The 72,089-nt window shown below is 32.6% G+C and overlaps 2 protein-coding genes across 4 annotated transcripts; one reads left to right on the forward strand and one right to left on the reverse strand.

Annotated features, from left to right (window-relative positions):
* Nucleotides 1-41,635: 41,635 nt before the first annotated feature.
* WRKY32 (WRKY transcription factor 32) lies at nt 41,636-49,624 on the forward strand. Of its 3 annotated transcripts, XR_005887065.1 has the most exons (5): nt 41,636-42,231; nt 43,861-44,004; nt 44,581-44,995; nt 48,709-48,903; nt 49,341-49,624. XR_005887065.1 is itself a non-coding variant. In XM_006573077.4 (4 exons), exons 1-3 carry the CDS (start codon nt 41,882-41,884, stop codon nt 44,978-44,980), a joined length of 894 nt encoding a protein of 297 aa, XP_006573140.1. In that variant the 5' UTR covers nt 41,636-41,881; the 3' UTR covers nt 44,981-44,995; nt 45,104-46,329. The 3 variants fall into 3 exon arrangements, 2 of the variants coding, with proteins under 2 accessions (XP_006573140.1, NP_001237777.2); XM_006573077.4 differs by lacking the exons at nt 48,709-48,903; nt 49,341-49,624 and adding an exon at nt 45,104-46,329; NM_001250848.2 differs by lacking the exon at nt 49,341-49,624 and having other exon boundaries at nt 41,701-42,231; nt 48,709-48,977.
* A 7,034-nt stretch (nt 49,625-56,658) lies between these two features.
* Nucleotides 56,659-59,629, reverse strand: LOC100805520 (uncharacterized). Its single transcript, XM_003517778.5, has 2 exons — nt 58,607-59,629; nt 56,659-58,495 (listed from the first exon to the last, which is right to left on the reverse strand). Exons 1-2 carry the CDS (start codon nt 58,642-58,644, stop codon nt 56,965-56,967), a joined length of 1,569 nt encoding a protein of 522 aa, XP_003517826.2. The 5' UTR covers nt 58,645-59,629; the 3' UTR covers nt 56,659-56,964.
* Between the last annotated feature and the right edge of the window lie 12,460 nt (nt 59,630-72,089).

Genomic DNA, 72,089 nt, shown 5'->3' on the forward strand with positions numbered 1-72,089 from the left:
CTGATTGTTTAGCAAATTATGAGCTTGAAAACTTTAAATTTTTGTTAGGCATGACTATTTGGTATGGCATTTTATTTGCAGTTAACTTAGTTAGTAAGAATTTACAATCAAAAGATATGTGCATTGATGAAACTATTGAACAATTAAAAGGTCTTCTTTCATTTTTTTTTAAAAGTATAAGGAAAATGGATTTGAAAATGCATTGATTTCTACCAAGGAAATTGCTTTTGAAATGGATATAGAGCCTAAGTTTCATGAAAAACGTATTAGTTGTAGAAAGAAACAATTTGATGAAAATGTTGAGGATGAAATTATAAAATCTCTTCAAGAATCATTTAGAATTGATTGCTTTTTGTACATAGTAGATAAAACAATTATCACACTTCAAAGTAGATTTGAACAATTTAAAATATATCAAGATATTTTTGGTTTTTTATTTAGTGTTAAAAAATTAAAGTTACTAGATTGTACACTTTTGAAAGAGAAATGCCTAAACCTTGAAAAATCTTTGAAACATGATAATTTGTTGGATGTTGATGGATTAGATTTATTTTCAGAATTAAATATCTTAAAGGAAATTATAGGATTGGAAAATGATAAACCAATTGACATTCTTAATTATATAAAAAGAATAAATTCTTTTTCAAATGCGTATATAGCTTATAGAATAATGTTAACGATACCAGTATCAGTATCATTTGCTTCAGCTGAAAGGAGTTTTTCAAAGCTAAAAATAATAAAAACTTATTTAAGATCAACAATGTCTCAACAAGGATTGAACGAAGTGGTGTTATTGTTTATTGAAAAAGAAATGTTAAATGAAATTAATTACAATAATTTAATTGATAATTTTGCATCACAAAAAGTCCATAAAATTAATTTTAAATAAAACAATGATAATTTTAATAAACTATTTTATGAGTAAATAAAAGGTCTCATTTTTAAATTTGTTTTAGATCTTTCAAATTCTTGAGCCACCCTGCATTAAAGCAATAATATATATATATATATATATATATATATATATATATATATATATATATATATATATATATATATATATATATTCTTTTTTATAAACAAAAAAGTTCCATAAAAATAAAGAGTACCGGGGGTACGTACTTAAAAAGACAATGTCTTGTGTACTATTTACACCAATTAGTTTGATAAAATTAAAGAAACATAAATCCACACGCATCACACGGATAAATTTACTGTAGTCCATGTCTAATGACAACAGCAAATAAAAATAACATGAGCTAAAGACATCCTTGGCTGCATGAAACAAAAACACCAAAAATGTGACACACCATGACACCACGCTGCAAAACCAATCAACCCTGTACAGATATTGGAGATTCCTTTCAAGTAATTCAAAGGAGTGATATTCCCTTAATTAATCGAAAAGGAGTGATCTGCCTCCAATCATACTCATCACCAGTATACAGCATAACCTAGCAAATTATTGGAATACTTATTCAATAACATTCCATCAAGAAAATCCTAAACATACCCTGCAGAATTTGTTCCATTCAGCGCCCTTTATTTTTCATGCACAAAGCCACAAACCATCATCTGCATTTACTAAATCAACAATTTCTATAACATCCACTTGCTGAGTAATTTATTTGTTGCTGTAAAAATTAAATTGACAATATTATTTAAAATTTCAAAACATTAACAATGTTTTAAATAATATATATATATATCAGAACTCATTCTTCAAAATTGGTAGAAATGACAATAACAATGTTAGTATGAGAAATGTTTAAAAAGTCAGTCCATGATTAAGATATTAATTCATTAGTTTAATTCTGATTGAATCATAGTCTATTTTTTTAATATTATATATGTTATGCAATAAATTAATTTAAAAAAATATGAAATTAGGTAGATATTTAAACAGGCAGAACAAGACCATATTAAATATCTTATGAAATTAAAAATCAATAATAAAAATTATCATAATAATATATGTTGACTTTTATACTTATCAAATTAAATAGATTTTTGAATAAATAAAAAATAAAAAATTTAAAAGACTGAGTTAAACCATTTATATATTTTTTAAAATTTTCCCGTGATTTTCTAAAAAACAATAAAATTCATTGATAATTTCTCACGGAAAAATCCATCAATAATTTCCCTCAGAATAACTTTGTCACATTTGTTATGTTTGAATTAAAGCCCTTCAGTATGGATAAAATTGAATCAACTTTGAAATTCTTTAAGCTTTCTTATTAATATGCCAACATTCTTGATTTAGGGAACTTGCTTTATGAGCAATTAATTCAACTTACTAAGAAAGTAAACCAACTTTCTAATCACTTATTAACATTCAAAGCGTCAACTTAGTCTAGATCATTTCTGATTGCAACTTTCTTGTATAGAGATATTTGATCCTTGGTCACTCACAGGAAATTTGTTCTTATCACAATCTCAAAAAGATTCATTGATAACATTCATTTAGGATTTGGTTCAAAAAAATTTCTAAAATTAAAACTATAGGGTTCTGAACCTAATAGAAATTTCCAATAATCTTATCTCTTTACTTCGATAGTTAGAGAGCTAAGTGAAGGATTCAAGGGGGCAAGCGGAGGTCTTGATTCCCCTCCCTGACACTTTGTGTATTAGAAAAAAATTAAAGTTAAAAAATATATAAGAAAAATAGGTTTTTGAGTTGATATTTACTTAAAAATTTTATAATAATAAATTATACTTCTAGTTTCATCCATAAAATTAATAATAAATAATTTTTTATTATTTATTAAATAATTATATATTAAAAATAAATATTTAAATAATTATGTAAAAAAAATTGATCCCTTAGATACACTTTTGGATCCATCCCTGAGAGAGCTACTTAAATATTATAGAGTTTTTGTAAATTAATACACCTATTGCATTAATCACAACAAAGAAGGAACTCTTATTCATGAGGTATGTTATATTGAACAACTTTATATCCAAAAGTGTTTAGTAAACTAATACTTTTAGGGTATGCGTGGAAGTAAAGTTTTGGAAGGAAAAATGAGTGGTGAAATTTTTATTTCTAACAAATATTTTCTAATTTAATTTTCTTTAAAAATAAAATAAACACAAATTTTTATTTATTTTTATAAATATTACATAAATATCTTAATTTTAAAATACAAAAAAAGGAAGTATGTCTCAGTTTTTTCTTCTGCTCTTGCAAAGTAGACATCTTAATTAAAGTACTTATAGCTGCTGAAAAGTTTCGTTAAGAACAAGTATTTTGCTTTGTTGAAGGCTATGAGTGATAATTGATGGAACCCACACCATTACCAATCAATAGACAATTCAAAAGCCATGTCTACCCCTTAAGGCTTTTGTAGGTTGCCCGTGACGTTCCTTTCACAGGTTATATCAACTATATACATAATTAATTATGATTGCGACAAGGTTTTGGTTTAAATTGATGTGCATTTATGATAAATAAATATCCAAACACTACAAAACTATTTAATATAATATAACTAATCAAGGACAAATAATGGAGGGAAAGACGTGAAACGGGCTCCACAGTCAATAAAACCGCATTCAGCAACCCCGGCCCTTTGAATGATAGTATCCATTCGATTTGAAGAAGGTTATACCACTGCTTTCTCAAAGAAATAAAGTAAAGATTACAACATTGAATGTTTATATCTGTTAGCAATAAGATATGAATCCTATTCTTCTTTTAGTTGTCGATTAATTTGCGAAACAAATTTATTTATTTCTTTTTAGATAAGGTAGGGAGGAAACACATTTTTATAAATATATTTTCTTTTATTAGTTAAAATTTATTAAAAATTATAAATTTTTGTGTGTCACGCATCTTATTTAATAATTTTCTTTCTTATTTTATAATTTTTAATAAATTTTAATCAATAAAAAGATATATATTTATAGAAGTGTATTAAAAGAGTACTATAAGACTAGCACATCTCGAGGTAGGAAATCTTCACCCTAGACAACAAGTGAGAATTGAGATCCAACTTAATTTTAGAAAGAAATAATATATTTAGTAGTTAGGTTTCAAAAAAAATTTAAATATGTTTTTGGTTCTTGTAAAATAGTATTTTTTATTTTGGTTCTTATAAGTTTATTTTTTAATTTTAGTTTATAAAATTTTGCACTTTTTTAATTTTTATTTCTATAAGATATTTTTTTTCAACTTTAGTTCTTGTAAGATTTTGTTTTTAGTCTTTGTAAGATTTTAATTTTTTCATTTATAATTCTCATAAGTTTGCTATTACAAGAACCAAAACTGAAAAATTATAAGGATTAAAAATGCACAAAATGTACCAATATTAAAAAAAATGTAAACTTACAAGAATTAATATTAAAAAACATTAATTTACAAGAACTAAAAAAAATGCTAATGAAACCAAAAACATATTTAAGGGAAAATAACACAATTTCTTTTGTTTTTAATTTCATATTTTTTTAAAATAAAATAAATACAATAGCTTACTTATATAAAATTAATATATTATTTATTTAAGGTTTAATACCGCTATGCCCCTAATTATTTGAGATTTTTTATTATGTCTTTGAACTAAATTGGATCTTTATTTTTTTTCAATTTTTGCAACTGAGTCTCTTGTTTCTAGAGTTGGTAAAACCGTTACAAATTATTATTTTTATAGCGGTTTCAAGCCATCATAAACTAACTCTAAGAACATAGTTTAAAAATTTGTGTAGAAGATCAGGAATTCCATTACATTTTTTTTTTAATTTAGAGACTTAATTAAAAAACTGAAACTTTAAGGACCTACTAATGTATTACACTTTTATTTTAATATTATATAACTTTTTTTCTTTAAAAATTAAAAAATCACATCCTCCTTTCCTTTTTTTAAAAAAATTTCAAAACCCTACTCTTAAACCTTAAAGAGAAAATATGCATAACTAGACTTTATAAAGGAAACAAATTAAAACTTGTAGATTTGTTTGGGTATACCAATTACAAGTATCACTTTAGTCAATAATTAAAAATTAACTTTTTCAAGATGAAAGAATAAGTCATGTGAACTTTATTTCTCTTAACATGTTTTCTATTCACACAATCATGAATTGAATCCATGTTTAAGGGATTCAACTGTGATATAACAATGTGAAGTTTTTGTTGGTAAATTTATTCGTATAAGTTGATTCAACTAATAAGATCTATCATAATTGAGTTGTAAAAAAAAATACATAATCTTAATTGTTGAAAACATTCTTACTCATATTATTACCTTATTATATATATGTCCGAACTTGAAATGGAAAAGACCCTACATTTCCTTTAACAGAGAAAAAGGAAATTCTAATAGGTTTTGGATATTGTATTTAGCCAACTCACCTTCAAAAAATAATGAATTGTTACATCCAAAATATTAATCTTTAAAAATATCATATCATAGAGTGTACTGTACATGATTGATGGATAATAAGCACTAATCAACTGACTACTACTACTTACATATTGTCCTTAGTGGACGTCATGGATAGTTACCAATTCATTTATTGTCCTCACTTATAAGACCAGAAGAATAATAGGAAAAAATAAGTCATATTCTATTCACTATATACATCTTAGATAAATATTTACTTCTCCATTGGAGTCCTTTTTTAGGTACTTCACCCCTTATCGGAGAATGAGTTCGGCAAAAGGAAAAGGAAGCAATTTCACGGATCAATACAGGAAGATTCTGGTAATTAAGAACATTTGGTGCCACCATAAGGCCTAAATGAAATTTTCTTTGGTCACAAAAGTATATGGTAACAACCAAGAGTTCAGCATTAAGGTCAATTGCCATGGAAGAGAGTTCGATGATGCAAGGATTTAGAGAGCAATTGAAGGCTCTATAGAAGAAGAATGCAAAAAATATGACTGCATTACAACAAAAGCAAGAAGCAAACATGCAAGCATTGCGCCAGGAAAATGAAGTTATTTGAGCTCAGTTACAACAATCACAAGAAAACACCCAACATATGGGTCCAACCCACCATGTAGCATTAGAGGGAGAACACTCTTCACATGACACCAACCAACCAACAAACATAGTCGAATGATCCCAACAAAGATCTCAAAGTCAACCATTTGAGTTACATCGTCAACATCCCTTTGTCGATGATATTCTTAATGCTCCCCTTCCTTTGGGATGGAAGCCTTTGAATATAGATTGATATGATGGAACTACAAACCCAGATGAACACCTCAAAGCGTATATTACATAAGTAAACTTATACACCAACAACGGTGTTATTCTATGCAAGGTCTTTCCAAGTTCTTTGAAAGGACCCACACTAACACGATGTCATTAACTCATTCCTTAAATGATCGACTTGTTTGACACATTTGTTGAACATTTTGGTGCTCAATTTGCCATATGTTGACCTTACTATGCAATGTCAATAGCATCGATCAACTTGTAGCAAGCCGATAACAAGTCATTATGTGATTTCACGGGCCAATTTTCACAAATTGCAATTAGAATCCAAGAACTCAAACCTGGAGTATCCCTTCATGCCATGATGGTAGCACTCAAGCCAGGAGCATTTGCAGATAGTCTATGTAAGAAGAGGTCGACCATCATGGATAACTTGAGATGTTGTGCAATCAATTTTACTCAGGTGAAGGAGTTGTTGGAGTTCCGTGACAAAGTTAGAAGAGACCAAAAGAAGCCTGATTTTCATTAAGAAAAACTAAAGTTTGTCAAAGAGAAATATTTCAAAAGGCAACCACAGTAATTGAAGTATACAACATATACTCCTCTTACTAAAAGCCGAGCACGTATCCTAAGGGAGGCATTCAACACTTAAATACTTGTGTTACCCCCACTAGCAGATTCCCACAACTGAGATAACCACACCAAGCAATGTAGATATTGTTGGAACTATGGTAATTCTACAGAGAAATGCATAGTCCTAAAAGATAAGTTGACGAATTAGTCCAGAAGGGATGTTTGAATGATTTTGTTAGAGGAAACAATTATAATCGTGATAGTTACAGAGGACGAGGAAGAGGTGGTTGTAGGGGCAATTTTAGAGGAGGATATGGTAGTGGATGATACATAAGAGCAACTTTAGTGGTAGATCCTAAATTGGGATCTTAGACCACTTTTTGGTGGATCCTATAATGTCACATAGGATTGAAGATCTCTTAAGATCAGTTTCATTTTTTTCTTTAGTGCTAGATCTCATTTTGGGATCTTAGACAATTTTTTGTAGGTCCCACATGGACCCAACTTTTAAATATTTTATTTGATTATTTATTAAATTAAATATAATTAATTAAGTAATTAATTTTAATGAAACATTGAAGAAATTTTTTTTATAAATATTAAGAAACAGGAAAATGAGCATAAATTTAATTTTTATTTATGACTAAATGTTAAAGAAATGAAAAATACATAAATTAGATAATAAAAAAATTGAAAAACATTCATGTCAAAGAAAAATTAAATTTCCTTATTGTTGTAACTGCAACATTCCCATATATGTTCCATTAAGTCTGCTTGAAGTTGTTGATGGATTCCTTTTGTATGCATAATGCATCTTGTTTGTAAGTATGTAGCAAAATTAGGAGGAGTATCACGAGATACTTCAACATTTGAAATGTCATATTCTATGTGATCATAATCAACATTGACATTACCATTGAATGTATCTTGTTCGTTTTTTACAATCATGTGTTATGCAATATAATGCATGCCAACATTGTATCTATGTTCCAGACACGCGATGAACCACAAATAATTGCAAATCGAGATTTGAGCACACCAAATGCGCGTTCCACATCCTTTCTTTATGCTTCTAGACATTTTGCAAATAATTTTTTTCTGGGCCCTTGTGGCATTGGTATGGTCTTCACAAATGTGGTCCATCTAGATAAATACCATTTTCAAGATAGTACCCCATATTATATGGAGTTCTATTAATTGTAAATTGTATTGGAGGAGTTCAACTTTACAAAACGTCATCAAATACAGGCGATTGGTTTAACATATTAATGTCATTGTTTGAACTTGCAACTCCAAAAAATGCATGCCAAACCCATAAGTCTTTTGAAGCGAAGGCTTCAAGTATTATTGTGGGTTTGCAATGATCACCTCTACGATATTGGTCCTGTCATGCAATTGGATAATTTTTCCACTCCCAATGCATGCAATCAATAGAACCTACATACCTGGAAACCCTCGTGCATCTCCAATTTGTAGTAAGTGATTGATATCATTCTTGTTGGGTCTTCTCAAGTACTCTTGTCCAAATATCTTATTGGCCCATTTACAAATTTTTTTAAGCATTGAGTTGTAATGCATTCGTTAATTCTAACGTATTCATCCACACAATCAACAAGTAATTTGTATGCAAGTATATGAATAGTTGCAGTGCACTTTTGCAATGGCGAGAGACCCATTCTACCAACAACATCAAATCTCCTTTGGAAATACTCATCATGATTACTAAGAGCATTGACAATTCAAATGAACAATTGTCACCGCATTCGAAACCTATGTCGAAATTGAGTCTCAGTGTATATTGAATTTTCTAAGAAGTAGTCATTCATCAATCATAGATGTTTCACGATTGTGATTAATGACTCTTCTAGGCCTTCTGTGTTGATTGTTGTTCCCTTCTTGTTGTTGCATCACACATAAGTAGCTCATGATTTGTTCATCACTATCATCGTCAAGTGTTTCATAAACAATTTGTTTCCAAATTCTATCGAAGTCATTATTTCGACCCATTGTATGAATGATTGATTGCACAAACAAGTGAAAGAAGAATATTGTTTGAAGGATATGTACAACAATGAATGAGAATTGAACAATTAAATAGCAAATTGTACAATGGCTATTTTTATAACGTTTAGTTTTGTAACGACTAGTTTTATAACGGCTAGTTTTATAATGGCTAGTTTTGTAACGGCTAGTTTCACAAAGTAAAAAAAATTGAACAAATTAAAATACGGTTAAAAAAAGCAAGTCAAACATGATTCCTAAAAATACAAATTAAAAGACAGTTACAAGAAATTAAAACTACCTAACAAATTAATACTAGATTCCTAGTTTATGCCTAATTATTTTACAAAAGGCTTGATGGTCTTTGAGTTGAGTTTCAGAAATTGTAAATGTGTCCTTCATTAGAATGTCGTAATACTTATTTTCCAATTCTTTCTCCCATAAGGCTGCTAGTTTGGCATTAAGAACTTTTCTTTCTCTCATTGCTTCCTCCAGACCAGTCAGGTCTACAGGATTGGTAGATGTTCCTAATCATTTCCCCTTCCTCTTCCTTTTGGCTGCCTTTTACACCATTGGATGGACAATTGGAGACGATGTGTCAGCTTCAGCATCTTCGATTGGTGTTTCTGGATTAGATGATGAAGAATATGCCCTAAATGCTGAAATCTTCGTGCTTTTAGAGCAATTTTTTGTAAACTGCTCTAATCATTTCAGTTGATCTTTCAAAAGTTTCCAAGCATGTTCCAAACCAAAATTAGTTTCTTTGTCTTCCTTCCAAATAGCATATGTATTAAGCATGACATCATTATCCGTGCAACCACTTTCCTTCAATGGCACTGCTTGCTTGTAACGACCCTTGAATTTTTGCATGCCCTGATTAATTTTTTGCCATTGTGATTTCAATTGATTAACTGCTCTTTCGCAGAGTTCACCTCGAAATTTGTTGTAGTTTTCCATGACTCTCAACCAAAACACTTCTTTTCCTTGACCAACAATTGGATCGGTTGAGATGTTGAGCCATGAACTAATGAGGTGTGTATCTTCTTCAATTGCAAAGGCAACTCGATGCTTTCTTTTTGTCGAAGACCCTCCTATTTCCTCAATGGCAATTTCGTATTGCCTAATTTGAGTAGAAAATTATGGAAATTGCGAACCAACATCATCATTTGAAACCATCGTAAGACTGTTTGCTAGGATTGAAGGAAATGTTTGTGAGTTTTGAGAATTAACGGTAAAGGGGTTTGAGTCTTTGACATAAAATAATTTGGTGGTGGTGGTGATAAAAAAAGAGGCGGAAAAAGGAGGATGATTTTGTGAATTTTGGGTCGAAAGAGGCATGTTGTAATTTTGTAAGAAAATTATATAACTTTGCTAATCAAATTGATTTGGATCCATTTGAAAAAAAAATTAACTGAGCTTGAATTTGGAAAATAGAGGTTCACAAATGAAAAATAAGAATGGCAATTGGGTGTACAAATTGATACTGTTTGAACAATTTTTTCCGTACATATTTTCTTCTGGCCGTTCTATTGTGCTAAATGCTTTTTTCCGACTGTTTGCGTTTCCTTCATCCAATTTTTCCAACGTTATTGTGTACACAGTAATGGTCACTGCATACACAGTAATAGTCACTACGTACATAGTAATGGTAATTGTGTATACAGTGACCACTTTCATTGTTCTTTTCTCCTTTCCCAACCTCAACTTTCTCCTTCCCCCAACGTCCATTTTCTCTGTTCTTCTTTTTTTTTTCAATTTTTTCTCCTCTCTCTCTCCTAACTCTTCTTCTTCTTTCTTTTGCCCCTTCCCTTCTCCCTTCTTCCTCCCTCCCCTTCCCCCTTCTTCTTCCTTTCGTCCCTCCCCTTCCTTCCTCCCTCCCCCTCCCCCTCCCCCCTTCCTCTTCCTTCGGCCCCTCCCCGGCCTCCCTCCCCCTTTGCATAGTTCTTTGGGTAGAAAATAGCTTATGTTGGGTTGATTTTATCTTTTTTGGAAATATTTATTTTAATTGCGAGAAAAGAGTCATTAAGGCGTTGGACCTTGAAACGACATTGAATTTTAAGTAAATAGCAAAGAGAATTGCTTAAGGCATTGGACCTTGAAGCAATCTCAAGTAATGTGTAATTTTTGTGGAGAAAAAAAAGGAGAATTAAGTGTTCATTTGTTCGAGTATTTTTACATTTTTTAGAAAAGATTTTAGTTTTGTAGTAAACTTTGTGAAGTCAAGCAAGTTAGAGACCTAGCATGACATTCATAAAATTTTACTCATACGTTATGGAAACACCACCAAGCAAGTCGAAGATTTTGGGTTCACAGTAAACTTTGTAAAGTCAAGAAAGTCAGAGACCCAACATGCAATTCACAAAATTGATCCACACGTTATTGAAACACCACTGATAACTGCGTAATATGAGCTAATTTGATAGTCAATTTTGGCTAATAATGATAATAATTTATTCACTGTATTATTGATTTTAATGAAATAATGAAAATATTGACATCTTTACAATTTTTATTAGCAGAAGTCAAAAGAAGAAGATTTCAAGCACTTTAAAGGGAATTGATGAAAAATCTTGAAGAAAAAGCATTGAAGAAGGATTGGACAGCTCGCTCAACACGCAATCCAGGCCCAACATGAGAAGGCTCACGAGGATGCCTAGAGTGCGCTTAGTGCGAAAGCCCGCACTAAGCGCGAGGTCAATGTGAAGAGTAAGCTACCTTAGGCCTATAAAAAGAGCAGGAAGCAGAAGGAAAGACACATGAAGTCTCAGAGCTATCCAAAGCCTGGGCCTATCCCTTAGGGGAAACCCTCTGTCTTTTAGTCATTCCCCTTTTTCTTGTTATTAGTCATCCAACCCTTTCTTCCATTAGCTCCTGAAGTGTAAAGGCACTCATGGCTATAAGAGGCTAAACCCTTTTTGTTAGGAGCCTGGAGGCCAAACTCTTGTAATGTAATTCTTCCCTATTATCTATTTAAGGCAATTTTGTTTCTATTATTCTTCTATGTACTTTTCTGTTATTATGGCATGATCACCCATATAATGTTTAGAGGGTAATGCATTGAAAAATTGTTATTTTCTAAAGAACTAGGGAAGGGTATCTGAATAAATTCATTGCTAGAAATAGATTGACATTTATTTTGTCCAAGAATTTTTGCATCTTTTATCTTAATGCGGTTTGTTATTTTATCTCTGCAAAGAAATTTGGGGGAAAAGGATAAATAAACTAGGCCCTTCGTGCGGGAAACCAAAGATAGGATAATTCAATAGATACGGGTGGAAACAAGGATTTCATTAATTAGAGAAAATCTACTATAATACATTATAAGTAGTTTTAGCATACTAGGTTCCGACATCATAACATTCTGATTTCATCTTTTTGCATTAAATTGTTGTTTACTTTTCTTGTTATCTTTTTGCCATACTCTAAATTTCACACTTACAATTCTTTATCTCTTTCTTCTCATTATTCAATAATTGAGTTTGCATCACTTAAGTACAACCAAAGTCCATGTAGATTCGACACATGGACTTCGATTTTAATTTTTACTACTTGTGATAAAATTGGTACACTTGTCAATCTGGCATGTCGGAATCCAGCATGGAGTGCACGAAACATAAGCGCGTACTAAATAATACTAAAGCATAATTGCAAAATAAATAAATAATTGACGTAGCATTACAAAATTAATTAAATGGACGAGATATGCACAAATAAATTGAATGCGAATAGAAAGCGATAAAATAAAAGCGAGAAATACACTTAGTAATTAAGGGTGCAAGGTTAAAACATGGGAAAAAAATAAATAAGTGATAGAATATTTACAACACATTACTAACAAACTAGGCAATGATAAATCAAATTGGAGAATAAAATAAATAATAGAGCCAACTCAAAAAAAAAAAAGAATAAAAGGTGGTATAAATAACAATTTTTACTTTATTTGGGCTATGCCTAAAAGGAGTTGGGGTGTGCGAGTAAATAGGGGGTGTAACTAGTAGTATTTATTTTATGTAGGAATTTATTGAAAATGGGTCAGGTCAAAAATGAAAAAAAAAAGTATATATGTAAAAAGGTACTATAAATAGCAATATTTATTTTGTTTCAGGCTTAGAAACTAGGCATGTTTCAACTCTTTCTTTCCTTTTTTTAATTCTTTTATCTTATGTTTGCAAAAAATGCCAACAAACATTAACAGAAAAATTCTAAGAATTTGACCGGCGCCCAAGGAGTTCACCTGGAGATCCTTTTTCCTTCTCTAGGGATTCGTGTCTCATAGGAATTCATGCCTATTCTTATTTTTTGTGTATTCTTTGCGTTTTTCTCTGTGTAATTTTTTTCTTTTGTGTGTAATTTGATGTTTAAACCTTCTCCTTTTACAATATTCCTTCTTCTTCTATCCTTTATAATTATTTTCCTTTTTATTATTATTTTTTTTATTTTATTGTTCTTTCTTTCCTTTTTTTCGTTCTTTTCTTGGTTTCTGTTTCCTCTTTTTTCCCTTTTTTTTCTTTATTTTTCTTTATTTTCTTTTTGTGCTCTTTCTTTTTTTTTTCTTTTTTCTGATTTTTCGTTTTGTTCTTACTTTCCTTTTTCTTCTTTCTTTCCTTCTTCTTTTTTTGTCTCTTTTTTTTTCTTTTTCTTTTGTTTTCTTTCTTTCCTTTTTTCTTTTTTTTATTTTCTTTTTCTGTTCTTTCTTTGGTATTTTTTTCATTTTCTATTTTGTTCTTTCTTTCTTTCTTTTTTTTTTTTTTTATTTTCTTCTTTTTTTCTTTTTTTAAAAAAACTTGTCGGGATAGAATTAGGGTCTGACAAACTCAAATGCTAAAAGTGAAAACCATTGATTTTGTTTGATTGAGATGTGTAATGAGTTTGACATGAAAAATTGAAAACAAATAAAGCAACTTGTAGACCTAGCCCAATGAGTAAGTGATCCTTATGATGATACAAATATATATTGAGAAACATTCTTATTTCAATCACAGTAGCCTTTGACTGAATATCTTGTAGATTGATTTCAATTGTATGCATTGAAATGATCAAGGCCATGTTTGCATGTTTAGCCAATAGGCAAAAAGCCTAACCAATATTGTTTATCCCTTGCACCTTACTTTGAGCATAATTAATGTATTCTTTTCTAATTCCCTAACCTTGAAATTGATATGTTTATATATTTGGTACTACCCTTAACTTAAAGGATAAGAGAGCATAGGTCTAGGAATTCGAAAAAGTTTTAAGTTTGGGAGTGACAATGCATCACTCAAAGGGAACAAAATAAAGGGTAGCAATAAGCTATCACATGAACAAAGGTTGAAAGTAATATCCTTATTTTCTCTTGTAAAGTATTTAAAAAGGAAAAAACATCTAAAAAACAGAAAATAAAGAAAACAAGAGAGAAGCAAAGTACATAAAAAAAATCAAAAATTAACTTGAGATGAAAATCAAAGTTGAACTGTGGTGTCTTAAGTTATAAATTGAGTAAAAAACTTACCCAAAGCTAAGTCAAAAGCTTAAGAGTGAAACACTTATTGTGAGGACAATTTGCTATGTCACTAAATTTTATTGTCATTCTTGTTGCACATTTCTAACCTTGCATTTGATTTGAATGAGCTAGAAAGTTAAATCTAGGCATCATACTTAGTTGACTAAAGCACATGGACAAAAAAATTGTTGAGTAAAGGGGAATGAAAGAAGAGTGTGTATGTAACTTGGCATTGTGTACCCTCGGTCTTAATTTTTTGTTTTTAAGTCTTAGCTTATTTTTATTTTTTAGTCCTTACTTTTCTTAAGTAGTTTTTACTGTTTTAGTAGTTTTAGTTAGTTTTTCTTGAGGACAAAGGGTAGTGTCAAAAAAATATTTTGTTCTTGATTCTCTAGCTTTTATCTTGTTCAAATAAATGTCACAAAAGGTAGTGTCATAAAGATGCTTACCCTTTGCCTAGCATTGACAGACTAGTCAATAAGGCATGAGTGTTCAAATTGTTCAACTTCTTGGATGCTTATTTAGACTATAATCAGATCAAGATGTATCCACCTTACCAAGAAAAGACAACCTTTATCACTAATGGAGCCAATTTCTGCTACAAAGTAATGCCCTTTAGTGTAAATAATGCAGGTGTCACATATCAAAGGCTCATGGAAAAAGTTTTCAAGGGCACAGACTGAAAGAATATAAAAGTGTACATAGATGACATGGTTGTGAAGTCACTCTCTATTTATTAGTATGCTCGAGATGTGGCTGAAATATTTGCACAACTCAGAAGAGACTAAACCTTGAAAAGGGCACTTTTAGGGTTGGTGGAGGTAAATTTTTAGGTTTTAGGTTAACCTATAGAGGAATAGAAGCAACTCTAGACAAGTGTGAAACTGTCATAACAATAAGGTGTCCAGAAAATATGAACGAAGTCTAAAAACTAACAGGAAAGCTAGCCTCTCTCTCTCTCTTTCTCTTGATTCTTACCCAAGATAACACAAAAGGCAAGACCATTCTTCAAGTTGTTGAAGAAATCACATAATGACTTTGTTTTGGATGAAGAATGTGAGAAAATGTTTTTAGAATTAAAAAATTTCTTGGCAAATCCTCCGATTCTAACTTGACCTGCATCAAGTGTTGAACTCCTACTTTAATTATCTGCTTCTAATACAACTTATAGTTCAATATTGATGTAGGAAGACGACAAAAGACAAATGCCAATCTATTTCACTAGTAGATTTTTACAAGGAGCTTAGCAAAAATACTAGACAATAAAAAAACTAGTGTTATCACTAGTAAACTCAAACAGGGAGATTATGCTCATATTTCCAAAGCCATCGTATCAAAATCAAGATTGATCATAGAATTACTTGAGTTCGGGTTGAAATTCATGCCCCGAGTACCCATCAAAGTCCAATGCTTGCTTGACTTCATTGTAGAACTTCCCCCCAAGCTAAGTAGCAGTAATGGCGAAGATTGGTGGATGCTCTATGTTGATGGAACATACAATCCTAAGGGTAGTGGAGCAAGAATCACCCTTGAAGGACTAGGAGACATCTCACTCGAGCAGTCGTTAAGGTTTAATTTCAAAACCTCTAACGATTAAGTTGAATGTAAAGCTTGGATTGCATGGCTTAAACTAGCAAAAGAAGTCGAAGTGAAGAATGTCAAATGCAAAAGTGACTCCAAACTTGTCATCGACCAAGTGAATGAAGATTTCCAAGCCAAAGACACACAAATGCAAAGATATTACCATTCAACAATGTGCCTACTCAGTTGCTTTAATGAATATGAGCTCATTCACATGTCGAGGGAAGACAACGACAGAGTATATGACTTGTCAAAACTGGAAAGTTCCAAGAAACCAGAACAACATAGAACATTCATACAAGAGACCCTTATTACACCGAGCATAGATGGTTAGGTATCTGTGCCAATCAGATCGGTGAAGCTTCTTAGATAAGTTCAAAATGGAACTATTTGGTAAGTGAACAACTACCAAATGATGAAAATGAAGCAAAAAAAAAGTGAAGTTGAAATCGACCCATTACATGATAATCGATGGAGAGGTCCTCAGACAAGGAATTTCTGCTCCATCATTGAAGTGTTTGGAAAATAATGAGGCCGAGTATGTCATGAATGAAATACACAAAGGCATTTGTAGTATGTTTTCCGAAGGAAGGAGTATGGCATCTAAAGTATTCCAAGCTGGTTATTATTGGCCAACAATGCATGCTAACTGTGCAAAATATTCAAAAAGATGTAAAGAATGCTAGGAATTTCGCAACCTTCACCATGCACCACCAGAGAAGTTACACAATATTCACTCACCTTGGCCATTTGCATTTTTGGGTATGGATATTCTTAGTCCTTTTCCTATTACAAAAAGCCAAGTGAAGTTCTTACTAGTGGCCATTGGCTACTTCACCAAATGAACTGAGGAAAAACCACTTGCCAAAATCACTACTCAAAAGGTTCAAAAATTCACATGGAGATTACTGATCTATAGACATGGCCTCCCTTTTGCCATAGTTACAGACAGTGGCATGTAATTCAAAGAGAAAGGATATGAACTATTCTTACAACAACTCGACATCAAACAGTTGGTGTCTTCTAAAGAGCATCCTCAAACCAATGGGCAAGTAGAAGCAACAAACAAGGTAATCCTGACAAAAATGAAGAAGGGGATGGGCAAAGAGAAAGGTCTTTAGGCTGAGGAGTTAAGTAGTATACTATGGGCATATCATTGTACTCCATAATCCAAAATAAAGGAAAATCCTTTCAGATTAACTTATAGCACTAATGTTATGATCCTATTTAAGACGGCTAAACCCTCAGTAAGAAAAGCTCATTTTGAGGAAGCACTTAATGATGAAAGCCTAGCTTTTGAGCTAGATATGATGAATGAGGTGAGAGATCACACTCAAATTCAAAAGGAAGCTTCTAAGAGAAGAACAACTTGAAAACATGAGGCAAGATTGAAAAGAAGAGAATTCTAATTTGGCAATCTTGTATGGAAAATGAAATGAGAAGCAAGGAAGGATCATGCTAAAGGAAAACTTACTTTGAACTAAGAAGGACCCTTCAAAATCATTGCAACACTAAAAAATGGTGCATACCGACTTGAAGAGCTTGTGGAAAGGTCATTCCAACAACCTAGGATGCAACACATTTGAAGTCATACTTCAACTAGAAAATCAAGTGTCATACTCTTTTTCCTACTCTAGTCTTTTTTCCCAAGTAAAAAATAATAATGAGTTTTGGCTTAAAAGGTTTTAATGAGGCGCACTTAGGTCACATTGTAAAATGAATGTACTATCATTATGATCACTTAATGAAATCCTTTTACACGGATCATCCTATTCCTTTCATCTTTGATTTCTTATATTTTCTAGTGGATGTTTCTTCTTTACTTGAATTAGTGGGAAATGTCGTACACAAAATTGTGTACTAACCTATTCATGTCTTGCACAAAATTGTATATTGATTTATTTATGTCTTACACAAAACTTTGTACTGGCCAATTTGTCTTGTACAAATAGTACATTAACTTTATGTCTTTGCATAAATGCATCATGACCTTTAAAATCAAGTAGGATCAATACATCAGCACAAAAGTAGAAATGTGGAGAATAGAGGAAATTACAATAATTGAAGAAGTTGTCCTTTCCTTTACAACTCGGTTTGTTTATTTTATTTCTAATATGCTTGAGAAACCATGAGATTAGGTTTACTTTTACTACTCTATTGTTGATAGATATCTCAAAGTACTATTAAACTTAACTTAACACTTAGAAATTTGGGAGTTTATGCAAACACTAATTTCATTAAATATCAAACTTAGTACATTACGCTTTATACTTTAATATCTTAATACATAATAACTTTAAGAACAAAATAAAAGCCTTAAATGACTTAGATAAACTATGTTGTTGGATGATTTGAAGTCGGAGTAGAGTTTGGAGTTGCCTCAGTATCACCTACCTTGGAGATTGTTTCACTATCAAAAGCCTTTTAAGAACCCTTCATCTGAGACTTTCTTACCAACTCCTCATTCTTTACATCTTCAGCACATCGAATTTCTTCAAATCGATTTCATGGCCGAACGAAGTGAGTTGATGAAGAAATTTTTTAAAACCATCTTCATGACCCATCATGAAGGCTTGTTTCAATTGTAGCACATGCTCACCACTTGTTTTTATGTTGCTTTCTTCCGATTTGCAAGTTGCTCTTGTAACTTGGAAGATTCCCGTTCGACTATGTTTTTATCTTTTAGTTGATTATCATTTTCTAACTCATGAGTTTTTCTTCTTCTTTTCTTCAGTAGTCAGTTGATTGTTCAATGCATTGACATTATTATTAGTCTTTAGCAAGTCCTTGATTGAAATGTTGAATTTCATGTTAAGACTTTCAATGGCCTTAACAAGCTTTTCATTTTCAACAACGTTTATGGAAACCATCTTTTCTTGATCAATAATTTTTGTTGAAGACCATCAATGACCTCAATTTTCTTGATCATTAACGAGTTTTTCTCATTGAGAGCTTTGACTAAGTTCCTCCTTTCTTCTAAACTAGCCTTGAACTTTATCTCCAACTTAGTATACCTTGTTCTCCAATGGCGAATAGTAGCAGCAGGCCCATAGAGTTAAACCTCAGTAGAATCCAAACTATTGTTGGACCCAACATAGTCCATCATCTCTTAGTCAACCTTCGTAAGCAAGTTATCTATGGTAATAAACTCAAACCCCTTGATATCAACATTCAGTAGCGAGGAAGATCATGAGTAACAATCACATGATCAACCTGACATAGAGGACTTGGATGATATTGGATCACCATACCTCCACTTCGCTTTTAGACAAAGTATTTTGAGGAACACTCTCTTCACCTAAAACATAATTCTGTTTAAAAAACATGCAATGCATAAAATCATCATATATGTATTCAAAGTAATATTATTAAAAACTTAAGTACCTTGGTCTTGGATTGGAGGAGTTGGAGAAAATGAGGAAGTGGTCGGCTTCTCCATATTCTTATTAGCAGCATCAGAGTTAGTAGTAAGCTCATCAATATTATGTGGCTGTATCACATCAACATCTCTACTCTTAGTAGTAGGCTTTTCCACATTAATAATCCTTGGGATCTCCTTCTCAGGAACCTCTTTTTCATTTTCTTTCTCTTTTTCAAAAGAAATATGCTTATTCATTCCAACTTAGTAGTTTTGGATTAAGGTTAATCAGTTTATCTGCCAAATCGATTGATCTCCTTAGCAACTCTCTTACTCTTCTTTGGTTTCACCAAGTCGACAAGGGCTGGGGGTATATTGTGTTTGTTAGCCTCTGACGTTTGAGCCCATAACTTTATGAAGTTAAAACCTTGCATGATGTCTAAATATACAAATACAAAAGTTAGAAATAAAAATATTTCATTAAATATAATTTTCAGATTTTAAGAGAAAACAATACTCACTCTAAAGAACTATCAATGTCGCTAGAATAAAGCAATTGAAGAACTTCCTTAATATTAATTCTTCTAGGAAAATCCATAATTATATCAACATCTCACCTATCCTCGGGAGATAACAATTGGTTAACTCGAGATTTCAATCTTTGAGGAAACTCTTGCCAATAAAAAGGAAATCTCCAAGTCTTTCCATCAGAATTGTAGAAAAAATTGTATAGTAGGGTTAAACTAGGTTTGATCTAATCTTAAAAAAATGAGTGTTGAATTTTTTCCAAGTTGAATTGAAAAAGGTAAATAAAGACCCTTGCACAACAGTCATAGATACCTAATCGATCTTACCATCCTTACCCACTTTAACCTAAAAAAGGTAAAAAAAAATAAAAGTGATATTTAAATAGTAACAAAGGGTTGAGAATGCCTTCATAAATGCCCATTTATTTGGATGAAGTTGTGTAGGAGCAACATTCATCTTGGTCAACACCTCACATTCGAAGTCGAAAAAAGGTCAAATTATGTTCAAATCCTTAAACATATCTTCACATACATACCTAAGGTTCACCTTGTCTTTCAGGTCTATAATGGACTTTTTGTTTTGAAAAACGGAGAAATAAATTCTAACCTCACCAGTGACCCAAAGTATACCTAGGAAAAGTAATAGGAGGATATTCTTTTTTCTTTGTGACTTCTTAGGACTAGAAACCTTAGTCACTTTGGTCCTTTTGCTTTTCTTACTCTTTTGTTTTTTTATGTGAAGATCCTACGATATATACCCCCCTCATTACCACCAACAACAACCTCATCCATTTTTCTAAATTGATCAAAAGCATTAACTTTAGAACCCTTTCTAGCGAAATCAACCAAAAGGGTGTTAATGTCATCACCGATGATGACATTAACACTAGAGAAAATTTATGGTCCTTTCATCAAGGTCTAGAAATTTTCCTCATCGAAAAGTGGAAGAAAATTAGTAGAGTCAGAGAACAATTCTAACTCATTCCCTCTCTTTCTCTAGCATGGATTTTCGGCGAATAATCGGAGACTCATCCATACCAGAACCAGAATAAGACATTTTAAGAGTAGAAGATAATGAATGAGAAAATACTCGAAGCAAGGGACAAGCACCAGAGCATACCTGATGAAGATGAAGACACAAAAACACAATAGGAGGATGGAGAAGATGATGCAGAGATGACAAAACACTTTGGACTTCTAAAAACCCATAAATGCTCTCAAGCTCAAAAGTCTTGTGCAAATATGAAATGGCTACAAAATGAAGAAGTGATGGTGGAAGTGGAAAAGTCAAGTATTTATAAAACCTAGATGTTGGATCGAGTGGCCTCAGAATAATTAAGAAGGGGGGGTTGAATTAATTATTCCTAAACCTTTACTAATTAAAAAATTAATCTTCTAAGGCTTTTACTAAATTGTTAAGAGAATGAGGAGTATAAGGAAAACTTAACAGAAAGTAAAAGCGAAAATTAAAATGCACAGCGGAAAGTAAAAGAGTAGGGAAGAAGAAGACAAACACACAAGAGTTTTTATACTGGTTCGGCAACAACCCGTGCCTACATCCAGTCCCCAAGCGACCTACGGTCCTTGAGATTTCTTTCAACCTTGTAAAAATCATTTTACAAGCAAAGATCCACTAGGGATGTATCCTCCCTTGTTCTCTTTGAACCTAGTGGATGTACCCTCAACTAGAACTGATCCATAAGAGATGTACTCTCTCTTGTTCTCAGTCAACAACCCAAGTAGATGTACCCTCTACTTGTACCACAAAGGATGTACCCTCCAATGTGTTAAGACAAAGATCTCAGGCTGTTAAACCTTTGATACTTTGTGAATGAGGATACAAAAGAATTCTCAGGTGGTTAGTCCTTTGAACACTTTTGTATAAGGGAAAGGGAAGAATCAAAAGAATTCTCAGACTGTGTCGTTTTGAATTCTTTGACAAGGGAGAAGGGAGACACAAAAGAATTCAGGCGGTTAGTCCTTCGTTCTTTTGGAAAAGGGAGAAAAGAGACACAAAATGAATTCAGGCGATTAAGCCTTGGCGAATTCTTTTTGGCAATGGGAGAAGGGAATGAAAAGAATGAATAGCACAAGTTTTCAAGGTTTAGAAAACCAGAAAACTTTGGAAAGCTTTTGGCACAAAGAAGAAGAAGAAGAAGTTCAAAGAGACTCAAAGATTGTAAAGGATTGTATTGTAAAGGTTGTTCAAGATAATTGAAATGCAAAACAAAGCCTTGCTTTTATAAACTCTTCATGTCTGGTCAAGAGGACCATTTAGAAGAGTTATAACTTTTAGAAAAACTTAAAACCAATTTGAAAAAGTTAAAAACCATTTGAAGAATTACATCTTTTGATTTATTCAGAAACAATCACTGGTAATCGATTACCAAATTAGTGTAATCGATTACACAAAGCTTTTATGTGAAAGGATGTGACTCTTCACATTTGAATTTGAATTTCAACGTTCAAAGGCATCGGCAATCGATTACCAAAACATTGTAATCGATTACAGCTTTTTGAAATTAATTGGAACGTTGTAAATTCAATTTGAAAACTTTTTCAAAAACATTTTGCTACTGGTAATCGATTACAGAAATCTGGTATTCGATTACCAGAGAGTAAAAACTCTTTAGTAAACATGTTTTGTGAAAAATCATGTGCTACTCAATTTTTGAGAAAAAATTTTCATACTTATCTTGATTAAGCCTTCTCTTGATTCTTTAATCTTGAGTCTTGAATCTTGAGATCTTGAACCTTGAATCTTGATTCTTGACTCTTAACTTTCCTCTTGAGTCTTGAATTCTTCTTGATTCTATCTTGAACTCTTGAATTGTTCTTGATTCACTTGAGTTGTTCTTTGATTGATCTTTGAGCTTTTTGTCATCACCTTTGTCATCATATTTTGTTATAATTATTGTTATCATCAAAACACCTTTGAATCACCTTTGATTCACCATGAAGCTTTGCTTCTACACTAGAAACCCCCCTCTAGAACCCTTCAGACTTATCACCACTAATGACAACCTTGAGAGTTACAAACTCATAATGGAGGTGCAAAAATTGAAGCATCAACTTCATCAAGGGTTTTAACTCTCCACAACACCATCGTTTAGGGTTTTATGCCTCATACAAAGAGGCATGTATGTTTTAAGACCACAAATGAAGCGCCACGTCTCACAATCAAAAGGTGTCTAGATTGTTGTGTCTTTAAATGAAAGGCCATGATTTTTATTGTCTAGAAAGTCACTTTCTTGTCTAAATACATATATCACATCATTTGATTGAGGTCATAACAATTGACTACACGTCACATTATTTAAGTGAGGTCACAACGATTGAATATTTTTTTTTAAAAAAAAAACCCCCTTCATATATTAAGATGTGTGCATCTCAAAAACAGGTTGACAATAATCATTTCTATAACAACACATCGACCAAATAATACAAATCGGTCATTCTTGAATCTATACCCCTAACACATTCTTCATCATTGTCAAACTCTTTCATCTTCTTTAGACTCAAAGCTTAGGGGGACTTGTGTACCGTACGAGACCCACTAGTAATCAACACTAGTTAACCGACTACCATGACTTACACGTCATCCTTAGTGGACATTAAGGACAGTTACCAACTTAATTATTGTCCTCACTTATAAGACGAGAAGAATAATGGGAAAAGGTAAGTCACATTTTATTCACCATATACAAATACTTTACCATCGGATTGTCCCCTCATTGGAAAAAGAGGTCGGTAGAAGAAGAAAAAAACTATTTCACGTACGATATAGGAAGATTCTAGTAAGAATAATAACTAAATTCAAAATTATGGGTCAACCAAAGTTTACAAATGCCTATCCACATAAAGTTATATTTATTAGAACCAAATATTTTTTAACACAAAAGCATTAATGTATATTAATTTATCAAAATTTGTGATTTTATTGATAATAACATTAGAAATTTTACATTATCTAGATAAAAACATTAGAATTTTGAATATGTAATAATTTTAGTGAATATTTATTTAAAATCCTATTTTAATATGATACATACATCACACCTAATTGAATAAATTGTCATTTTTTTTCCTGTAAGATACACACATCGACAATTTAATTTCTAAAAAACAATCCTTGAAAGTTTTCTCCATTGCCACATTAATTTTTGTCAATCTCATTCAATTGTATCGACAAATTAGTCTTAGACAATAATATATATAAAAATAATTCAGTTCCTAAAAGAATCATGCATTTAACTAAATTAATCTTTCAAAGTTATGTATCAATGATAACTTATCCAACAGAGTAAACTTTCAAGAACTATTTTATCTCTCAAAAAATCCAAGAAAGAAATTGTAAGTACTTTTACTTGTAATAAGTATGGTAAAAGTTTATTAACAATAATTAACAAACTAACATTTGCAAGTTAAAAAAAAAAAGAAGAGAGATTTGCGCGTTGAAATCCAAAAAATCTAGTGACACGTTGTAGTGGGGCCTCTCCATCGAGACGACACGTGCGGTTTAAAAGAAAATTTGTCTGTGTATACCGCGAAGTAGGAGATTGTGTTCTTTTTGACGGTGTAGTAATGCTTATTAGTGTTTGAAAACGACGTTGTTTAATATATAACTATTTTTCATCTTTTGCTTAGATGAAAATGACGCGGTTGCTTAAGAATCAAGTTAGCTAATTCACACTAGAGAATGGAATCACACCACGCGCTCGCACATCGCTATATAATCTTCTCCATTACTTTTGTTTTCATATAGTTGCCGACTACTTCTCAACATTCTCCGGGTCTTCATTGTTTTATCGGTGAAAGAAAATTATTGGTGAAAGAAAATTGGTGAAAATTATTTTTCTTCTTCATGATTTCGTCTCCATTCATGATTTTACATTAAATTATCCACTTAAAAAACATTTGAATTTATCAAAACTCTTTGTATATTTATATATCTTTTAAAAAATTAGAGTCTGAATGATATTAAATATTTCTTCTGTCCTAATTGTAAGATCTTTTTCCAAAAAATTGTTTATTTTTTTATAAAAAATATTTTCTAATTTCTAGATATATTTAATAATTTTTCCCTTACATATCCTTAATTATTCTCTCTTCAAATATTAATGAGAAACAATTAAGTAGATAAAAAAAATAAGAAAATAGTAATTCGGAAATGATAATACAAATAATTGACATATTTAATTAAATTAATTATTTTTCTTAAGTTACATGAATTAATTAAAAGAATCTTATAATTAGTGACAAAAGAAGTAGTCATTTTTAATTACCTAAAAAAAACACTAATCATTTTCAAAGAATTATACAAATTGTGCATCAATACTATAGCACAAAAACCTACTTTGTATTAATAGTGAACCAAATTTTTAGTAGTTTGTATGACCCACTAATAATAATAATAATAATAATATAGTTCTTTTTTTTTGGGTATGATACACACATGGAACTAAAGATCATGGTGGTGATGATAATTATGATAGTAGCAGGGATAACAACAACAACAATAAAATAAAGGAAATAATCATGGTGGTGACGATTACAGTGATCATGACGATAGTGGTGAGACAATTATGATGGTGGTGGGACGACGATGATCATGGTAGTGGGAACGATGACAATCATGCTGATGGTGGTATTGATAATGGGTTAACCAATGACATGATAAATAAGATATTTTAAGATGTGAAAATTTAGATCTTTTAAAGATTTTATTTTGTTAGGTGAATCTTTTAGTGATTTAGGCTATGTTTGTTAGGTAAGACATTTCAACTAACTTCTCGCTTCTTTTACAAAGTGAAAAACTTGTTTTATTGTTTGATAAACAAGCTTTTCCTTAATAGCTTCTAGCATTTTTGAAACGCTACCTGAAGTAACATTTTTTAAAACGCTAGCTTCAACTTTTGAATTTTTATATTTTCTTTTTTTTATCCTCAATAAATATATTCAATTTTCTAGTTACTATTTTTAAATGAATCGTGATTTTATTATTTTTTGTCATTTTACACGTTTAAGCTGCTTCAGTAACTAGTTTACCGAATACTTATAATGTAAAAAACTAATTTTTCAGCTTCAAGCTACTAGCTAGCTTTTTAGATAGCTTTGTCAAACATAATAAGCCAATTGAAACTTGAAAAACTAGCTGACAGCTAAAAGTTGAAAAGTTAATTTTTAAAATTATAAGTATTTGATAAAACTAGTTATTGAAGTGGTTGAAAATTATAAAGTGATAGAAAAATAATAAAATCATAATTTATTTTAAAAATGATAATCAGAAAATTAGATAAATATATCGAGGATAAAAATGAAAGAAAATATAAAACTCTAGAAGCTAGTATTTTAAAAAATATTACTTGGAAAAAATTATTTCAAGTATCGTTTCAAAAAATACTACTCTCTTCGTCCCTAATTATAAGACCATTTCAACTAATTCACACTCCTTAAGGAAAGTAGTTAATTTAGTTAATCACATTAAACATGTCAATATACTATCATTCCAAAATTATTTTTTTCTTATCTCTCTATCCACTTAATCATTTCTCATTAATGTTTAGAGAAAATAATTAAGTAAGGATATGTAGGAAAAAATATTTAATATATGGATCTAGAAATTAGAAAAAGATTTTATAAAAAGGAACAAACAAATTTTTTAAAAGGGTCTTATAATTAGGGAAGAGAGAGAGTAGAAGTTACTAAAAGAAATTTATTTACCGAACAATCAAACAACTTTTCAGTTAGTAAAAAAACTAAAAATTTGTTAAAATATCTTGTCCAACATAGCCTTAATAATTCCATGAAATTTTAATTTGAATTCTTAAATATTTAAATCTAACCCTTCAATATTATATATAAGCAACAAATGATATTTTCCTATGATCCTAATTATAAGTAACAATGATCAATTTTCAAACTTATTCAGAATTAGATGTCTTATATATCTTTAATTTATTACTAACTCTATTGACTAGACACTCACTCATTGAGTGAAATATTAACATTAAATGAAATAATCACTTACAACGTTTAAACTTAAGGATACTTTTATAATAAAACTTAAATTTATGATAATATTAAATGTGATCATTACTTTTCTTGATCTTAATAATTTATACTTTATATATAAGACAAAAAGTAATAATATATAAATTAAAATTAATTATTCTAATTCTCACATACCATATATACATTCTCATCATAATCGTTGTCAATATATCTATCAATTAAATATTACTTGTATTAATCAAATATTTGATGTTATATCTATCCATCATGCAACTCACGGGTCGGGAAACCATAAGTCCATAACTGAAGCTAAAATTTTATGAAGATCGGTATTAAAATCTAAAATATTAACAGAGCCCGTCCAAGGACAAACCGATAGAGTTTCAAACCATATAAGAGGAACAAACACTTCTTTTTTCCCGCACCAAAAAACCTGCCCCTGTAGAGATGGAATACGTTTGGACCAAATTCAATGAGTTTATAGTTCTTAAATTCTCTTAACTACCGTGGATGTGTAATGCATGTGTATGTTTTACATCAGGCATATATATATATATATATATATGGAGTATTAAATTACATCATTATAACTTTAATAATTATTACATTATTTTTATAACTTGATATAAAATGTAATTTTTATTTATTCGATAATTAAATTATAATTATATATTATCACGATTGTCTGTGTTAAATTTTGTTAAAATTGAATAATAATAACAAGATAATAAAATGATTCATATTTTAATATATTGTGAAATATTTATATTACGTCGATTTTACTTTATATGAACGAAGTAACAAATGATTTTGGATTAATGTAAAATTTTACATAGGTTATTTATGTGAAAGAAACTTTCAATTCAATCAGTAAGTCTTAACAAAACATTATCTAATTGAAAGTTATAGAATAGTGTAATAGTTACACCAACATAATTTGATCCCTCCTCTCTTTATATATATATATATATATATATATATATAGACACACATATATATATAGAGAGAGATTAGATTATACCGATGTAACTTAAACAACTATTACACTATTTAATAACTTGATATAGAATGTGATTTTTATCAATCCAACCATTAAATTATATCTATATATGATCAATATTGTCTATATAAATTTTTATCAAGATTGAACAACAATTAAATGGAGATCAAATGATTCATATTTATTATATTTTGAAAATTCTATATTACATCGATTCTAATCTATATAGATGAGGTAGCAAATAATTTTGGATTTATATGAAATTTTATATATATAATCTATACTTTCAATCCAATGATGAATTTTAAACAAATATTATCCAATTGAAAGATGTAAGTTGCTCAAAATTATACCGGTATAATTTGATATCTCCTATACTTTCAAATTAAAACTGATTTACAAAAATTAAAACTAATTATTGTCACAATCCTAATTTCGTAGAATTTTTTATGTTATATTATTAAAGATATTATATATAAATATGTAGATTAATTTTTGAAGTTAATATCTTAGTTTGTGACAAAGTACATACTTTTATATACTTTTATATATATATATATATATATATATATATTAATTTTGTCTAATAATTTTAAATTTATAAAAATTGAAACTGAACTTGAACGTACATCAGAAGATTTAATGAATATAGTTCAATTGGTAACATATACTGAATTTATCAAAAATAATATAAATAATAATATAAATTTGATTCTCATATGATATATTTTTTAAGAGAACGAAAAATTTTAATTAATTTTATAGCCAAGGTAAAGACTTTAAACTTGTGAGATTATATTTCGAAGACTCATGAAGAAACCTAATTAATATATATATATATATATATATATATATATATATATATATATATTAAAATTATTTTTTAGAATATATTTTTCTTTTAATTCTTATATAGATCAACAAAATTTTGTTAACTTTTTTTTACCAGAGAGTAAAAGTATAGTTTTAAAAAAAAAACAAATGAATATGGTTTTAATAAAATAAAATATTATATTATTAGAAATTCTAAATATGTTTATGTTTATCAAATTAACATAATATTGAAATAAAAATAAGTTATACATTAAAATCTAAATATTAACATGAATGTCATAAAATATTATATTTAAATTTAATTATCACCTCATGTCTCGCTTATATACATACAGTGGTAGTAGCATCAGATTGATTTGATGCAGGGTTGTCCAACAGAAAAACTCAAAAAAATCCGAAAAATAATTAAATTAAATATTAAATTTATTTAAAAAAGAAACATTACATATAAAATAAAGAATACTTGAAATAAATTGGGGGTCATGACCCCTCAATTTAAACTAGCCAGCTCTCCGGCTTGGTTATATTAATATAAAAAAATGTTGACAGAATTATCTAAAATAATTAGGAAATGAAATAGTAAATTATTTACTCTTAATTTCATTTTTTTAATTTAAATTTTTTTATTTAATTTATATTTTAATATAATATTAATTTTTATCCTTTAATTTAACTATATATTTATCTCTAATTAATTATTTAATATTTTATATATAAAATTTGCTAGCATGCACTATCTTATTTTTTTTAGAAAGAGTATATTAACGAACAAGCTACACTTTGAATGTATTTTAAGAAAATTGTAATTACATCTATAACATACTTTGGGTATGTTTATCTCACCGTTGCAAACAGATGTTTGTAGTAAAATGAGATTAGCAAAAATATCTATATCCTTCTTTTTACATTTAGTTTTTTTGTTGGATTTTGTCTGGAAATTCGTGCACAATAATTTGGACGATAAATCAAAACATGCATGCACTTATTCTAAAAAGAGAAGCGATACCTTTGCAAGCTCCACAACTATTTAAAGACATACTCTCGTTTCAAAAGAGGAATACATGCATTAACAAGCTATATCTTATGTGTATTTCAAAATAATCTTAATTATAACTTGTTAATATATTATTTCTAAAAAAGTAGTAAGTGTAAGTTAACAACTTTTTAATATATTTATCATAAATAAAAGAAAAATAATAAAGTAGAAAAAAGTAAAACTTTTAAATGTTAACAAAAATATTAATTATATATTTATTTTGTATGTTAATTTTTCAAAATCAATAAAATAAAAGGGTTAAAGAAACAAAAATGTACGAATTTACATGCATAGTGCAGTACCAGTGGATATACTAGTAATTATTTAAGCAATGCTTTAGGATTAAAGTCTTGTCTATGCACCCAACGACATTGCATTAAAGCAATTATATTGGTGCATTGCACCAGAGGCGTATTTTTGTGTACTTGTGAATTTTCAGGTGTTCAAATAGCCAAATCCAAAACACTGTTTGTGTTATAATCAAAATTAGTAGCTGTAATGGTGGGCCAAACACTGAAAATCAATTTCGTGTTGAAAAGTTCCACTCATCAAATGATGTTATGGATATTAACTCAAACAAAGCATGCATTATTCCAACCACTTACTTTTTTTAAGTAGGTGCTATAAAGGGTTCTATTATTCCTTTCGCTTCTTGTTTATGACCAAGCAAGGTGCCTTTGCTAAAACAGCAAAATGTTTTGCTAGCAAGAAATCATGATATATATTTAAACTTTCTTTTTATCTTTTAAATCTGTATTATTTTTGGTTTTACTTGATTTTTGTTTAATTAGTAGGAATGATCACCACCAAGTGCATGGATTAACAGGTACAAAATTATCCTAATTTAATTAATAATCTTAAATTCATATCCTAAACATATAGTTGTGCTAAATATTCAAAAAGAGATTTTTGTCACCAATAATAGTCTTACATGACTTAAACAACATTAGTTGCCTCTCATGATACATATAATTTCTTAAAAAAAAATATTAGTACGTATATCTTTCCTTTTTTAGGGAACATGTTTACTTCATTTAATACTTTTTTCTTGTAAATTTTAAACGTATAATCCATGCTCAATAAATAATATAAAATCCATAAACAAAATATATAAAATTGTATACAAATTATTTCTCAATAAAAAAATAATGAAGTCAGATTTTCCTTTGTAGTGTATTCTTTAATTTGGATTAGCGCATGCCCTAGTCAACTAATGAATGAGTTTGTATGCTATATAACTCTTCAGAATATTCATGTAAATCAGTTTGAATTAGCATGCACACATACACACACACGAAAAAAAAAACACACTTTTCAGTTTGAAAAGGGTGTATACCTACTAAGTATATCCAGTAAGATGTTAGTTAACAGGACTTGAATGACGAAAAAGCCTACCCGGGAATGAAATACAATGTATACAATCCCTATCTCCACGGGATATGTTATTTTCACAAATCATATCAATAATAAGTTGTTTAATAAATATGAAGTCTTATATTGTTGATGGTGATTTAAATTAAGTTCCAAATCTGATCGATATAAATGTATAGACATAACATCTTTTTAGATAAATAGTCATTTCCGTCTTCGAATGTGTACAATTCTGATCAATTTGTCCTCGACAAACGAAAATTTAAATTTTAGTTCCTAAGAATGAAAAAAGTGCGATAATTCTATTCATCTATTAACTTCCGTCCGTTACCGTTAATAAAAGAACCTACGCGACACATTTAAAGACGAATTTGTCAACACTCTACACATTTAGGGATGAAAATAGCTCTTTACCCAAAATATAATTTAATCTTCATCTTTCTCCCCTTTTAATCATTGCAAGCATAACATTACAATAAACACTTTAAAAAGTAGGAAAACAATCATAAGTTAGAACAAACATAATAATAAACAATATTGATTAATAAACATAATTTGTCTATTATCCTGAAATTTCTATTGTGACAACATTAGGTAGTAACAAAATTAATATTATGCTCATTTTTTTTTGTAAGGATTAACTTAGTGATTGTGCATTTTTGTTTGAATCTTATATTTTAGGTAAGGTATTGTCACATTAGAAATTTCATATCAATAGACAAATTATGCTTATTAATCAATATTATGTTTGTTTTAACTTATGTTTGCTTTCCTATTTTTTAAGTGTTTATTATAATGTTATACTTGCAATGATTAAAAGGGGAGAAAGATGAATATTAAATTATATTTTGGGTAAATAACTATTTTTATCCTTAAATGTGTAGAGCGTTGACAAATTCGTCTCTAAATGTATCATGTAGGCTCTTTCATTAATGGTAATGGACGAAAGTTAATGGATGGATAGATTTGTCGCACTTTTTTCACTTTCGGGAACTAAAATTTAAATTTTCATTTGTCGAGGACAAATTTATCAATGCTCTACACATTCGAGGGGGAAAGATGACGATTAAATTATATTTTGGATAAATAGTCATTTTCGTCCCTAAATGTGTAGGGTGCTGACAAATTCGTCCCTAAATGTGTCACGTAGGCTCTTTCATTAACGATAATGGATGGAAGTTAACAGATGGATGGATTTGTTGCACTTTTATCATTTTCGAGGACTAAAATTTGAATATTCATCTTTCGATGACGAATTTATCAGTGCCCTATATATTCAGGGATGAAAATGACTATTTATCTTTTTTTTCTTATTGATGAATATTCATATTCATCGTCATGGTTTTACTAATGTGACTTTGGAGATAGTATTCTTTGGACACTATCCCAACACATTATTTTTATATACAACAAATTATAATACGACATGTGTAATAAAAGATTTTAAAATTAAAAATACAAATTTTATTTTCTCATTTCTTATGTATGCATGTTTCTCTCTCCATCACAAAACAACATCAACTATGGGAAATCAAGGGAGCCCAAACGGTGGTCTGCATCATTGATAGAAGAGGGGTGTGATGGAGCTTCCACCATATTCACCGCCGACTGCGACGGATGGACGTGGACAACGGTGACTACCCAGAGCAAGACAATGCGGTTTCAATGGTGAATTTGGGTGCTTCTTCTTGTTCCTTCAACTAGATCACACCATAGCATCTATAATAGAGATTAATGGTGGTGGGATACCGAATAAGCCGCAGAGTCGGTGACCTTCGCGCTCTTGGTATCAATGTTTTTTGGCCATTGTTTGTGTATGGATCTATGCTTTAGTTCTTCTCTTTCTTGTTCAAGGAATCAAAAATGAGCGACAGAATTGGAAAACTATCTAAACTTGCCGAAATTTCAAGAAGAAAGAGAGAGACAAAAAGTAAAGAGAGAAATATGATTATGATTCTAAATCTAAAAAAGGTTTGATTTCATGAAATGGTTTAGTAATATTTTCATAGTGGGTATAGAGGAAGGGTGTCTGTGCTGGTCTCCTTAGAGGTTTAATGATTTCAATACAATTTTCAAGCTACAAGTCCATGAAGCTAGCGAAAAGAGAGACCAAGAGAGGAAGGATTGTCGTCATTTGAAAACCAAATAATAGTATTTATTTTTTCATTTTATCCTTACATTTGTAATGTTATTATTGGTTGTGTCTAAATATTAGTGTTGAGGTAGTGTCTACAAAAGACTTTCTATATGAGTTTGTCCACTTTAAAATGATAGAAATTTAAGGATTAAAGATACACAACCATCATGAGAAAAATATTATTATCACTTAAGAGGTTGTGCATTTGACGAACCATAAGAAGGATAAGGTTGGTTTGATGGCCATTAAAATCGACCATGAAAAGGCGTACGATCACCTTCTTTGGGAGTTTGTTAAGGATTCTTTGGAGGATGTTGGGTTTCCCAACCATCTAACCCAAGTTATTTGGAGTTGCATTTCTTCGACTTCCATGAAAGCTCTTTGGAATGGGGAGGCCTTGGAGTCTTTCTCTCCAACTCGTAGGTTGCTGCAAGGTGATCCAGTCTCCTGTCTTATGTGTGGAGCATCGATCTCTCCCAAATGATAAATTTGAGAGATAGAGATATAAGACTTGGAAACCCATTTGCATTGCAAGAGGGGGACCTTTTTTTAATCACATCTTTGTTTTCCTGAAGATTTTATTTTATTTTCAAAAGCTTCTATGTCCCAAGCTCATGTTATTTGTGACTGCCTAGATGTCTTTTGTGCTAGCTCTGGCCAAAGGGTGAGTGATTCCAAGTCGCATGTTTTCTTCTCTAAAAATGTCCATTCGCAACAAAGAAAAGACATAAGTGACACACCTGGATTTCAAAGGATGGATAATCTGGGAAGATACTTGGGGGTAAACATCTTTCATTCCAGGGTTAAGAAAGCTTCATTCTTTGAGGTGATGGATAGAGTGGCTAATAGACTTAACGCATGGAAAGCCAAGATCTCTCATTGGTCGGTAGAGTGACTCTCACAAATTTTGTCCTTGGTGCCCTACGGTCTGGATTCTAGGTAACATTGACGACTTCTCCTTTTATCGTGGTACATGGAATATATTCTTTAGAGTTCTCAGCGAATTGATCAGGCATAGAAAGAATGAGATGGTCTTCTCTAATAAGTGGTCTCTAAACTCTACTATTTCTTTAAGAGTAATAATTCAGTGGTTGATGTTGTCAAAGCCAACAAGGACATTAGGGGTTTGATTGTTCCTCAATCGAGTTTGACTTCCTCGCCTATCTGGAACCTCCCCCTAATGTATGGATTAAGATTAATTGCAATGGTGCAATTTCTGGTATGGACTCCAAGGCAGCCTGTGGTGGGTTTATCTAATATTCCTCTAGCTTTTTTTTTTGTTTGTGTAAAATAACACGACACTTATTTTGAGACGGAGGAAGTAATCAATTTTCACCCCATGATATTTTATCCTGGTTTCGTCCCTTCTAACATGCTAGTTAACACTTAAGGAGAAAGATGGAATATATATATATATATATATATATATATATATATATATATATATATATATATATATATATATGTGTGTGTGTGTGTGTGTGTGTGTGTGTGTGTGTGTATGTGTGTCTATGTGTGTATGTGTGTGTACGTGTGTGTGTGTGTGTGTGTGATATGATATATAAAGAAAAATAAGTAACAATATATAGATGCTAACAAAACATATGTGATATTAAGATGTTAACATATAATGACCGTTTAGACAAAACTTATATTTGATTCATGGGTATTTTTAATGTTGTTTTACAATTAAAAGTAGAGTTTTACCTTAATAATTTATGTTAGTTGTTAATACATTTACCCATCGAGATAGGTCCCCTTTGACTATGTTGAACATCAACGATCATGGGCCTAACTGAACACCCCTTGATTATAGGTGCTACCCACGATCCATGACCGAATGACCCCTTAGCCAATGTTACATATCCCCTTAACATAACTAAACACCTTGAAGCATAGTTGATATTCTCAAGACAAGCCAAACACCCATCGAACATGGTCATCCCCTCAACCATGGCCAAATATATTTGTTTCCAGTAAGCACCCTTCGACTAGAGCCAAACAACCTCTTGTAACACCTTGAAATTTCCTTCTACATTTATTTTCTACACGTGCAAAAAATTTCACTGTTAATGACTAGACATTGGAAAGTTTGCACTGTGTAATTTAATTATATGACTGTGTGACTTAATTTATGCTCGGTATGATATTAATTGTATAAGTTTAGAGTTAGTTTTATTTATTTTTTAGTGTAAATACTTTATTTAGTTAGTTGGTAGAATTTGGAAACTTCCTGAATAAAAATTTCATTTGTAGTGAAATTACATTGCACACTGAATAACAGTGTAATTTAACTTTGTGTGAGAGTGTTCTATGTTTGAGGATCACTCTAGATACATATATTTCTAGGGAGATTAACATAATAACCTAGGCCATTAAGTTAACATTTACTAGTTTTGGTAAAAAGCGAAAATACCCATTTTTGACAAATCTTATCCCTTCCATTTTTTTGTAGTTTTGTAAAAAGCAAAACTACCCATTTGTGGTATGTTGTCATTCAAGTGTCACAAAGCCTTGTCAATGATAGCCTACACCATAGCTTATTAGCCTTTGTGAAGAAAAATCTTTTGGAGTCTTATCCCTTCATTTTTTGCACGAAATTAAAGCTTCAGGGAGGGGAGTTCAATTGTTCTTCTTCTTCTTCCCAGGTGGTTCTTTGTGTTCTTGAGCCCTTGAGTCATCAAGTTTAGGTAAATGAACTCCATTCTTCATCCTAAACTTCATTCCTCTTCATTCTCTTGTTCTAGTTTCTCTAATAACTTGGAATTGTCATTTGATTTTACTCATGAAGGGAAACTTTGAAAAACCTTAATATTCTTCATTCTCCTTCAAGATTTCGTGTGTTCTTCTAGAGGTAAGGAGGCTCTCTCTAAGTCTTCAACCATATGCTTGTTGTTGAACTTCCTTGAACATGTTGTAGCTTTGAAATTTTTGAGGTTGTTGTCATGTCCTAAATTTGTGTGCTAAGTTGTTTTCCTTGAGTTTTTATTCCAAAAATGAGGTCTTTGCATGTTAAAACATATATTTAGCCTAAAATTTTACCCGAATTAGAGTTTCCTAGCAAAAGTTACAAATAAAACAAGTTTAAGGACCTTTAATAAAATGAAAAATCTGTAACGAATTTGGACTGAGAGTTACAACAATATGGACTAATGTCACTAAGTTTTTGACCCCAAAAATGAGTTTTTTAGGTTTGAAAATGTAGGGTAGCATATAAGATTTGTGAAAATCCAACTCACGGAGCACCTACAACACTAAACATAAGGTAGGAGCTAAACTGTGAAAAATCGAGTGACCGAGAGATTTTTTACAGTAGATAACTTAACTTTGGAATCCGTGTCTACATATAAATTATCTTAGAATTATTTATTTCTTGGAACTGCTGATTTATTTACTCTATATTGCTGAGATAAATGCAAGATCTGATGACTGATGTATGTTTTAAAAGTGTGATATTTCTCTGCTAATAAAATTACCAAAATGTGAGCCTTCATTCTATTATGATTATTGAATGATAAGACCGGTAGAGTGTGAACTTTGGATAGTCCTCTACGACACACGATGCAGCGACAACAGTCAAGAGGATTGGATAGAGATTGAGGAACCATGGGTTTTATTTCCTTCTGTGATAAGGTGAGGTTACATTAAGAAAGTGGATGATGAACAGAGATACACTGGGGTATAGTGGGCGGAGAGGCTCAAAGAACCTAGGGGAATTAGCGAGTGATGACTACTTGACATTTGGTGCACTCATTTAGTGCTGATAACTCACATGCCTCACTTTGTTACTCTTGATGGGCTTCGAGACTATGCTTTTTGAGTTGGGAGATGAGGGGTTGGTGTATGATGTATTCATATGCATCAATCGCTCTCGGCTGTCATCCACATGATTTTGTAAGACCATCAAGACTTGGGAGGATTGGTGGAAGTGATTGGGCCCAATGGTGAATTAAGTGTGATAGTTACGCGCTCAGGATGCGAGAGTGTTGTTTGTTTAGACAACCACACACAGTGGTTACATAGATTGTATATATGTTTTAATTTTGTTTTACTATTGTCTGTTGTTTTTGGCATTCGAGGAGCGGAGGACTCACCCCTACAACCAACAACTTTCAAGTACTAACGATGCCAAGTACACCGAGGCGTCTGCGGGCTCTGTGTAGCTCGCAAATAGAGCGAGTATGGCCCTGCACCGTAACATGAACTACATGTTACACCTGCCATACTCGAGTCCACGTAGTGCTAGGTCGGATACAACGTGCATCAAGTACACCTAGTGAAGGTTACAGAGGACCAAGGTGACCATTCGGACATGTCGTCCAAGGAGATGGAGGAATACCAAGAACTACTGAGGTAGTTGGAATCGACATCTGAGGAGGAGAGTGACGATTCTTTCGAGAAAACGTGTTAGTTAGTTTTGTACTTCTAGTGTGATAAGTGGTCTACTCTAATCTTAGTTTCTTTATTGTTTTGATGTATTTTGAGAGATATTTTCTCAATAAACATGTATTTTGTTGTAGCAGGGATGAAAAATGTATTTTTTTATTATCACGCTATTATGGGTTGTATTCGTATATTTCTTTGTGACACTACAAGTATTATTTTATTTATGTATGGAAACTGAATTAATCTACATTTGCATTTATTTTAATTCGATGCAACTATTTAGCATTTTTCAACTATCACGTTTCTTTTTATATAAAAAAATATAGTATAGGGAGATGTTTTTATTATTTATAAGAAGTAGTGAAAAAAAATGAAATGTATTTCAAAAATAAATTAAATTAAAGAATTTTCAAACAATATTTTCAGTTTAAAATAAAAAAAATGAAATGGATATGGATATGACTCTAGCAGTCTAGACACAAGAGAAGAGGACCGAAACTATAAGTACTATCGTCGGATTCAGAAACAGGAAGTAAAGGAAGTGTTGAAAAGAATGAGTAATGGTAAGGCGGTGGGGCCAGACAACATACCTATTGAACTGTGGAAAACTCTTGGAGATAGAGGTCTTGAGTGGCTCACCGAACTCTTTAACGAAATTATGAGGTCAAAACGCATGCCGGAGGAATGGAGGAGAAGCACGTTAGTGCCAATCTATAAGAACAAGGGGGATATACAAAATTGTGCAAATTATAGGGGAATCAAGCTCATGAGTCATACCATGAAATTATGGGAAAGAGTGATCGAACGGAGATTAAGAAAGGAGACTCAAGTTACTGAGAATCAATTTGGTTTCATGCCGGGAAGGTCGACCATGGAAGCGATTTATTTATTACGGCGGGTGATGGAGCAATATCGCATGGCCCAACAAGACTTGCACTTGATTTTTATTGACTTGGAGAAAGCGTATGATAGAGTGCCTAGAGAGATTTTGTGGAAAGCTCTAGAGAAGAAAGGGGTTAGGGTTGCATATATTCGAGCTATCCAAGATATGTATGATAGGGTATCGACTAGTGTTAGGACACAGGGTGGAGAGTCAGACGATTTTCCCATCACAATTGGTTTACATCAAGGGTCAACCCTTAGCCCCTACCTTTTTACCTTAATTCTGGATGTCCTCACGGAACAAATCCAAGAGATAGCGCCGAGATGCATGCTTTTTGCAGATGACATAGTCCTCCTTGGAGAGTCGAGGGAGGAGTTGAATGAGAGGTTGGAAACTTGGAGACGAGCTCTAGAAACACATGGCTTTCGCGTAAGCAGAAGCAAATCGGAGTATATGGAATGTAAGTTCAACAAAAGAAGGAGGGTTTCTAACTCAGAGGTGAAAATAGGAGACCATATTATCCCTCAAGTCACACGGTTTAAATATCTTGGGTCTGTAATACAGGATGATGGGGAAATTGAAGGGGATGTGAATCATCGCATTCAAGCAGGATGGATGAAATGGAGAAAAGCATCGGGGGTGTTATGTGATGCAAAGGTACCGATCAAGCTAAAGGGAAAGTTTTATCGGACTGCGGTAAGACCGGCGATTTTGTACGGAACAGAATGTTGGGCGGTCAAGAGCCAACATGAGAATAAAGTAGGTGTAGCGGAGATGAGGATGTTGCGGTGGATGTGTGGTAAGACTCGACAGGATAAAATTAGAAACGAAGCTATTAGAGAGAGGGTTGGAGTAGCGCCTATTGTAGAGAAGATGGTGGAAAATAGACTTAGGTGGTTTGGGCATGTAGAGAGAAGACCGGTAGACTCTGTAGTGAGGAGAGTAGACCAGATGGAGAGAAGACAAACAATTCGAGGCAGAGGAAGACCCAAAAAGACTATAAGAGAGGTTATCAAAAAGGATCTCGAAATTAATGGTTTGGATAGAAGTATGGTACTTGATAGAACATTATGGCGGAAGTTGATCCATGTAGCCGACCCCACCTAGTGGGATAAGGCGTTGTTGTTGTTGTTGTTGTATTTTCAGTTTAAAATTTGAGGTGTTACACCTCTCACCATTGTCAAACATTCCTACTCATAGCAATATACTTGTCGACTATGGCTGAACATCCCTCGACTACGACCACGGGAAAATATAAGACAACTTAAAAAAAATGAGAAAATCCGTATTTAATTTTCACCGTGTGCAAAATTCTCTTAGACCAACAACAAACATGCACTACGAGCAAGATTAATATTTGACCTAGTGGGTTGAGGAACACCCGTGATCTCTAATCCAAGACAAAAAAAAAAGTGGAAGGTAAGACCTACGACAACTTATTAATTTTTATTAATAAAACAAATCAAATTGTAGGGGGGTGTATTGGATTAAGATTTTAAAAGATCTTTTTAGTATAAAAATTCTATGGATTTTAATAAGACTTTGTGAGAATGTAACAACTTTTAATTTTTTTTAGAAGACTTTTATGATTTAGATTTTGTAGTTTAGATTTTAATAAATTTCACAAAAATTCATAAGATTTGGAAGTACTTTATGAATTTACAAAACTGCATGAATTTTTAGAAAACATTTAAAATTATAAGAGTCAATAAAAAAATTTATATTTTATAATTTTTTTTCATAAAAATCGAACGAACATTTAGTACTCTTAATTTTTTCATAAAAGATAAATAAGTAAGTCACATTATCTTAATTTTTTCATATAAAATATTTGATTCAACTTTTGAGCAAAATAAACTTTTGTTCAATCAATAATTAAAGCTACTAAATTAGGTGTTTGTGAGTTTTAAAGCCAGTTGAAAAAGTCAATATAAAATTTCTATTCACTATTGAAGCCAGATAAAGTTTTGTTATTGCAAGTTTTAAAATCGATTGTCAGCATGTATCTCAATACCCAGAAATTCTTCTGCTGGAAAGAATCGTGGCAACCAAACGCAAAATTGATTTACTGCTACTCTTATTAGCTTCATGAACAACAGTGAGAATTAAGTACTTGAATCAATCAGCTTCAATAAGGATTATGTGGAACTGGAAGAACAATTATTCAAAACAGAAAAAAGTCTTTTCAAAACAGTAAATTGCTACAGTGAAGAGAAAGGAGAAACATCACAATTATAAATTAACATGTGATTATTCAAGGTTAACAGAATATTAAAGGTTTATGAAGTGTTGTAAATGAATATTTATATTGCTTTTAAAAAGGAGAGAAGAAATTGTGAGTAATAAAAGAAAAAGAAAAAAAAGGAAAGTTTTAAGGTTTTTTTAAGATTGTTTATGTATATTTTTATTGAAATATAACATAAAATTCATCAAAGTCCATACCAAAAGAGAATTTTATATTTTTGAATACTAGAATTTTTTTTTTAAAATTATAAGAAGTTTTAATTGAATACTACCAAATTTTGTTGTACTTTCAATAATTTTAAGTGAATACTACAATATTTATTTATGTCAGTTAAAAGTCATGATTAAATATCTTTTTTTTTTCTTAAAAAGGTCTTTTAATATCTTTAGGTGTATAAAGCTCTATTGCATTCACACATGGGAGACAATTTATGTAACAGAAATAAATATATATTTTATTTTTATAATGCGTAAAATTTTATTAGTTCAACAATAAATATACTACGTGAGTAACATTAATTTTTCACCTAATGAATTGAGTTTGAAAATCTTCAAATCTACACTTCACTTATTTTTAACTCTCCAAAGCATTTGATCGCTACTATGTTTGATACTTTGATACTCCTAATCTTTGGTTCAGGGAAAAAAAAAAAAACTTAAAGGTAAGACCATGGATCTTAGACCATAACTTAACACTTTTATAATAAAAAAATAAAATTGTAATCAATGTACACGTGGTTAATTTGAACAATCAAAACTTACAAAGAAAAAAAGTTAAGATACCAAAATTTTTGGATTAACGAAAAAGTTAGCAACAAAAAAATCCTACTTGCGCGAAGGAAAGTATATCAGCAAGGAGGGTCCAATCATTCATCCGCCTGTGACCACTTTCTTTCTTCTACCTTCTTACAATTAATTAAAACTCATTTTTTATCTCTTTTCTTTTTCTTTTCCTTTTTATTTATTTCATAATTCAATTTTTTTAATAAACTAGTATTATAAATGAAAAATAAAAAAACCTTCTCTTTCCCTCTCTCTTTCAACTGTGTATTGACGAGACAACGCTTTCAAAACACTTCATAAACTTCAAAAACTAAGCGTCCCTTCCTCTTCTCAACCAAACCCAAACAAAAACCCTAACTTTCTCTCTCCTCTCTCATTCTCACTCTCTCACCTCAATCTCTCCGCGTTTTCTCTTCAAATTCTCCAGAATTCGATTCAAATTTCCTTCAACACAATTAACGCAGATCGCGTTCTTGTTCGCACTTCAAAATTCGCGCGCGCACTCCATGAATGGAAGACAAAGACAGAGCAGCCTCCTCCGATCCCACCGCAGATGCTGAGTTCGCCGGCGACACGAGTTGGACACTCGCCGCCGATGACTCCGACGGCGCATACCTGTTCCCCGGCGACAGAGAGCGGAGCATACTCAGGGAATTCGTGTGGAACCTCGAACCGGACCAGCCGAACCGGATCGGCACCGACGACGGATTGTGGAAGCCGGTTCAGTCCTCTCTGACCGATTCGATTGAACCGGTCGCCGCCGCGCCGTCGCGGTCGAACAACCAATCGATTTCTTCCAGCTCCAGCGAGGATCCACCGGAGAAATCCACCGTCTCCGACGATAAACCGCCTGAGATACCGTGAGTTCGCGAAAACGCAAAAAAATAAAAAAAAGTCACTGCACTTCACTGCTTTCAACTTTGCTTAACACTTACCCTGCGTGCGTGGTGAGTCCGTAATTAACGTAAAATTGAGGGGGAAAAGTTTAATAAGAATAACTGAAAATCTCCACATCAACGAAAATCACAATCGAATCAACTTGTGCTAGTTTGTTTGTATGTATCCTATTTTATTTTATTCCATTTTTTTATTTTATTATTTTATTTTATTCGAGTCAGTGCAATTCCCTGCCCGTACAATCAGGAATCTTCTTACATACAGAACATTTATAACTGACTCGTTTTTTTTATTCGGTGTGGTTTTGCAATTTTCGAAAAGTCATGGTTGAAAAATCTAAAAAAGCAAGAAAATTAAGGTGTAAAAAGGAGAGAAAATTGTTGCCCTTTGGGGGTGTGTGAGGTTTTTTTTTTTTCTGCCCACGAGCACCGCCGCTATTGCGGCGGCAATGGCCTACTTCTGAGCCATCCAAGGCTTAGCAGAGTGATAATAATTTAGTGGTGTTCATTATTTTCGTATTATTATTGCCATTATTACACTTTGTTTTGATGAGAGTTTGAATAGTCAATGAAAGAAAAAGAATACCATAAGATAAAAATTGAAAAGAAAGGGTGGGTAATTGGGCTCCACTTTTTTCCTTTTTTCTTTATTGTTTTCTTAAATGATTTATGCTTGCACACTCTTGAATTTTTTTTGGGCATTAATAAGATTCTAACCACTTGCAGCTTTATGGTTCGAATTATTGCATGCTCATTTTTACATTCGAATGTGAATGACAGGGTTTTTGCTTTCTATGTATGATGCTTATTCAATTCAGTGTTATGAAATACTACGGAGTAGCACTTGCATTAATTAGCATTTTGTGCTCGTAATTATCATGCATTCAATATAAGTTGCATATGACATAATGCTTATTCCCCTAAATATTGATTGCGTGTTTTCATTTTAAGGCTTGTGGTCCATATTTTATGTCCATTATTTTCTAATTAAAAGAAAATTAATGTTCATTTAGGACTCAGTTTTACGTACCAGAGTCTTATGTTATGGGATGGTATACAATGGAGAACTATTTTTGTGTGTTTTGGCCTCAATGCAATGTGGATCTCATTGTTTTGGCCTTTGCACATAAAATGATTTTAATGATGATTAGAAAAATCTAAATTGGAATTAATATAACGAGGCTTTTAGTGGAATTTCCATCAATCTCCAGCCTCTGCTCATTTTTTATTTAGAGACTATTAATGTTGAAACTTGAATTAACGTGTATATCGAAATTGTCTTAACTTGGTTCCTCATGTGATTCGGATTAATCCGTCTGTGTCTCTATGAAACCCAACAGAAGATAAAGGAATACAATCTTATAACTAGTTTTACTTTTTAAAACATATGCTTCAAAACATTTACATATAAAATGTGTATATATTGTTGATATTTCTCTATACAAATAATATTGTGTATGATTGATAATGGGATGGGTAGCGATATAAAATCTGCTTCTGATTTAGGTTAATTATGACATCCTTTTTCTTGTTATTTTGATGATTTCTGTATGCTGCTTTTTTCTGATAAATTGTAGGTGAAATATTTTGTAGGAGTAAAGGTAAAAACAAGGGGCAAAAGCGAATACGGCAGCCACGGTTTGCATTTATGACCAAGAGTGAAGTTGATCATCTTGAGGATGGCTACAGATGGCGGAAGTATGGTCAGAAGGCAGTTAAAAATAGTCCTTTCCCTAGGTTTACAGCTACCTTCACATCAAACTAAACTTTAATTATATTACCAAAATTCCTGCCAATTATTATAAATATCCAAAAAATATCATATACAATTGATTATTTTGTGGCCCCTTTTTGCTTTTGTTAAATTTTCGTTTGTGTCAACATGAAAGCATGCTAACTTGAATTGTTTTAAAATATTCTTGAATCCTAAGACTTGCTTAAGAAATAAAATGAGATAAAAGGACATGAAAGAAATGAAATATGTGACAACTAACATAGCATGTACTACCAAATTCATTCACATCTCTTTTTGTTTGTGAATATGAAAGTAGCAAACCATGAAAAAAATGAAATCAATAATGATTCCAGACATGATAAATTTGCTAAACACAATCTATCTATATTTTCTGTGGAAAGGTCCGGTGAATATTATTGGCGGCTATCAATATATGAGTCTCTTTTCAATTTTGGTGTATAATGACCATACTAATGTTAGAACTTATGACTTCATACATATTATTCAAACTCTCACCATTAAATTGACTTCACAACATTGATAATTAATTATTCTGATGCAATTATGTCTTTTTGCAGGAGCTACTACCGGTGCACAAACAGCAAATGCACGGTGAAGAAGAGGGTTGAACGCTCTTCCGAGGACCCAACGATTGTGATTACTACATATGAAGGGCAACACTGTCATCACACCGTTGGATTTCCTCGAGGGGGAATCATTAGTCATGAAGCTGCCTTTGCCAGCCAGTTGGCTCCAACAATGTCACAGTTCTATTATCCAATTCAATTACCCAGAGATAATAATAATAATAATAATAGTTTCAGCTCTATTTCTCAGCCATGCCAAGCATATGATGATGCTGAAGGAGGATTAAGTGCTATGATGCCATTGCCAGCTGATGTATCGTCACAGTCACAGCCTTCCACGGATGAAGGGTTGCTTGGAGATATTGTACCCCCGGGAATGCGCATCAGATGAGAGAATTATTTGATGGTATATATATCCAACTATGCATGATCTCTCTATCTTGTTTTTTTTTTTTTTTTTTGTTCTTTCTAATATTATTATAACTGTATTATTTATTAGGTTGCATTTTTACAGGTTTAAAGGAGATTTTAAAAAACTAGAATCTCGGATAATATATAGGAGGTGTATCAAGGGAGACTAATTTTCATTTTAAAAATGTGAGAACTAACAATAAATCTTGGTCATACTACTTAAAAAATCATGCATTTTTAAAATTTGACCATTTAAATATAACTTCACAGTTTACATTTGTTATTCTCATTTTTTATAATGAGAAGTGTTCTCATTTAAAATACTCTCTATCTATGTAATTAAAAGTGAAATGATTTTATAAAAAATATTTATTATATTTCTCTAAATAAATATTATATGCACCGATAATGTTTTTTTGATAGGCTGAAATATATTATGCACCAATAATGTATATAAATATTTTATAAGGCATCCAATAACAAAATGTTATTTCTATTATAATAAATGTAATTTATTTTCAATAAAACTTTACAATTTTAGTTGTAGTCTTAAAGCCTATATTTACAAACTGCTTTAAAATATAGCCTATATATCATTTGTTAAGACGAGCTGCAGAGAGGAAAACAGTACTTTCAATATATATATATATATACATATATATATTATAATAATAATAATAATAATAATAATAATAATAATAATAATAATAATAATAATAATAGAGATACTCATCATGGCAAGGGGTTAGAGTTCAATGATATTGGTTTTAGAACAAGAATGCAGTTTGGGAATCAAAGAGTATTGAAGAAAAAGAGTATATATTTACAGATGTAAAAAAATTACATAATTATTTAATCATAATTTATTATATATCATAAGATTATTAAATTTTGAAAAAAATTCAAACGATAATTTATAATTAAATAAAAAAAAATTATCTTAGATTCCATTCATAAAAATTAAACTCTTAATATTTTGTGCACTCCTATATATGAAATCTAGAATTAGAGCTATCAAAAGTACTATATATGTTGACAATAAAGGGGAATTGATAAAATCTAGATATCTTAGAGGATGTTTGGTTTGATTGTTTTTTGTTTTCATTTTTTACTGAAAACACAAAACGGTGATGAAAATATATTTGCTTAGATTTCTGGAAACATTTTCAGTAAAAATGAAAACAGGAAATAACCAGAAAATAATAAATTCTCATTTTCAGTATTTTCTGAGAACAAAAACTCCATCTCGGATAAAATGAAATTACGGTGACAATAAATATAATTTTAAGCAAATCTAAAAATACAAAAAGACAAGAAATTAATATATCATAAATTTTCAGTATTTTTATTTCATGAAAACAGAAAATAAGAAGTCAAATCAAACATGTTTTCCGAATTCTAATCTTTTAAAAATGAAAATAGTTTTTAAAAAATGAAAACAAAAAATAGAGAAAATAAAAATACAAACTATACATACTCTAATAATTATACTCAGATCGATGTTGAGCCAGGGCAATAAATTATTTATGAATTTTAGGTGATTACGCCATAATTTCTGCGGCAAAAGTAGTTTAATAGATTATTATCTTCTATTTTCACTATTTCTTATACAAACTTTTGAAAACAGGAAGTAAAGTGAGAGTGTTATTTTTATAAAATTTTTCGCTGTAGTCATTTTTATAATTTTTTGGTAGTTGTCATTTTTATAATTAGAAGTAAAAATAGATAAAAAAAAACTAAAAACATTTTCTCAAATCAAAATTATCCTTCAATTTTGCTTTCATTGGAACAAAAAGTTTGTAGATGGAAAAGTTTGTTATTGACGATTACATTCTCGTATGACCTGACTTATTCTACCGGTAATGAAAGTTAAACCTTTTGATTATTCCCAAACAATAATAGCATAGTCTATGCGTCGGGCGATATCATTTTTGCTTAGGTCTGCTTGCCTGTGGTCGTCACTCCGCATCATTACCATCATAATGCATATTGATTTCTTAGTGACTACGAACTTCTCTGGCATTACTTTATCTTGACTAATGATGGTGTCTTCATCAGCACTTAGACATCTTAGGTTTAAAGTATGACTGGAGACAACTTAAGCAACCCAAAGATATTGCTCCTCAGATGTCTGGTTTTTAGATGCGTTGCTTTTATAACTTTACAAACAACGAACCTTTTGTTTTTTCCAGAAGAAAAATAGAGTGCTTTGGAACTATTTATTGACTCCATGAGAGACATAACTCAGAACAAAAATTATATAATTGATTATATTCATGTTAGAGAAGATACATAGGTTATGTATGAATTAATATACGTTATTAATTTTTATAATAATTATTTTAAAAGTTATATCAACAATAATATTTGATCTTTGAGTAATTCACATCCTACAAGTTTTCACACTGGTTGTGTCTAGTTATTAAACTCCGTATGTTTTGTGAATTTACACGCTCATAGGGAGTAAGAGAAGGAGTGATATATGTATAGAGAGAGACTTTATTTTGTTTATCTTTTCCTCATACGGTTCTTGAATTGCTTAATCTTCTTTAACCTCTCGACTTTTTTTATTGAAAAGTCAGTTCCGCATGATATATCTGTTTCTCTTTATTCGGCAGTTCAAGAAACCTTGCTAGGTCTTCTGCTGTCTTTAAAAAGCCAATTTGATTAAATATATATACAGCCTTAATAAAAAAAAAAATTGTCGTCTAGATCTGTCACTTTCAAAGAGAACATGCACTGTTTCTCGATAGAACTTCACCCTCAAAGTGAGGATGTAGGCTCATATATATAGAGATATCTACGAGGGTTTCTTGCTAGTAAATTGTGGTTGAAAAACCCCATTGCTATTTAGCACCTCCACAATTATTATTACCACATCTATTTTATTTAGCTTAACTAGTCATTATATTGGTACACCGTACTCGTATACTGTTACGGTTGGTGAAAGTTATAGTCTTATAGATATATAGGTCCCGTGGCTTCAAGTGAAGCATAAAGAGAAAAGTGAAAGGGAAAGCAAAACACCCCTTTTAGAGGTCAGGTTGACAGGTTGCACGATTGTTACATCAGATCAAGTTGCTGTCAGATGTTACCCATAACGAGTCGTGTGTGAGAGTCAAATGTGACTCTAGAGTGTTACCTTACTCAATATGATTGCGAGATAGAGCCTCGTGTAGTGTTGATGTCTTTGATGCCTAGCTACTTGGTTTGGAAGTAGAACCCAACCCATAAATGCCTTTGCCTTTACTTGCATTTCCTATATTGACTACACAAACAACAAATACACGAGGTTGCACGTAAACATGATCAAAGGAGTACCAGATGTTGTTGTTCGTTTTCATACGTCTGTATTTTATCATATTGATCAAGCATTTGTTTTTCATGTTGACTCATGAATTCTTGTAAAAAAGAAATATTAAAAATACACTTTCTATTACTTTTTTTAACATATTTTTTCAATGGTTAAAATTTATTAGAAATTATAAAATTTAATAGGTCTCATATCTTAACAAAATTCTCTCCTGAAAGTTTTTATAAATTTTATCTAATAAAAAATGTGTTACATAATATGTTCTTGACACTCTTGTCCTTGCAATAATGCATGCTTGCACTTGAATCGACCAATCCAAATATCTGGTTATCCATTTACTTCTACTACACCAGCATTTGATGGGCCAATAATCCTTGTCCTGATTTGTGATTCAGGATGATCAGGTGGAAGTGGAGCAGAGAAAATGCATGGACATGCATGCATCTTTATTTTCTGCATACTCTGAGCAAGTAGGCCACAAGTGGCAGCAATTTTTTTTCTTTTAGCAGCAAGTCCCTTTTAGCCATCTATTGTCTCGAGAAGCGAATCTAGTATTCATGCATGGGTACCATATAATACCTCAGTAGCAGGTAATTATCTACCTTGGGTCATATTTTGACCTTGAGCAGTTGAGCTGAGTTATATATATCATTCATTTTGTGATAGTTATATATTATTATATATGTATTTATACAGTTTAGATTATCATATAAGGAGTAGCCACCGTGCATAATGTATACTAACCAATTTAGATTGCTAAATTCTCCTTCAGGATTGTACAATTTATTTGAAACCTAAATTCCTAGTACACTTTCTTTCATGTCCATTATTTATAATCTATGTAGAAGTATACATTTTGTCCACTTAAACACAACTTTTGTTTTATCATTATGCTCAGATTTGACATCATTTTCTTATCAAATTTTAATTTTCGAGAGGGTTTGCTGAGCCATTTATTATAAGTCTGTGGTGTGCATTTTGCGTGCTTACATATTCATGGTTCTTATGTTACGTGGCTTTGAAAAAGATAGGGCAACGGTAAATAGGGGATGCTGGAGCGCAATCAGTTGCGTGGAATTCGATATTGCTTGGGAGTCGGCAGCCCACGTTACTTTATGCCACTCACTCCCACCTTTCACTTTCTTCCACTTTCCACTCCTTTCCTTTTCAGATTTCACCCTTCTTTTTTATTTTTTCATTTCCATGCTTTTCCCTCTTTTTTTATTCTCTTTTACCGCTTGTCCCCTCACCATTATAGTATATTTGGATTATATAATTTGAATTATTGGTTAATTCAACCGCAAAGTATCTTTAAACAATTCAATTATTATTTAATTTGTCTTGACGTGCATGTTATAAGTTCTCATTTTCAAGAACATAATACTACTTTGGGTATATATATATATATATATATATATATATATATATATATATATATATAAAAGAATCAATTACATAATTTGTTAATATCAATAAAAAAATAATTAGATTGATTAATTTATCATAAATTTTTATTTTATTTAAATATTACCTAAAATATTAAATGATTTAAATGATGATTATTTTTTAAATTTAACTAATGTGCATATCATTAACTTAATGAATACAGTCACTTTAGTATGAAATGAGTTTATATTATTAATGAACCTCATAATTAATTAGGAATAAAAAGAAAATTTAGTAATAAACTAATCCTCATATTTTAAAAAATTCACAATGTCAAACCCCTATTTGAAATAGAGCTATTTGTCTTCCTATTTTAAAAAATTTATAATTTTAGTCCAATCATTAATTTTACATATGTTTTATTTCTTTTATTTATTACAATTTAATTAATTAAATCATTATTGATGGTGCCTTAAATAAGTTAGGTCTTGGGTTCAATTAAGTTAAACTAAAAGAAATAAAACATTGACAAAATATAGAATTAGATTAAAATTATAAAATATTCAAAATAAAAAAAATTAAATGTCCCTATTTTCAAATAGAAAAAATTATAAATGTCTCATTTTAGGCCACCATTTTCACAATCCACCTCATTGGGCTGGGCCGATTTTGACTACTCTTCAAATAAGTTGAGTCTTAGGGTTATTATTCCATTCAATTTTTTTTCTACATGCAGTATATTTTAAAAAATTCTAACTTTATCTTTTTTACTTCTTTGTTTCTTCTTTTTTTTTTTCCTTTTCTTGTTACACCGTTCACTTGCCTTAGTTGTTGACTAAGTTCCTCCTTCCGTTGTGATTGGTGTGTGACAAGGGATTATACTCTATCTCTCTTTCGACACACACACAAAATAAACTTCACCACTAAGAGATATATATGTTACCCATCCGTTAGAGGCCGAAATAGAGGGAAACCATGATATTTATTTTTTACATTTGGCATTTTATACCGAAGAATAAAAACCTAAACATCAAACAATTTACATTAGTTTAGAAATAATATTTTTGAAGGTCCATCTTGTACTAGTGATTGCAGAACTTGGTACATCTTGTACTGGTTTTGTCTTCCTTTTCTGATAAATACAATAATATTTGTGTGTGTATTATGAAGGACTAGAAAACGCAATACTTTTTGGACTATCTATAATCATGTAGTTGACCATTTGAATTTGAAAACAGTAAATCATCATCACTAAGACTACGTATATGTATACAACCAAACTCCAACACTAGGATATGGCTTGATTTCTTGATAGAATAATTGCACACATTAAAATCTGTAACCGGTTATGAATCATGGGATGATTTTGCATATAGTTGAAAACTTTGAAATGAACTTTCCAGAGGCAACCATAGAATGGTGAAGATCAATATGGAGGGGAGAGACTCACGACGCAACAGGAAAGGAGGCCAACAGTGAATGGTGTGCGAGGAGGGATGAGTATATTTGAGTTTTAACTGAAGGGTAGTTTGGAAACTTCACCTCAATTGTTGGAGAAGAAAATTAAATGGTTCATGAAGAATAATCCTCAGTCTTATATTAAAACTCAAAAGCCTTTCTATTTACACCTACCAATTTACTAAAAACTCACTCTTTCTCCTTTTTGATATTTAAACTACCTAATTACCCTTCCTTTTTTATTTTTTTATTTTAAAACAACCCTCGTTTCGTCAAACCCCTAATTCTTCCCTAAATCTAGCTTATTCCCTCTATTCCTTTTAATTTGAATTCCTTTATTCTCTGAATCTATTTTGTTGTTTTAGAAATGTTGATAATTCCTCGGCACTCTCTTTTGGAAACCTTTTTATTTTTCATTTCAATTTTTTATACATCGAACCCACTTTGATCTTCTCGAAACATTTTTTTTTTTAATTTAAAGTTCTTTCTTTTAGTGTTATGTGTTGATACTCTCCAAAATTCGCCAAAAAAATTAATACATTGACACTAATTAAATTAGTGTATAGTTATATACATATTAGATTTTTTAATTAAATAATTATATATTTTTATATTCTTTTTTATTGAACGAATATTTACCCTATAATTTTGTGCAAATTATGATAAAGTCTGAGTAGAATTACGATCCTTTGTCTCTTTTCAAGATCTTCTCTTGTCTTCATTGTGAATGAAAGACAGTCAAAAATGGAAGTAGGGGACTTGTCATATCAAAGAGATGCTTCCCGATGAATAGGGTGGTACCATCTACTTGGCTTCCAAATTCATCCATCTCCTTTACTCGTCCTTTAACAATTTCACCATTTTGTGAGCCCACCTTTGAATGGATCTCTTAAAGGCCCACATGCTTGCCGTTGCATACGGTTAGGTCAAAAGAAAACTCCATTGGGTGCCTCCCTTTCTAGCTGAAAATACATTACTGGCCATTGTCACAATCACATAAGCTCATAGGAATTTCCTTTTCTCCCTGCCATGAGCTTCTTCCCATTTCCATTTTTTAGCTGGAATTACATATTTTTTAATATTATTGTTAGTTAAAAGTGTGACTATAATTTATGAAATTACAAGTAAAACTCATTAAATAAAAAGTAAAATCCATTTCATTTCATAAATATAAATATAACAATGCTAATTAAAAAATGCACTAATTAGTAATTAATATTCCTCCTTTAAGTAAATTTTTTGAGTAGTCCCCCCCCCCCCCCTCCCCCAAACAAAAAAAGAAATAAAAAAAATTATTACTTATATGGGTCTCAAAATATTATACCGTATCAACTTTTAATTGTTTTATTCAAAATATTTTTTTTTTCATTTCTCTAGAAACTCTTTACAACTCTTTTATGTATCATTTATTTTTATGATACTCTTTTATGTATCATATACTTACCTTCATATATTAAAAAATTAATTCAACTTTTAAATTTTTCTTGTTTCTTTTTTTTTTTAATTAATTTTCCTCAACTCTTCCTTTGTAGCACTGTGCATGAAGTGCATTTCGTGTCTATCCGTATTCCTATTTTTTAATTCATTTCAATGCCTTTGACTTGTGTCATGTCTGTTTCTTTCCTCTCTCTTTTTTTTTTTTCTTTTTCTTTTTCAATTTCTCTAACCCCTTCCCTGGATTTAATATTCTTATGATTCTAGAAAATTACGTGCATAGTTGTAGCTTATTAATCCTGTCAAAAAACAGTTGCAGCTTATTAATAAAGGCACTAGAGTGCTGTGATGCAAGATTACCACGAATATAAATTGACCAAGATACAACAAATTTATAAGTTTTAAGAGACAAGGAAGTCAAGGGAGCATACATTTAGATAGGGTGAGTCTAGGTTGGTTTAAATCAAGTTTAGTAATGTATAAAAAAAAGCAAGTTTAGGAAAATGTTATAAAATTAAAAAAAAATTGAATGGTTTGGGTTTGTGATTTTTTTCTTCCAATCCAAATCAAACCAACCTCATTATAAATGGGTATGGGTTGGTTCAATTTAAATCATCAATTGATGTATATATAATACTTTTTTTTAAAAAAAAACTCCTTAATAAAAATATAAGAATACAATAGCCATCATAAAAAATGCACAATTTTGTAATAAGAAAAACTCTAAAAATCTACAAAGTCTTTTATCAAACAAATAAAGTAAAACTTCCAATTTATTTATGAAATGAACTATAATATCCTAAACATACGAACGAAACCTAATATACAATGACTACCAAAAAATGTTTATCAAGATTTAAGAAGTTTATATTCAATCAATTGAACTAAACTTCCTTTTATATATATATATATATATATATATATATATATATATATATATATATATATATATATATATATATATATATATATATATATATATATATATAGATATATATATATATATATATAAATGAATCAATATAACTAGTTTGTTTATTTATTTTCTCGAATTAATTTGTTATCATTAAAAAAAGGAGAATATAAATAAACATGGTCTTATTATTAAAAAAAGGAGAATATAAATAAACATGATCTTATTAATAAAATTTTGATGAAGACCAACTACTCAAACCCATTCTTTTGGAACTAACTAATATCTCCTATCCTGATCAACTTTAGCTCAAATTATTTTTTATTCATGGTTGAAAACCTTTGAATATTTCTTCTAAAGAAAAACAATTCTCAGTGTGTGTGTAGTAATCCCCGATCAAAGTATATACTTGCAGCATCAATAAATCGAGCTTTCCTACAATGCAAATTGTCAAGACTTGCTACACAGCTAATTAAAATATGCCTTTCTTAAAAATGTTTTAGTTGTAAACATTGAGAGAGAAATTATTTAACAATTCAATGTTGATCCAGTAAGAAATAAATTCGGTATTCAAAAAGAAAAATGACTTTTATTTAATTTTTTTCTTATTTAAAATATGTCTAACATTTTTTTATTACAAACTTATAATATTTTGTTTTGGCTTGAATAAAAAAAAATCTAAATTTCATCACTTTTTGATAAGAAATTATTACCTGATTTTAGACCACTATTTAATTCATGCTTTTGACCAATTTTTATATGACATGTATTTAAACTTTTAAATTGGTCAGATCATAAACAGATGATAGACTAAGATCATAAAGTAACATAAAAGATTAAAAGTTAAACAAAATGATAGTTGTTCTTTTATTAAATAATTTCTTTAAACCTTTTTTCTGCTATCTCAATAATGTAATATACACACCTAATTCTGAAACTGTTAAAGGTGCATTATTCAGAAACCAGTGAGCACGCTGTTTCATATCACAAAGGACAATATTCTCCCTTCCACAATTAACATAGAGACCGCAGATTGTTGGAAAAAGTTGACAGTGAAAATGAAAGACAAATAATAAAAATGGAAACACACACACATATTCCTTGTAAACTTACACCTTATCTGCATCCTGAAAAGCAAGAATATCCCGTGTGACTTTTTTCTTCCAAGAGACACTAACATTGAGAATTTGAGATAATGCCTTTTTTCTACAAATGGGGTACTCACACATGCTCCACTCAGCACTGAAAAATGTTCCAATAAGAGGGAGAATCAGTTGTTGTGATCCCCAAATACATGCTACACTGTTGATAACATGAGTCAATTAATTGACAAAAAGCAAAATGGCTTTGTGAATTGTGATTTGTGAAGAGGCCGGCCAGAGCAATCTCAACCTTTACTATGCACATTTTTGTCTTAACAAGAACTAAGTCAGAAAAGTTGCCTGTTTAGCATTTACTTTTGTGAGTAATAGAGACAACACTTGTCCTTGTTCACTAAGCATGATGACTCTGAGTCACTGATGACCTACATTGTTGAATTAAGCAGTGGTGATTTTTCAGTTCCAATTTCACAAAGCAACATGTGATGACATCTACTATCCCTTTTATTTTCGTTTTTCTTGCTTTACATCTCAAACAACACTATACTAATATTAAACGAGTGAATCAATTGGTACTGAATTATTTCAACTTAATCAATAGTATCAAATTCAAGTTTTGAGAGTGCGACTTAATAAATTTGTAAAGGAAAAACTTTATTTCTCATGATAGTTTTATCTGATTCGAGGATAATTATTTTTCATGAAAGATACATGTGATTTTTTTATAAAAAAAAAACCTTATTAATTATATGTAAAAAGCAGACAAATGTTTATATGACCCCAAAAATGTACTCGGATGAAAACTTAATGCAAATTTATTTATTGATTCATCATTTGGTTGTATCTCTCAATTGAGGGGAAAGAGGATAAAAATTTCTAGCCGACTCTTAAATCACTCATCAATCTATTTGCACAAATTAAGGCACCCCTTGTGTGTGGTTCATTCCCCCGCAATGATTCCACATCCCATACGAGCATATAATTCTGTTGATATACAGACGGGTTTGATTCTTCTTGAGTGCCTATGGATTCTACCTGATTGAGCCCCACATGTGACCATTACCAAGAGCTAGTAAAATACAAGTGGTCCTCTCTTACTACGCCCCCAAGGACTAAAACAAATTGAAAAACATAGGCAACAAAATATAAAGGAACCGGCATGACGAAAAAGGTGTACAAATTCTCATGCTATAAAGATAGTATGTGTTAGAAAGGTGTACATGGATCAATTATAAGCTTTATTACCTTAACTAGTAGGCGACCTTACAACCACCTCAACCCACAAATTTTTTTATCTTGAACGATAAAGAAGTTTGTTTTACTTCCTCTTAGTTCTACAAAGTAATTATCCCTTGGTCAAATCTTTAACCTAAAGAATGATCCAACAACCACTTGATCTTTTTCAATGGCTAAGGAATAGGACTAGTTTAACCAAAAAAAATAAAATGGTGAGGGAACTAGGGAGCCTCCTCTTACGACTTACACCTTTCAAAATGATGCACATATCACGGGCATAACGGATTGACCATAGTGCTAAGTTCTATGTTAAAGGAACAACTTTGGCACGAGACATTCCTGTGCTTTAGCCAAGTTTAAAAATAAAATTGTTTATTTAACTTTTAAGAAAATTAGAAAACCATTACCATTTTTCAACCTTGGTAATGGTTCTCCCACGTCCAAGTACAATTTTTAGTTTTCAACCACTTTCATAGCATTAAAGGTGTTGGTCCCCTGATCTTTCTTAAGAACAACACATAAATAAAAAGCAAGTTTTAGTCACAGTTGGAGAGAGAAACTAGGATCCTTGCTACACAACCATGCCTCCGAAAAGACAAGTCACAGATTGCAATTTGTAAATAGGAACCAAGAACTAGACCCTGGCTTCAAAAAATTGAGTTACTATTACTTTCGTTTTAGTACATGGTTATTAGTAGACCCATGCTACCTACATTTCCATAGGAAGATGAAAAATTGGAAGACCCCCACATTAAAAGACAAAAAATTCATTGAACCAGAGAAGGGTTGAAGTTAACATTTGCATGAAAAGAACATAATTCCAGGAATATATAGTTGTACTTGATAAAGGAAGTAAAGAAAAAATTCAATGGAGAAACTAGTAAGTTCTTATATCCCATAAACATGAAAAAGAAAGACTACCCCTACCAAATAATGGATCTAAGGCCTTAGGAACAAAAACCAATTACCCACTTGTCTGTACATTGTCATTGCTTTCATCATATGGGGATAAAGACAAGACATTTTCAGAACTCCAGAGACATTCAGCTACCTCAACAGAAGATGCTTCAAAATGATGCAAAAAAAAAAAAAACCAGGATTTTGGCACCAACATTTCTTTCTCCCTATTCATCAACCGGTGCTGGTAGATTGAGATCAATGAGGCAAGGAACAGCAGCAGGAGGAGCACTTGGCCTTATCACAAGTGTGTTTTCCTCAGAACCTCCAACAAAATGGGACCTTTTGTGACCCCCCAAGGCTTGGCCTGACCTGAAAATCTTGTTGCAAATTGGACACTCATGTGCCTTGCTTTTCTTTGACTTCAATTTCTTCTTCTTCTTCCCCTTCTGGACACTGAGGTTGTTCCTGTTGCTGTGAGCCTTTGGAGCAGGATAAGAATCAGTGTCAGTGCTGTTCTCATCACTCTCATAAGCAGAATCATCAGAACAACCATTGTACATTTCATTAGTCAAGCACTCATACTTCCTAGTAGAAACCCCACCTAAATTTTGACCAAGAGAATCATCATAGTTGGACTTCTTAAATTTCTTTGAATCAAATGTTCTTGCAGCCACACCATCCTCTCTATCATAATTCTCCCAATCCTCCAAAACAAATTCGTTAAATTCACTGCTCCTGCTTCTTCCCCTGCTCAGCACCTTCCTCGATTCAACATCATACTCCTGATCAAAACCATTCAAGTACCCAACTTTCGAAGACTTAACCTCATTCCTGAAAAACCCATCATCATTTGAAACATCCGACTTAGGACCATATCTGAAATACCCAGAATCTGAATTGTCAGAATCATAGCCGACTTCAGCAGACTTAAACTTCAAGTCCTTGTTCTGTTCCAGCTCCAGCTTCCTCTCCACATAAGCACTAGACATAGAATTCTTACCGTAACCATTGATCATAGTAGTAACCTTGGTTTCAAGAGAAGGTGACTTCGTAATGACAATCGAGTTGTTGTCAGAAGACTCTGTGAGCAAAGCAAAGCGACCCTTGTAGCTAGAATCTTTAGACAACATCATCAAGCACCTAGCCACCTCTTCTTGCTCCTGCTCAACCTCTGACACAGAAGAAGATTGAGGTTGGTTGTTGTTGCTAAGGGTCTTGAACTTCATTCCCTTGGACCTCCTTGGAGCAGAAGAAGTTTCGGTGTCAGATTGACTATCCATAACCAATTTCTGCTTCTCAGTAGCAAACCTTCGCTTGTCCTTCTCAGAGTGACAAGCCATGTGGCCACAAAGAGCCTTCAATGATGGAAAACCCTTCCCACATTCTTTGCAGAACTTGTCAAGTTGCAAAGTGGCATTGGAGTGCACAAACCTCGTGGTCTTCTTGGGGTTCTCCCTGAGACCATAATTGTTGTTCCCATTTTCTTCAGACCCCAAATCCCTCTTCCTCTTTCTCCCACCATCAAACTTGAACATAGCATTAGCATTAGCAGCATTGTTGTTGTTGTTGTTCCTCTCTTCATTGGCTAAAGCTGAATGATGATGATACTCACTCATCATGTGAGTCCTGATGTGGCCACCCAGAGACTTCCCACAAGGGAACCTCTTGCTGCAATACTTGCACACAAACTTCCTCGTCTCCTCCATTGATTGATACGACATCATCATGAGTAACGAATAACGAGAACAATGAAATCTGATCCAAAATGTTATTGATTATTATTATTATTGTTATTATTATAATCCCCACCCCACCCCAGCAAAAACAAAAGCAAAGATCAGCAAACAAACTTTTTTCAACACTTACCTCAAAATCCGCAAGGACTGTGTTGTGTGTATGCACATTCCATGATCATGTGATGAACACACAAACAAACGGTTGAAGGTAGAGAGAGAGAGAGAGAGAGAAAGGTGAGGTGAGGTGAGGTAAGAGACTAAGAGACAAATTCAGATCAAGTTCAGAAAAACAGATCACGAAGCTTCTTGCTTTTTAACCCAGGTGGTGATCAGAAAGAGAATCAAAGGGTTCAGATGTGACAGTTCCATAAGTACAAAGAAAGGATCAGACCCACAAAAGAAAAAGGCATAACAAGAGAGAAGAGAAGAGATGTAAGAGACCCTTTAACTTCTGCTTCCCAAGCAAACAAAATTAACGGGTTTGCGATGGAAAAAATCGAATTTTGAGAGATGGGTTGTTGTTGTTTTTTGTTGTTGCTAGACTACTGAATATGCCCCCGAAGAAGAAGAGTTAGAACTAACCATTACTCTCTCTTTTTCTCTCTCTCTATATTTATCTCCTTGGTTCTCTCTTGTTGGTGGTGTTGTAGTTGGAGGAGAATTCCATGCATGGAAGAAAAATAAAATAGAGTAATTAAAAGGGCGGTTTTTTAAGAAAAGAAAAAAAAAAAAAGCAAAGGGGGCAAGGAATGATAGGAAGCACGTGTACTCGGTTGAGCACAGTTCGGTGGTTGATTGGACGGCCAAGATTTGAGGATCTCTTGGCCTGCGGGGAGTACCAGATATGGCAAGCCAAAAACCAAAACACCTTAAGCAACACCACACATTATCTGGTTGGTTTATGGGATTCACTCCCCTTAAATAAGATCTTCAAATTAAATATTGTAAATAAAAAAAATTGATTAAAAAAAATCCTACTAAAAACTCAAGTAAATTTTTTGACAAAAATTTAATTATCATATCAACAAATACTCCTTAAAAATTATCACGATAACAAAAAGAAAAAAACTGAAACACCCAAACTATACCTTAAGTTGTTGTTGTCTTGCTTCTAAGCTCACACAAGTGAAAGGTCAGAATCTCCAACCGTTATTGTTTTAAGCTCTCAGCGCTCAGCATCTCCTTCACTTCCACCACCCCATTGCTGAAAACGATATCTTTTAATTGCATTTATTGGAATTTATTTATTGTAACATTATGGTTTTAATACCATGTCTTTTTTTACCCTGTATATTTTCCATATTTCTTATGGTCATTTTCTTTTGTTACATATAATCGGTATTTTTTATGAGACAATTGTACCCCAGTCGGTTAAGATTATCATGATTGATTGACATTTTTTTTTTTTTGCGTATTTAACATAATTGTCATCTAGATTTTGAACTCAGAGTACTTGTAACTGATTAAGCTTCATTCTTATACTAGCTAATCCAAACATTGGGGGTACTATTTGTGGTCATCTTGATGAAGTTTATTTTTTTTCTTTTATTTAGTTACTCTAAAATGAAGACATTATACTCTAAGATAAAATGTAATTACAATATCAACATGGGTTGAATTTACTAAAAGATTTAATCTCTTGTAATATAGTGAATCAAGGTTCAATTTTTACTTAAAGAAATTTAGTGTCATACCGTATTTCAAACAAGTTTGCCTCTAAAAAAATAAAAAATGTAACTAGAATTGTTTATTAAAAATAAGTAAAATTTCAAAATTTTCACAATATTAAATATGTATATTATATTTGAAAAATATATTATGCTATTTTATCATAATTTTAACGGTTAATTTTGTGATCAACAATTATAACTATATTTTATATTTTAAAGAAAGATCTTATCTTTAGTGGAGCGAAATCTTTTTTTCATTGGGTGTTAAATAGAGAGTTATATCCCATATTTTGGTAGTTAATAAAATATTTGGAAGAGACATTGAATTTAGATTCTAAAACTTTTATATTAGGCATATCATCTTTTAGTGGATTGATTATGCCCATTCTCGTGAGGTCTATTTGATGACTTACTCAACTGAGAATATATTCTTTTTAATAATAATTATATTCATGAATTGTGCTCTTGCCAAATTAATTTATCATTATCCAAGATTTCTATCTATGTAAATAATGATAAAAAAATTATTTTGAAAATCTTAACTTGTAAAGTATGTGGTGGTCTTTATCTAAATGCTAAATGTTAATTAAACAGTAGAAAATAATAGAATTGAAACATCGGAGTCATTTCCCTGTTTTCGCCCACGGTATTCTTTTTGTTACTAATTAGTCCATTGTGACATTGTCAATTTGAGTTCAAGACATAGATCTTAAAGCAAAGAGCAGAGACATTCTTATAGTACTCATCACCTAAAATTTACATGACTACATGTATGTACTATGAAAACAAGAAAGTGTATGGTTGCTTCATCTAACACTTTACTCTGTAATATAGGAACTAATTGAACAATTTTGGCTTAGAATATGCCAAATGTTTCATCGACACTTGGCACCCCGAATTTGTATAACTTCCCTTTGATTAAGTCAAACACTATTGCATAGATGTGCTTTGCTTGCTATGCCATGCTGCTTTGATTCTTCTTCCTATTTTGGTGCATAGCATTACTATTTGGGCTTCATTTTCTACACGGATATACTCTAAGTAGGTTGCAATGGCTTGTGAATCTGATTAACGCATTAACTACATTTAGGGGGTGTTTCACTCGTTAATTTTTTTTTTCTTATAAGGAAAAATTAGATTAAACAGATTTAAAGAAAGTTTTAAAACCAAGGGGATTTGGTTGAGTAGGGTGTATCATTGTTGTAAACTTTTAAGTACCGTCTTTGATTCCTACGGATTAAAAAGAAAAAAAAGTTTTAAAAATTAAAGAACTTAATTTTTACAAAAGAAAAAAAATGAAAATTAACTCAAAGAAAAAATCAACTATAGTTTTTTTTTTTTTTTTTTAAAAAAAGTTTGCATAGCCTAGCATTTCTGTTCCTCTCATCTTGTATCTCTTGTTTTTCATCTCTTCATTCGCAGTTGTTTGGCAAACTCAACACCCTTTTATGTCGTTCTCCAAATATATTATTGAAAAGCATCTAATTTTAATATATTATCAATATACAAAATACAATGCTAACTAAATAGAGCTTTTAATTTAGATCGAATAGAATAAATGAAGCAGGTCAATCATATATTTTTTGTGAAACAATAAAATGGAGTTTTTAGCTAAAAGATACTTTTAAGCTACAAAAAGTAAAAACTGTCAAACAAATATTTACTTTATTTTTAAAGCTCTTACTTTAAAATTTAATTTTAAAATAACTTCTAAATAAATAAATAAAATATTAAATCAAGCATTGCCTTATATACAACTCTAGGGATTAAAAGGTTCGAAATTATTAATGTTAATTTGGTTCAACCAATTGCATTTTAAATTTTTAGATGATAAAATAGCATTGTTTTTCCTTAAAACTTTTAAATTTCATAAAAATATCATAGATAGGATAATAGTATTCTTTCTACCAGGTTTGATAGAATCTATTTATGAAGGTGTTTCTGCGTGTGCTCCTCTGCTGTATGGTGGTGGGATATACTTGCAAAGACACTCTGACGTTAAGGTTAGCAGCATAAAAGTGAGAGCAGATATCTTAAAGTTGGTTGGAAGAGAGTTGATTTACCTGAATCTTGGTGATCCCCTTTTATAGAGGTAAAATTGGATGATAAGATCTCAGTTTTCCTTCTAATATAATGTAAATAGGAAAATATATGATTTTATCCAATCTTTCTTCTAATAATAAATATTATTTGATTTTAAGGAATATCCCTATCTTTCGGGTAAAAAGAAGTTCCCCCCTTACCTAATTATGTTTGTCAGATTCTCTATATCCAATAGCCTACTTGATCGGCCACCGAGTACGAAGGTCTGTCGAGTCTGAGTAGTACATAAGTCCCCCAATCTCTGAAACTGGTTGTAGGAGCTTAATAAAAACAATAATCTTAAGCACTCAACTCTAACTTTGCTATCTACCAGCCGAGTTCGAGTGATACTTATCGGTCTGGTTGTAGTCAAGTTTGAGAGGTGTCCTCTTTAGCTAAGGTTTTAACTTAGTCAAAACGGGAATTATATAGTTAGTGTCGAGTCTGAATGGTTAAAAATTCAAAGCGACATCTTATCAATTGTTATGTCTGTTCAGATGCATTTAATGTTGTTGTGCATTTTTGGAAAAGGTGTAATGATTAAGTCCTTTAAATTTCAAAACATCGTTGGAATAGCCAAAGGTCGCACCTTTCCTAGCCATTGATTTGTGACCTTCAGGGAAAGATCTAACGGTCAGAATGAATGCATTTTCTCGGCCACCAAAAGCTTCCAAAAGACTATAAAAAGGCGAGATAACTCTTCTTCTTTCATTCTTTTGCTTATATGCTTTCTTTTTCTGGTCAAAAATCATATTCTCCGGTCATGTCTTTTTCTTTAGACCCTTCTCCCTTTTTCATAATGTCTTCTCTAGGGAGGGTTTTGTGCTCTCCGTTGAGGGCAAGATGTTGTCTTGCCTCATTGGTGAAAGTTCAAATGATGACCCTTCTCACCATCATGGTGGCTTTGATGCTACCGATGACCAAGGGTCTAGTGTTGTGGTTGGTGGCATCATTGCTATTGCTGACGTTGTTGCCACCACCCGTCCCAACATAAGGGTGGACGAGGCCGAGTCACCTTTGCCGATTCCCCCCACAAATGTCATTAACTTGGACTCGAAGACTACTACTGTGCATGTCATACCCCCTTGTCTAGTTATCTATCCTTCTTCGCTTTTTCCCAAAAAAACCTAAGAAAGCGAAAAAGAAGTACCCTCCTATAACTCTTTTTGGTTACTCCTAGGTTTATAATGAAGTCAGAAGCTACTCTACTAGCTTTTTGACTTATGAGTCGATTACCAACTTCTTAGAAGAAGTCAAGTTTCGTCTCATTGATGGTCCAAATGTGATGATCATCGATTCTTGTCTTAAGAGTGAACACATCTTCATGTGTTCCTACTCGGCCAAGACACACTTCATGTATATGTATTCCTCTCTTTTTTCAAACCTCCACCTCATTATCCCCTTTGGCAAGTTTGAGATAAATGTGCTTTGAAAGTTGAATGTCACCCCATCCCTAGTTGCATTTGAATGCCTGGGCGACCATATGTGCCTTTAGGGTTTTATGTGACGAGTTCTTTATTACTCTAATTGCCCTGAAATTCCTTCATCACTACAATGTGAAGGAAAATAATAAGGGTGGGTAGGTCTCCCTTATCGACATTCTTGGTAGGGCTATCATTGGTCCCTATACCACCTCCTACAAAAATTTCAAGGGTCACTTCTTCTGAGTTTGTCATAGGGCCGAGTTTATGCCAAATTACTTTCGGCAAGGCGAGACTTTGTTTCCCTTTTTATTGGACTTCTTCCCCCCTATAAGGATATCACAAAACTTGTGGTGTACATGTATCCTTCCGACTAGGACTCTTCTTTGCAAGACCCTAGTGGACATGACTTTCTCCAAAACTCCGACTGCTAAATGGGATTATGAGTATTTTCTTTGTTATTTTTGTTTGCTTTCTTTGTTGAGTTCTAACACTGTTTGTCTCATTTTAGGAATTATGCCCAAGATTGATTACCAATCCGTCAAAAAGACACAGGCTGAGAAAGAAGTAGTTGAGAAAGCTAAGGCTGACAAAGGCAAGATGAATGTTATGGTGGAAGAACAGTGGGTACCTCTTGTTTCACTGTTGAAAACTTGTTCCATTGGTCAGCAATGCTAATCGACAAGTGCACTGAGTCGCACAAGTAATATAAAATGGCAAGAACCGAGTATCGAATCATAGGGAACTTGTTTCATTCAGAGAGCATTCATTCAGTAGGTAAACATTTGTATAAAGCCAATAAATATAAAAAGAAGTTGTGTCTATAGTTCTAATTTAACTACAAAATTAACTATCTAAATGTGAGAGATAAACAAATGATTAAAACGTTGGGTCTTTCTACTGAATAAAATGATGTAATTAAGTGTTTTTCTCTATTTAAGGTTGTTTCTGTGTTCTATGCCGAAAATGACTACTCAAACTAAGATCCCTCTAGTGAATGAGTCTAATTCTATTTAAACTTCTTTCTAGATTCCTTGTCAAACCTAGTCTAAACAAATTGCATTAAGATTACCACATATTATAAACTAAATCCCTACACTCTGTGTCCAGACATACAGTTCTCTAGCCTGCTCTATCAAGTTCTAAGGATTTAAAGCACTTCCCAATACTAAAAATCCTAACTTTACACACAAATGGGTGATCAAGTCACAAGCATGCAAGAATTAAATACAAATAGAAGCAATGAACACATAAAAACAACTTTAAATAGATAGTGAAAAGTTTTACATCAAAGCTCGGCAGAAATCCCCAACAAGAGATTTAGCCTTCCATTGCAAGTTAGCACCTTTCAACACCAAGATGAGGTTTTTGAAGGAAAATTAAGATTACAAAGTGGTGGGGATGTCTCCTCCACCTCTAACAACCTAACAATCACTCCTAAACCTAAAATCCTCTTGAAAGCTGAGGCCTTTCGTTCAAGCTTTTCTCTCTTGCTCTGTTTTTCGGCTCTGTTACGTCTCTCTTCCAAGAGAACTCTCTCAGAGACTCCATATTTTTCTCCAACTTCAGTCTTTTAAGGGCTTTTTGATCCTGAAGGCTCGCTTAGAACCATTTTCTCACTAAGCGCGAGTTAGTGAATTCTCGTTTAGCGAGCTAGGCGCGCTGAGCGCGAGAAGAGACAAATGACTCGCTGAGCGAGCTGATGGCGTGCATGAGTGATAGATTCTCTTCCAGATTCTCCTTACTCGCTAAGCGAGCTGAGTGCCTCGCTTAGCAGATGTTACTCGCTAAGTGCATATGCCTCACTTAGCGAGACACCAACTGCTTCAACCTTCTTCTTCTTCATCCTTTAGCCTGAAACTGAAGTTGAACCACATTAATTTACAATATTGGGAATATCTACCGAGTGAAATTAAACTAAACATAAAAATATGTACAAACCAACAAAAAGAAAATGACGACTAACAAACTCTTTCAAATTTACAGTTTTGCTTGTCCTCAAGAAAAGAAAGAACAATTCACTTGTCCTCAAGTGACAAAATCACAGTGATTATTCAAAATTGTGCTTGTTCCAACGCATTCAATCACATGAACACAAGTGGCAAGCAATGCTTTCAACCAACAACTTTTCATAAAGATATGCAGAATTTCAAAGATATGAACATGGTTATTAAGCAACACAAGTGAAATAAAGATATGCAGAATTTCACTCATAAACACAAGTGTTTAAGGCAATTCTTCAGTCAACAATCAACACAAGTCTCAACTTTTGCATTTCATCTCATGACATACAATCACAAACACATAAATTGAATCCGAAGGACTTTCTTGGCTTGTAATAAGGCTGGGCTGCAAACAATTCATGGTTTTTCTAGGATGCAAAAGCTTAGGTTCTAGGAGAGCATTCATCCTTAGATCAACTCTTTTTCTTTTTATTCCAACTTCTATTGACTTGCCACATACATGTAAGGCACTTAGCTTGAGTAACAACACACACATACTTTTATTCTTGAAATTTCTCTTTTCTCTTTTTTTTTATTACTGCTTTTTGATATTTTTGTGTGGCTGTTATTTGTCTTACCACAATTACTGTCACCCGACATCCTCCCCCAAATTTGGGACAAATTTGCTTTGAACCATGATGCTCTCCTACAACCTAAGAAAAGGTAGATGGAGATTACAATTCAATAGGCTCAGGTTCAATTCAATTAATCAAATTTAAGCTCAACGTGGGTGCAAGGGATAATTCATTCATGAACAAGGTAAGCTATTAGGCTGAGTGGCTATTTCAATCAATCATGGCCTTCATCATTTCCAAATTCATGCATTCATTTAGTATTCAGAGATTCATGCAAAAATCGGTACCCAATGCTAGTCATTCTCTCACAATTAAGGTTCACACAACTCACCAGGTTGTGGCTAATGATTACCTTCATAACTTACCTGTCGAACAAGCTAACATTTTCACTCACATCCCTAATTCATGTTCTTTCTCTTCTAATTACTGCATACTCATTCAAAGCACGTGATCTAATCATCGCAATTCACTCAATTCATGCCATTGGTCAATTCAAATCATTCACAAACACAGAATTTTCACACCAAAGCAAACCACTGCATAATCAAATCAAAACTATAAACTGTTCAAAAAACTGTAAAATTTGCTAAATAGATAAACTGAAACATAAAAACTGAAACTAAAACATAAAATTGTATCTACAGCGGGAAAATAAATGATAGTGCTATCATTACTCATCTTGCGCCGGTATCTAATCATCCCGAGGTGAGGAAGGAGTATCCTGAGCTGACTGAGATGTCTCCTGTGCTGCTATGGGTCAGGGATCCCTGGTGCTCTGCGCTGCTGCCATATCAGCTGCATAATCCGTGTCTGCAGCGCCATCCTCATCCTTAGAGACCTCTACAAGCAGTGTGGCAGTAGGTGAGACCTTTGGTGTAGCCTCACCTCCCCCCAAAGGAGAAGGCTGGACTCCTGGCCAGGTCACCTAGGCCATAAAATCCTCCATGCTGATGATGGGCCGATGTTGAGCCAAATCATGGATACTCTGCATCACCAGGCATAAGCCATGGTGGAGGCTCTATAGCATCGGCACTAGAACGTCTGCGCTATGCATGGAGGCTCTGTAGCATCAGCACTAGAACGTCTGCGCTATGCATGGAGGTGCTGGAACTAATGTTGGAGCAGGAATGGGAGTTGGAGCTGGTGGTGGTGGAGCTGAAGAAGGAGTAGAAGAAGAAGGGGCAGAAGCGTCCGATGGTCCCCGAGCCCTAGCTTTGCGGGTCCCCGGAAAAGTGATCGTGGGATCATCCGGGTTCTAATAATTCTTCCTGATGTATGCCAAATTAATGGCAGGGCTCAGGGACTCGAAGGTCAATGAGTATGGAACTACTCCTCAGGCCATGCACAAGGCTGTGATAAGTGCAGGGAATCCGAGCCTGGAGGAGTTGGACTGAGCCATTTGTAAGATCTGGCCTGATGTGAGTGAGCCCACATCCATGTCCATCCTCATAACAAGTCCATAAACTAACCTCGCCCTGTCCATATTCAAATCGGACGTGTGAGAGGTGGGGTGAGGTTAGAATATGATAGGATGCTCCAGGTCTGTGCCAATGTAGTCAAATCCTTCCTCAAGAGCTTCCAGGGTGCGCCCTCTGCATTAAGTATAAATCCCTTCCCTGGGATGCAGAGTCTGGCGGCCAGCTCTTGAGGGTCTATGCGAGTGCTGTAGAACCTGGTATATGTAGTATATTGCTCCCCTAGCTCCAGAACTGGTGGTGTCTCCAAAAAAGCATTAAGAGAGGCGGTATCAAATTTGATCATCTTCCCCCGCACTCTGACCTGCTTGGGGGATTTGTCTTCAGGATCATACAGGTTTACATAAAATTCCTTGATCAGGGTCGCATCTGTGTGCCCATCCATCTACTTGGTCAAGGATTTATGCCAGCACCTCCTCTCGAGCTCCTGACGGAACTCATCATATTCAGTGACATAAAGAATAACATTCCTCTCCGGAAGGATATTCCGGGGTGAACGTTCTGTGAATACCTTTCCCATGCAGCCTCAGAGATAAAGTGAGTGGTGTCGTAGGGCTCCTGGGGCCGGGAGGTAGTGGACTTCCTCTTCCTGGAGGCCATTTGCATAAAAAAGAACCACATGAATCAAGTTAGACAGGTTTTATTTCAAATTGAAATAAAAAAAATAAAAAATAAAAACTGACTAAGCGCTTAGCGAGATAGACTCTCTTAGCGTGCCTTATGAAAATAACAAGATACGCTTAGCACGCAGGGCGCGCTTAGCGCGACAACACAAAAACAAAGACTTTGGCTAAGCGAGACTCACTCACTTAGCTGAAACATCACAATGGCTAAGCGAGCATGACTCGCTAAGCCTTATTCTCTAACAGAGAGCTAATTGCGCTTAGCGAGACTAACTCGCTTTGCGTGACACACTATACAGGCTTAGTGCCAGCAGGCGCTTAGCCAAACTTGACCGCTGGAACATAATTGGCTTAGCGAGCAAGCTCGCTAAGACCAATTCCAAAATAGAGAAGAATTTGCACTTAGCGAGACAGACTCGCTTAGCGCATGAACAAAAACTCAGAAAACTAAATTGCCTTGGGCTTAGCGAGGCTGACTCGCTCAGCCCAGGCTTATTCAAGCTACAGAGGCATGGTGGCTTGGCAAGACTGACTTGCTTAGCCACCAACAAAAGACCAAAAGCCTCTTAGATTTGATCCAAGCAACACAACTCGCTAAGCGCGGAACGCCGGCTTAGCAAGTTCATTCGAACACAAACAAAATCTGGAAATTTAAATGCTCGCTAAGCCTAAGTGCAGTGGCTTAGCGAGTTCATATAGAAATTCAATTACTCAAACAAAAACGATGAACACGCTTAGCGGGACAGGGCCGGCTTAGCGGGACAGGGCCGGCTTAGCGAGTTAATCAGAAAACCCAGAAATTCATCCAAAAATGATGAACTTGCTTAGCGAGCATACTCGCTTAGCGAGTACATAAAAAATTCCAGAAAAAATTGGGGCTTTGCAGCGCCTAACTACAAGCCACTATTAGGCCTCAAAACCTAATCAAATCAAAGCAATATAACCTACATTCTGTGCGAAACGAAACCCCTAACAGCATACAATCTAACAACTAAGCAAACAACAACAACATCAATCACAAAATCGAAACTTTAAGAGCAACTAACATGGCTTCTATCCTAAGGTTAAAAAACGAAAATTAAAAAGCAAGGTACAAGATACTTACTTGGATTGATGAGAGTGTTAAGCAAAGAAGGAAGCAAAGAAGTAGAGTTGCAAGGGAAGTGCAGTGCAGGAATGCCAATGATGAGTATGAGGGATATTTTTAAATTGTTCACAAAAGAATCTGCCTAAGGCAGTAATGTTTATTTTTGGCAGTTTTGACTGTCTCGCTTAGCACAAGTGACTCGCTATGCAAGCACTCAGTGATATTTGAATTTTTAGATTTTAAATTCATGTGCTTAGCGGGACATCTCGCTTAGCCAAATTCAAAAATTAGAAAACCCGAGAAGGATTTGGGTTCAGCGCGAAGGGTGCACGCTTAGCGAGATCTGCAGCTTTGATTGGTCTGCAACTTTTGCTTAGCGGGACAGGTGCCCGCTTAGCAAATTAAATGCTTCCTGATGCAGTAGTGGGTCACGCTTAGCGAGACCATCTCGCTTAGCACAATTCCAAACCCGAGAGGGATTTGGGCTTAGCGGGTTGACCCGCTAGACCCAATTCACATGAAGGTCCAGACAGAGGGGGAATTACGCTTAGCGCAGGGTTGCGCTTAGTGAGACAATGCTGTGCGCTTAGTGAGATGACTCACTTAGCCCAATTCCATTAAATGTAATTCTAGAGAGGTTTTTGGTCTTAGCACAAGAGCTCGCTTAGCAAGACCCCATCAGCCAATGGGTAGGGGTTGATGCGCTTAGCGCGAGCTGAGACTCACTCAGCGCATGCATGATGATTTGCTTAACGCACAGGACGCGCTGAGCGAGTGGATGACTGAAAAATTTTCTAAGTTATTTTTCATCCATAACTTCAAAGAAGCTTTGACAACCCCATTTTCAAAACTAACATGCTGATGACTTACTCAAGCAATCACAAATAAGTTAGTCCTTACTATATGCAATAATTAATGAAAATAAAAAGAGTTGGGTTGCCTCCTAGTAAGCGCTCTTTTAACATCATTAGCTTGACACATATTACCTCATGGATTTGGAGCAAGCTTGGCTCTGGCCATCAGAACCATCTCATTCTTAAGTTCCTTAACCTTTAAACAGACACTCCGGTTAAGTAAGTGCTTTTCTGCATCAAACAGATCAAACTTGATCTTCTGATCATCTATGCCCATTTCCAATTTACCTTTTCCCTTATCCACCACACAACCGGCGGTTAACATGAAGGGACAACCCAAAATCAAGGGGATTTCAGCGTCCTCTTCAATATCCATCACAAAAAAATTTGCAGGGAAAGTAAACTGCTTCACCTTAACCAGAACATCTTCAATCACACCATACGGCCTTGTTATAGACCGATCTGCATGTTGTAGTGTCATTCTAGTTGGCATAATCTCAAACTCTCCAATTCTCCTGCACATGGAAAGATGCATCAAATTTATACTGACCCCCAAATCAATGAGAGCTTTACCAACTAACACCGGACCAATAGAGCAGGGAATAGTAACACTCCCAGGATCCTTATGCTTAGGTGGAAGGATTTTTTGAATCACCGCACTACAGTTCCATTCCACCACAATGTTATCACTGTGGATGTATTTGCTCTTTCTGGTCAGCAGATTTTTCAAAAACATTGAATAGAGTGGCATTTGCTATAGGGCTTCTCCAAAAGGAATGGTTATCTCCAATTTCTTGAAGATGCCAAGGAAACGAGCCAGATGTCGCTTCTTGTCTTTCATTGATGGCACCAGAGGGTATAGTGCTTCCTTCCCAGTACAAGAGACAACTTCTTTCTTCTTTTCTCTTGCAAGCTCACTCTTTGTCTTCCTTTCTCCCTCTTTTTTTTCATTTTTTTTTTCATTTTTTTCTTTTTCCTTTTCTTTTTCTTCATTTATTTCTTTCTCATAATCATTTATTTTGTTCTCCATCAACGGATCCTCTTCTTCCTCTTTTTCTTCTTCTCCAGCCACTAATTCTTGGTCATCACTACTCCTTCCCTCATCCTCAACCAGGTTTGCCTTTCTGCTCCGGGTCATGATAGCTTTGCATTCTTCCTTTGGATTCTTCTCAGTGTTTGCTCCAAAATTGCTAGAAGAATTCTCTGCTATCTTCTTGGCCAGCTGGCCCACTTGAATCTCCAGGTTTTTAATGGTAGACTCGGTGCTCTTATGATTTGATATTGTAACCTGCATAAATTGAGCCAAAGTCTCCTCCAACTTGGTGGTTCTTTCATAGAGGCTAGGCCCTTGGTTTTGAGGCCTATTGGATGATCCACCTTGGTCCTTGTTGAACTGATTTCCAGGGTGGGACTGTTGGATCGAGTGGCCTCAGAATAATTAAAAAGGGGGGTTGAATTAATTATACCTAAACCTTTACTAATTAAAAATTTACTCTTCTAAGGCTTTTACTTATGTTGTTAAGAGAATAAATAGTAGAAGAGAAACTTAACCAAAAGTAAAAGTGGAAATTAAAATGCACAGCGGAAAGTAAAAGAGTAGGGAAGAAGGAGACAAACACACAAGAGTTTTTATACTGGTTCGGCAACAACCCGTGCCTACATCCAGTCCCCAAGCGACCTGCGGTCCTTGAGATTTCTTTCAACCTTGTAAAAATCCTTTTACAAGCAAAGATCCACAAGGGATGTACCCTCCCTTGTTCTCTTTGAACCTAGTGGATGTACCCTCCACTAGAACTGATCCACTAGAACTGATCCACAAGAGA

Source organism: Glycine max, chromosome 1 (assembly GCF_000004515.6).
Source record: "Glycine max cultivar Williams 82 chromosome 1, Glycine_max_v4.0, whole genome shotgun sequence".
NCBI classification, from domain to species: domain Eukaryota; kingdom Viridiplantae; phylum Streptophyta; class Magnoliopsida; order Fabales; family Fabaceae; genus Glycine; species Glycine max.

Bases quoted from the DNA above. Each gene is read 5' to 3' on its own strand.
- WRKY32 (XM_006573077.4), top strand. From the start codon at position 41,882: ATGGAAGACAAAGACAGAGCAGCCTCCTCCGATCCCACCGCAGATGCT. The intron at 42,232-43,860 runs GTGAGTTCGCGA...AATATTTTGTAG, and splicing joins GATAAACCGCCTGAGATACC to GAGTAAAGGTAAAAACAAGG. The intron at 44,005-44,580 runs GTTTACAGCTAC...GTCTTTTTGCAG, and splicing joins AAAAATAGTCCTTTCCCTAG to GAGCTACTACCGGTGCACAA.
- LOC100805520 (XM_003517778.5), bottom strand. From the start codon at position 58,644: ATGTGCATACACACAACACAGTCCTTGCGGATTTTGAG. The intron at 58,496-58,606 runs GTAAGTGTTGAA...ATTTTGGATCAG, and splicing joins CAGTCCTTGCGGATTTTGAG to ATTTCATTGTTCTCGTTATT.